We start from the raw sequence: 72,089 nt of genomic DNA on the forward strand, positions 1-72,089 counted from the left end.
AGTTTTACTTAGAACCAAAATGATACAAACGCAATAAGTCTGATCTCTAATAAATTTGAAACGAATGTACAGTTAGCGTAAGCCTAAAGCAATAATAAATTTCGTTTAAACAAAAATTTTGATCATTATAATCTAAAAACAATAATGATTTTAATCTTTCTTTATCTTTACACACAAAAATATCTAACATTGTAAGTTAAAATGAAAACGTTTTGTAATGTTAACTTACAATTGTTTGTCATATAAATTGCAATACTTTTAATTTTTAACAGTTCTAATGAAGGAAGCCATTGCTGCGGCACAAATTATTTAATGACCAATTTTTTCTCATGTTTCATACAACTTCGCCATCTGCCGACTGTTTTTATAAATGCTTATTACGAATGTAAAAAAGAAAACAACTGAAAGCAAAAGAAAAATTATAAAAAAGATCTAGAAAATATAAATTTGATCGAAATGAATAGCATACTCAACGTACTTCAGTATAAACTGATATAAAACACGTAAATTAAGCAAATAACTGACACATAATATGGCAGTGGGTTAAAAACGTTTAACTAGATGATGAAACCAAGCACAGAGACTAACACGTTGTCCTCCTACATTTTTAATACCATAACATAAAACAATTAAAAAACATAGTGCTCATTCTTCAGAAAAATAAATACAATTGATATTATAGATCGTCATGACATTAAACAGGACAACTTAATACCACTTCTTTCTCATATTATCAGTTTCATTGACGTATCTTTTAAGATAGCAACCACCAATAACAGGACGAAAGGCTTGGATACGTTTCACTGTTTTAAAACTTCTTATTTTACTTGACTGACTTGAAAAAAAAAAACTGAATGCAATATTAATCAAGCAAAATTAATCTTTATTTAACACAAACAATAAATCGAACGCGTGTGGATAACATCATACTGAGCTTTATGGTGACAGTGAGAGATACCTTGTTATTCTCCAGCTGTTCTAGAAATATCGGTTCTAGAATAAGAGAGTATAACAATACATTCATATGAATAACGAAGACATAGATAGTACCCACGTCACTGGTCGTTTTAAGTGAAAGTAGGAAAGAGGGATTTCTAAAGTTAAACATCGTGATGTTAACACATGAAGCAGATACAAGGTTTGAAAACAAATTTCCATCATTGTCGTCCGTGAAGAACACTTAATAAAACCTAAATGGAATATGTGTCTTGACGAGTGTAATTTGAACAAACATTTCCTTGTAAGTTCTCTAAACGTTTGTATATCTGGAAAAGTCATTTAAATTAAGAGATAAAGAAAATAAGGTACTTCTCCAAGTATTGCAAGTATAAATGTCATGAAAGTTTGTACTGACACCCCTTAATAAAATCTAAATGGAAAAGTCATTTGAACAAGCACAAGGAACAAACTGTAAGTTCTCTAAAGAAAAGTCATTTAAACTAAGAGATAAAGAAAATAAGGTACTTCTCCAAGTATTGCAAGTATAAATGTCATGAGAAAAAAGGTTAAAGAGCAAAAATACTGTCACATATGTCACTGGTATCAAAATATACATTTTATTGAAATATAAACTAAAACTAAGAAAATCTAAAATTAAAGGAAAACCTTATACTGCAAATTAAGAGAGAGAAAAACACTTTCACAATACCTGCATTTCACAAATGTATCTTAACTGATAAAGCTACTTATTTCACACTGTCAAAATTAGTATAGAATTTATCTTTTGTCAAGCATAATCACGTAATCTTTCTATATTTTAGCGTAAGTGTTTTGCAAGTATGCCTTATGTATTTATTATTTAATGTTAATCAAAAATTGTAAGCATCTTTCTTTATGCTTAAGTGAATGGTATATAAGACAAGAGCTAAAAGACTATAACTTTGGTCATATATCTTTGTCTACTCCTTTGAAGAGGGAGCGATCTTTCTCAAGGGGTGACACAGATACTTGTACTAATTGGCATGACTCGAGGGTCTCTACGTTTTTTACTTAGAATAACTGGTAACGTTCATACATAGTCAGAGAAGCGTGATTTAATTCGCCTTGTTCTTGACCTGTGCGAACGTCTGAGAAAATCTCTTTATCCCATTAGCCAGTTGATGTCAACAAAAATGGAGAATCTGTTTAGTTGGAATAAACATATACACTTTATTAAATAAATATTTTGTTTGTCTGTGTTTGTTTATACTTTACAGCCCATGTTTCACGTTATCTTTTGCAGTATTTTCAGAATATACATTCTTGTGGGTATTTTTAACTATCTGGCGGATATCGATGTTCTTCAACTATGTACAAGTTGGAACAAACTGAACAAAATCATAGCTTTATAAAAAACACTTAGGAAACATAAAAAGTAAGACATAACTGAGAAAAAGCAGACTTAAAAATCTACAGAAAACTCCCATAGAAAAAAAATGAGTGAAACGTTAGGGAGAAAAACAATCCAAAAGGAAATTAGGGTAGAAAAATCTAAATACCTGTCGAATTTTCCGATTCTTTGTCCATGAAACCTTGGCTATAAACAATATAAGATTATTTGAATACAGCAAAAACAAAGGTTTCAAAATCTTAAACTTATTTTCATGTAATATCCGGCTATCCAATGGTTTACAACACCCACCAGTACATTTTCATTATGATTTTTTAAAACTTGAATTCAGACTTGAGCATTTGAATACATATAGCCTTGAATACAATATAAACATTTTATCTAATTTAATTTCTATTAGATAAGCATTTTAATTTCTTTACAGTTAAGTCACAAATTTGGGCCTGGCAGGGCCTGATAGTCAGGTTTCTAAACTCGCAAGCTGTGGGTAGTGAATTTGAATACCTGCCACAAATATACTCCCCTTATTGGGTTGCTGACAGGGCCAGCCATTCAAGTCTAAATATTTCTTAGCTAATTCAAAATGCCCGAGCGGTCGACACCAAACTTAAATAAGATTAAGGTCGAATGAAGAAGAAAACAGTTAACTTACAAAGTTGATTATGTATAAATACGTGGGGGTGATTTCCCCAGTTTAATTTAAAGTTTAACCGAATTGTTCATATTTTTCAAGTGAATGTCGTCGTACTGGATGTTCACACACACTACATCTAGTGGGTATTGTTCTCTTAAGCCTGACAAGTCTTCACTTGATAGATCATGAGTACACTCAGTTATGTCGTTCTGGCAGGAAGCGTTGTTGGTAGAGTAGACTATAGTGGGGTAGTGATGACTTGGATAACACACACGGTCATTCGGTTGCCTTCCCGAAGTGTATTGTCCGAAATAACCACATCTACAAGAGAAAATATTCTGAATTTTATGAATAAATAAAACTTTACTCGCATTTTAAGAAAAGAAAAATTAAAATAAAAACTTTGGTTTTCTAAAAGTCACAAAACCTCATTGAAGGATAATGAATTCACTGTTACGGTGATTCTGGTTTTATACAAAACAATAATATATATTTAAATTACAAGATAGACACCACAGTGATTACATTTTAAATATAGACGGCAGAAATGGATGGAACACGAACCTTTCCTTTTAACCCTATAAGAATATGCTTTTTTAAATAGGGAATTGAGACTAAGGTACATTTAACACGGCCAATCGCTATTTCAGCTTTGAAGTCAATGGTTACAGCTGATAAGACGTCCACAGTCGTCAATGCCACCTGAGTATTATTTTAAAAACTGAAATTAGATTTTTGTTCATTTACATTGTACAATTTCGACAAAACTCACCCAGGTTCCTGTAAATTCGTTTCACACGTATTTCTAGTATATTGTTGGTTCATTGGGTCTTGAAGTCGACGAACTTGGTCATCTAATACAAACTTTATAAATAACAAACTTAAATTATTTTTAACAACAAATTATTGTTTGCACCAATAACAAACTTCGATTAAAATAAGTAAAATTTGTATTTCTAATTAAATAATTTAAATGTTTTAAATCGTTTCTAATGCCAGAGTACGTTAAAATTAAAGGAACTATATAAGTGTCCTCAAACTGCCTAAACAAAGCAAACATTGCTTCATCGTAACTCGACAATAAATAATTTATAGAATTTTTACGTCCTCTCACTCCGTTTGTTAATTACCTTAAAATTGTGTTAGCGATTTGCGTGCGTTAACACTACAGTTCTAATGTGTATGAAATTAAGTTAATAAGGGAGATTATTATAACCAAACTATCGGAAATGTTGTAGTTCCTAAAAGTGTAGAAAAATATCTTCTCCCAAGATTTTTACACATAAATATGTTATTAATTTGTCTGAATAGATTTTGTGATCTCTATCGACCACAAAAATTAGGATTATAATATTGCTGTTCCCTGATGTAGTAGATATACAGAACAGTAAATCCATAAACACAAGAGACAGTTTTATTCTAACCTAATATTTCGCAAACCTACCGAACAGTAAAACTATAAACACTTCAAACAGTCTAATTCCAACCTAATATTTCGCGAACCAACCGAACAGTAAAACTATAAAGTATAAACAATTGAGACGGTCTTATTCCAACGTAATATTTCGCGAACCAACCGAACAGTTAAACTATAAAGTATAAACAATTGAGACGGTCTTATTCCAACGTAATATTTCGCGAACCAACCGAACAGTTAAACTATAAACACTTGAGATAGTCTCATTCCAACCTAATATTTCGCAAACCAATACATCTGTCGTATTAATTGTGTGCAGAGCGATGCTCGACTCAGTAAACAACAATACGATCCATTACACTTTAAAACATCAATACTTTACTTCTCGTTTAATTCTTCAACGTGTCAGTAAATACAACTTTCTGTTCTTGATACAGATGTTTACTGTAATAAAGTTCTTTTATACCAAAACACACTTCGTCACTAAACCAGCAAACCTGATCTGAAGGCGACTGTTGATGAAATCTGACATCTCCTCTTGCTACCACTGTAGTATGTGTCCAGCTTCGCCGATAGCCATAGCTTTCTGTTTCACTCGAATTACTGAAGAAGAATATGGAACTGATCAATCACAAGGTTATATAGACAGTTATAAAATCTTCACGATACAGAGAGTTTAACATACACCTTCATCGTATACTACAACTGTTTTGTGCGTTCGGTGGCAAACGGACAGAATTCTCATTATCAAAAATTACTCACCTTAATAAACTGGAGTAGTATAATATATTAAAACTATTAAAAAAAAGATAATGAACTTTCTAAACGATTTTCAGTTGAGCGACATAAGATAGTGTCTGAATGTTTCCAAAGAAAGTAACATACGGCAGGTGCAGTACTCTTCTACAATTTGTTGTGTAATGGATTTACTGTTATACATTTTTTAATATCTACGTTTCTTTCAGTTTAATGCATGTAACGTATGTTGTTAAATGTGTATTGCGAAAGTCACGCCTGTTCTCTAAATTTCTAGAAGATTCTTTAGAGTAAGAATCAGTTACATGTTTAATGAAAACACTAACGCATCCTCGAATATTGTTGAACTTTCGAGAATCTCGCCTAATGAGTATAAAAACTCGCTGTAGCAAGACGCAGAAAGACAGAATAGAATATTGATGATCAGATACAGTCGATGTACTACAAGCCTCGGAAGCTATAATTGTGATTAACGCTTATTAATTGGACCAGGAACGTTATAAACTTTTCAATGATGCAATACAAATTTCCAAGAGCGTCTCACTACACAACTTATTTTTATTTTGTTTCTCGATGGCTCAGAGGAAGGTTTTAGGGTTTAAAACGCTAATATTCAGGGATTGACAGCTACGGCGCACTCAACATTGATAACTCACTGTATAGCTTTGAACTAAACCAAACATTCAGTGTTTTTATCAACTATGATTAAAATAATCCTTAATTGTTTTTCATAGTTTGTCACCTGAAAAGAAATAAATTAAGAGAGAAAATTGTGTGCATCGGGCTTGTTGGCAAGTGTCATAAATTTAATACATATGGACGTTTAATTAACTCTTAAACTTAAATTTCCAGCTATTTGAAATCGCAATATGTAACGTGAGGAATATAATAAATTGGAGACTTGTCGGAGGTAAATTATAATTCGTAACGGTTGTCTAATCTTGATCACGAAACTTGGAAGCACGAGAGGATAAATAAATATATATATGTGTATATCCAAATTATCATTCGGTGCGAAGACATCTCATCATCAAAAGCAAAGAAAAATAAAAGTTATTTTATTTTTATTTATCTTACTCTGATTCAGCAGGTTATATCATTGTTTTATACTGTTATTATTCCACAGCTTGAAATATTAACAATCAAATGTGTTTCAGAATAACTATATTTTCTTTTTTTAATGAAACAATTTGTATGCTTGTAATGGAAACGTAAATATTTAAACTATTCTCTCTACTCCAGTACATAAATATTTAAGAAACTATTGTTTTGACTGTAGTACACAAACATTTCCAAAAAGAAAAATGAAACCTACTCTTTCACGTGAAACCGATTGTTGTACAAACATGTTAGAGTATCATTCTATTTCCACGTATTTTAAGTCCTCAGATTATTATACACGTTTTGATAAATTGTTTCACTTGTATTATGTACATAATGAGAAATTATGAGTCTTCCCGAAAATTCCACGAAGGAACAAAAGTCACATTTGCAAATGAAAAAAAAAAAAAACATATATAGAAAAAGCAAATTCACTTATTGAATCGATTTAAGTCTTGGAAAGGACAAACCAAATTCGTTTTCATGTCTTACCTTTCGTAGTAGTTTCCAACATTCCAAGAGTATCCATTCACCATCTGATCAGCGTTCTGTAAAGGTGGCGTTACGGTCACTGTTTAATACAACATAGATCATGTTTTTTGTTATTAAATCTCTAATGCAACTGAAACAGTAAAATTTGTTCTTGTAAAACAAATTTCACTCAAAGATTAGATGAGCGTCTTTTTAGTGGTTTTTTTTACAAACAGAGATACTAGAAATTTTACGATAATTTTATAGAATGCCTATCTAGGAAATAATTTTTCATGTACACAAAGTTTCAACAAAAGTCTAGACGTTAGAATTTATTTATGGTCCAGACATAACTCATTGTCTTTATGACCCTGAGTAATATTGCTGAACAGTACAGAAGACATTCTTACTATTCGATTTCGCTTTCTAGGACTATGATTCCCGTCCCGTTTCTGCAAAATTGTCCTCCTCTCTATGGAGCATAAATGCGTTATAATGCGCCAAATCCACCTATTTAATTATGGCAACTCAAGAGTTTGCAGAGTTTGCTCTTAATTAATTGCTCTCTCTCTAGTCTATCAGTTCAAAGTTAAAGATGGCTATAATGTTTATAGCCCTTATGTAACTTTGCGTGAATATTAGAAACACATGAACAAGATTTAACCTTCTTGGGTCCGACATCTCCAAATAGCTAGGACGCTCTACTCGCTTCTGAGGGTCGTGGATTCAAATCTTCATCCCACCAAACATGCTCGCCCTTTCAACCGTAGTGGGGTTATAATGTTACGGTCAATACCACTATTCGCTGGTAAAAGAGCAGTCTAAGAGTTGACTGTGATGATTAGCTGCATTTTCTCTACTCTTTCAATGCTAGACCCGGCATGGCCAGGTGGGTTAAGGTTTTCGACTCGTAATCCGAGGGTCGCGGGTTCGATTTCCCGTCAAACCAAACATGCTCGCCATTTCAGCCGTGGGGGCGTTATAAGTGCGGTAAATCCCACTATTCGTTGGTAAAAGAGTAGCTAAGAGTTGGTGATGGATGGTGATGACTAGCTGTCTTCCTTCTAGTCTTACACTGCTAAATTAGGGACGGCTAGCGCAGATATTCCTCTCGTAGCTTTGCGATAAGTTCGAAACAAACAAGCTTAGCCATCTTAATTATACTATGAATTTCATAAGTAGTTCACGATTTGTTATCCAAGTATTTCTGCCTTCTTCAAATACACATACAATAATAATTATTCTGCCAATTCAAACATTCAGTGTTTTTATCAACTATGATTAAATTAATCCTTAACTGTTTGTCGTAGTTTGTCACCTGAACTATCGTTGGAGTTCCTTTGCATCAATGTGAATCCAGGAGCTTCTGGTACTGAAGGACCTTCTAAAAAACTCTCGGGGCCTGTGTGAGTCTGATTATCTACAAGATGGCGCTGAGGATCCTGAAAACCATGAAAGTCGAAAGATTCCGTACCTGTAAACAAAGCTATCAAGTTGAATCTCTTTCGGGCTAACACTTGATTTATCAGTAACATTTAGCAGTACATTTTCATTCATTAACGTTTATTCAAGTTTTTACTTCAATGCTTTTATTGGTACTTACAAATAAGGTTATAATAAACAAATCAAAATCATTTTAACCTGTATTGTGAAGGACACGAACTGAGGACGGGGTAGAAGCTGTAATCCCCCTAACGCCCAAAGAAGATTAGGACCTAAACATATAACAGCAGTTTTGAGCTTTCACTATGTTTGTTGTAAAATCCAATCTTATAATCCAATGCCAGACTATATATAGTTGTATTTTCACTTTAAAAATCCAACAGAACTTCCTTCCAGGGCCGTTAGATTCTTTAAAAGCTTGATCTCTTTAAATCATACCTTAATAGGCATGAAGGACCTACGCATGATGCATAGATAAAAACTTGTATATTGCTCCATCGATTTCACACTGTTTTCTAATGATAAGCAACGTCATGACGTCAGCTAACCTTACTGTTGTTACCGGTAAAACAAAATCTCTAGCCTAAAATAATATCGTTTTTGTCAGGTGACAAAGACTTATTTTTTTTACCTCTTTTGAAAATCATTATGAAAACATTTTTTTTATTTTACTTAATGGCGCTTGGTGTATTTACATGTCTATATAAACAAACGTCAGTATGTGTGTATACATGTCCTGGTTAATCAGCACCAAACTTGACACAGAGTTACAGGATGACGCGAGGAAGGTCGTGGGAGGGGTTTAACTCTCCATCTAATTTTGGAAAAAGCCACCAAATCAGCACAACTCGACACAGTGATACAGGATAACATGAAGGGATTAGACCCCCCGTTTAATTTCATATTGTTTCTTACAATTTTGGTCGCATTACGTATTTTTATCGCGCTTTTAATATTTACTTTGTTAAGACAAAAAAAAAAAAAAACGTCCCCCGCTGGGATAGCGGTAAGTCCTCGAATTTACAATACTGAAATCAGGGATTCGATTCTTCTCGGTGGATACAGTAGATAGCCCGATGTGGTTTTGGTATAAGAAAAACACAAATATATTTAAAAATTAGAAGCACAATTTTTTAAACTCTTGTAACAACTGAGTTTTATTTATTATATTTTATTTAACTCCAGTTAGTATTTTATATTCATATTTATATATATATATATACATATATACACATTCATTATTTAGACAATAGAAGATATATCGTCTCACCAAATCTAACGATTTATGAAACAATGATTACCTCCAAATCCGAAGTTCGTGAAATCTGGCGGTGAGTTAGTGGCAATACCTCTCAAGAAAACCTTTATCTGGTCCTCCATATGTATGTTTTCTATCAGGAAAATTATGTAGTCGTCAAACATCAGCCTCAGGAGATGGAAAGAACCTAAATAATTATAGAGCATTAGATTGTCAATTAAATTAGACGTCTGATTAAATTCATGAAGCTAAATTTGTAAATCAACTATATGTAATCGAAAAGCTAGAGTATCGCTTCAACGTCAGGAACGGTTAGCGCAAATAGTCCACAAGCAACTTTGCACGAAATTCAATAAGTAAAGAAAAGGGTGACTTGGCTGGAGTGTGCGGAAAACAATTTAAGTACGGGTTTTAGCAAGAAAGATATCAATACTGCAGATCAAACTGTTTGTTTGTTTGAATTTCGCACAAAGCTACTCAAGGGCTATCTGCGCTAGCCGTCTCTAATTCAATAGTGTAAGACTAGATGGAAGGCAGCTAGTCATCACCACCCACCGCCAACTCTTGGGGTACTCTTTCACCAACGAATAGTTGGATTGACCGACACATTACAACGCCCCACGGCTGAAAAGGCGAGCATGTTTGGCGCGACGGGGATGCGAACCCGCGACCCTCAGATTACGAGTCGCACGCCTTAACACGCTTGGCCATGCCAGGCCAGATCAAACTGTAACTGATGAGTGTTCTAGAATAACAACGTATTTTTATATTACAAATTGGGTACTTTTCTGTTGCAAACGAAAGAACCAAATGTTAATGATACGTTAAATAAAGGCATGAACTTACCGAAGCTAGCAGCACTGTGCAAAGTCATGTCCCTTATAACATGTGTTCCAAACGCTGACCACATCAGTAAAAACTGGCGGGACAGTTGACGTACTGGAATCTTATTTCTTGCTGTTGGCTAGGAAGAAGAAATTTATATTTATGAGTGAACGGGTTTGATAAGGTTCTGGCTCAGATATTATGAATTAGTTTGGTAAGGTTCTGGCTCAGATATTATGAATTAGTTTGGTAAGATTCTGGCTCAGATCTTATGAATTAGTTTGATAACGTTCTGTTTCAGATCTTGTGAATTGGTTTGATAACGTTCTGTTTCAGATCTTGTGAATTGGTTTGATAACGTTCTGTTTCAAATCTTGTGAATTGGTTTGATAACGTTCTGTTTCAAATCTTGTGAATTGGTTTGATAATGTTCTGTTTCAAATCTTGTGAATTGGTTTGATAAAGTTCTGTTTCAAATCTTGTGAATTGGTTTGATAACGTTCTGTTTCAAATCTTGTGAATTGGTTTGATAACGTTCTGTTTCAAATCTTGTGAATTGGTTTGATAATGTTCTGTTTCAAATCTTGTGAATTGGTTTGATAATGTTCTGTTTCAAATCTTGTGAATTGGTTTGATAAAGTTCTGTTTCAGATCTTGTGAATTGGTTTGATAACGTTCTGTTTCAAATCTTGTGAATTGGTTTGATAACGTTCTGTTTCAAATCTTGTGAATTGGTTTGATAATGTTCTGTTTCAAATCTTGTGAATTGGTTTGATAAAGTTCTGTTTCAAATCTTGTGAATTGGTTTGATAACGTTCTGTTTCAAATCTTGTGAATTGGTTTGATAACGTTCTGTTTCAAATCTTGTGAATTGGTTTGATAATGTTCTGTTTCAAATCTTGTGAATTGGTTTGATAACGTTCTGTTTCAAATCTTGTGAATTGGTTTGATAAAGTTCTGTTTCAGATCTTGTGAATTGGTTTGATAACGTTCTGTTTCAAATCTTGTGAATTGGTTTGATAACGTTCTGTTTCAAATCTTGTGAATTGGTTTGATAATGTTCTGTTTCAAATCTTGTGAATTGGTTTGATAAAGTTCTGTTTCAAATCTTGTGAATTGGTTTGATAACGTTCTGTTTCAAATCTTGTGAATTGGTTTGATAACGTTCTGTTTCAAATCTTGTGAATTGGTTTGATAATGTTCTGTTTCAAATCTTGTGAATTGGTTTGATAATGTTCTGTTTCAGATCTTCTGAATTGGTTTGATAAGGTTCTGTTTCAAATCTTGTGAATTGGTTTGATAACGTTCTGTTTCAGATCTTGTGAATTGGTTTGATAACGTTCTGTTTCAAATCTTGTGAATTGGTTTGATAATGTTCTGTTTCAAATCTTGTGAATTGGTTTGATAACGTTCTGTTTCAGATCTTGTGAATTGGTTTGATAACGTTCTGTTTCAAATCTTGTGAATTGGTTTGATAACGTTCTGTTTCAGATCTTGTGAATTGGTTTGATAACGTTCTGTTTCAGATCTTGTGAATTGGTTTGATAACGTTCTGTTTCAAATCTTGTGAATTGGTTTGATAACGTTCTGTTTCAGATCTTGTGAATTGGTTTGATAACGTTCTGTTTCAAATCTTGTGAATTGGTTTGATAACGTTCTGTTTCAGATCTTATGAATTGGTTTGATAAAGTTCTGTTTCAAATCTTGTGAATTGGTTTGATAATGTTCTGTTTCAGATCTTGTGAATTGGTTTGATAACGTTCTGTTTCAAATCTTGTGAATTGGTTTGATAACGTTCTGTTTCAGATCTTGTGAATTGGTTTGATAACGTTCTGTTTCAGATCTTGTGAATTGGTTTGATAACGTTCTGTTTCAAATCTTGTGAATTGGTTTGATAACGTTCTGTTTCAGATCTTGTGAATTGGTTTGATAACGTTCTGTTTCAAATCTTGTGAATTGGTTTGATAACGTTCTGTTTCAGATCTTATGAATTGGTTTGATAAAGTTCTGTTTCAAATCTTGTGAATTGGTTTGATAATGTTCTGTTTCAGATCTTGTGAATTGGTTTGATAACGTTCTGTTTCAGATCTTGTGAATTAGTTTGATAACGTTCTGTTTCAGATCTTGTGAATTGGTTTGATAACGTTCTGTTTCAGATCTTGTGAATTGGTTTGATAACGTTCTGTTTCAGATCTTGTGAATTGGTTTGATAACGTTCTGTTTCAGATCTTGTGAATTGGTTTGATAACATTCTGTTTCAAATCTTGTGAATTGGTTTGATAACGTTCTGTTTCAGATCTTGTGAATAGGTTTGATAACGTTCTGTTTCAAATCTTGTGAATTGGTTTGATAACGTTCTGTTTCAAATATTGTGAATTGGTTTGATAACGTTCTGTTTCAAATCTTGTGAATTGGTTTGATAACGTTCTGTTTCAAATTTTGTGAATTGGTTTGATAACGTTCTGTTTCAAATCTTGTGAATTGGTTTGATAACGTTCTGTTTCAAATCTTGTGAATTGGTTTGATAACGTTCTGTTTCAAATCTTGTGAATTGGTTTGATAACGTTCTGTTTCAGATCTTGTGAATTGGTTTGATAACGTTCTGTTTCAAATCTTGTGAATTGGTTTGATAACGTTCTGTTTCAAATCTTGTGAATTGGTTTGATAACGTTCTGTTTCAGATCTTGTGAATTGGTTTGATAACGTTCTGTTTCAGATCTTGTGAATTGGTTTGATAACGTTCTGTTTCAGATCTTGTGAATTGGTTTGATAACGTTCTGTTTCAAATCTTGTGAATTGGTTTGATAACGTTCTGTTTCAGATCTTGTGAATTGGTTTGATAACGTTCTGTTTCAGATCTTGTGAATTGGTTTGATAACGTTCTGTTTCAAATCTTGTGAATTGGTTTGATAATGTTCTGTTTCAGATCTTGTGAATTGGTTTGATAATGTTCTGTTTCAGATCTTGTGAATTGGTTTGATAACGTTCTGTTTCAAATCTTGTGAATTGGTTTGATAAGGTTCTGTTTCAAATCTTGTGAATTGGTTTGATAACGTTCTGTTTCAGATCTTGTGAATTGGTTTGATAACGTTCTGTTTCATATCTTGTGAATTGGTTTGATAACGTTCTGTTTCAAATCTTGTGAATTGGTTTGATAACGTTCTGTTTCATATCTTGTGAATTGGTTTGATAACGTTCTGTTTCAAATCTTGTGAATTGGTTTGATAATGTTCTGTTTCAGATCTTGTGAATTGGTTTGATAACGTTCTGTTTCAGATCTTGTGAATTGGTTTGATAACGTTCTGTTTCCGATCTTGTGAATTGGTTTGATAACGTTCTGTTTCAAATCTTGTGAATTGGTTTGATAACGTTCTGTTTCAGATCTTGTGAATTGGTTTGATAACGTTCTGTTTCAGATCTTGTGAATTGGTTTGATAACGTTCTGTTTCAGATCTTGTGAATTGGTTTGATAACGTTCTGTTTCAGATCTTGTGAATTGGTTTGATAACGTTCTGGCTTAGATTTCTTGAATTGGTTTGGTAATTTTTGGCTCAGATCTTGTGAATTGGTTTGGTAAGGTTCTGGCTCAGATCTTGTGAATTGGTATGGTAAAAGTCTCGGTAAGCTCTTTTAATAACAAACAGTGACCAAGGGTCAACACAACCTCTTTGTAAAATACTTTTGTTTGCTGTTAAACATAATGTGACATAGTGGACTATCTCTTTCGTGTTTACTTCTGGTATCCAACCAGAGTTCTACGTTATGAGCGCCGGGAACGAGAGCATGATTAAGTCTCTTTAGTCGTACATTTATGTGCCAAAATTTCAGCTCAAAGAATGACAAAAACATGTTTTTCAAATATTTAAAAAAGGAGTTACGAGATAACATTTCTAATACTTATTAATACTTTCAACATTAATTGTTGTTTTTTCTTACAAATAAATAAGCAGTTAGAAGCATGGCAGTTATCAACTGCAAAATGTTGTACTAAAATAGTCGCTTAGAGTAGTTTCTATGTTTGTTAAGTTAAGTTTTTAAGTAATCAGAACAACGTTTCTGTTAATATAATCACTCGAAGCAGTTTTCACGTCTACCAAAACAGTGTGTATACTAATACAACCGTTCTGAGCAGTTGCTAAGTCAAACAAAACAATATGATTTTTGCTGATAGTTTACTGAAATTTAATTGATTTAGATATTCAGATACAATTACATATATGTACTTCAGATACTTACCAAGAGAACACATCTGTTCACTAATGTATTCAACCACTCTGTGAAAGCTTCTATTGGTGCCTCGTCTTTTATTAAATACTCAAATTCCTTCGCCACTAAATATATAAGAGAATAAAAACAAATGACGAAATATAATGAAGTGTTAAACTCTGGTGTTGATATATAATAATAATAAGTTTAAAGGAAATATGTTTTAGAAAATAAAAAACTATATTATTCTCTGCCGTATAAGACGGCAGATTTTTATATTACTTTATAAATTTATAAATTAGTATACTAACACTGAGATTTTAACAAAACGTGAAACTAACATGTAAAAATAAACTAAATTATTGATGTAAATAAATTTCAAATAATTTTAAGAACATTATAGAACCTTGAAAATTTTAAAAATATTATTGATTTAAATAGAAAATTTTAAATGTAAAAATGTACTTAGAAAACATTATCAGTGAAAGTTTTCGAAAGGTTAAACAAAAAACTGAACAAAGTTTGAGCACGAAAATGTAAAAATGGATGAAAAATTAGAATGGAAGACAGTTGTAGAAATTTAAATAAGAAACGGTGGCTTGAGAAATAATATATAAAACTATCACAATAATATATAAAACTATCATAATTAATGAAGCACTGGAATTTAATTAATTACAGCTAGCCGTAAAAAGCATGACAAGAGAAGCTTAGAAATGTTATATAAGTAGTCATTGGCACTCTGATGTTTAAAATGCAATTTTTTTTTAAATGTAGATCATATTACTAAAATTATAAAACTTTCAACACAGTGCTTAATGAAGAAATACCGAATAATGCGAGTCCAATCCGCTAGGCGTTTTACCTTTATTCCCGGGAAGCATAAAAACGCCGATGTTACTTTCTAACTCACGCCTACGAAACATTAATCACTGATACTCATATATAATATTTTGTTTTTAAAATTTAATGAAAGAACACTTGAATATTCATTCACAAAAAGAGGCGAACAAAAGAGAGCGCTGTTATTACTCATAGCACAGTCGCTCCTGTACTAGAAAATTTAATCAGAATTCCACATAATTTAACAATAAAAGTGATTGAAGAAAGAACTTTGTGAATTTTAAAGAATAAAACTCACAATATTACTGAGATTTTACCGCCTCCCTGATAATCTGTCTAAAACATTTGTTTGTCAGTAATAAGTTTAACGGTGTACTAATTTTTGCGATGAATAGTTTTGTGAAAGTAAAACTAACAACAACAAAATCTTAAAGTACTTACGATTTAATATGATATCAAAAGTTGTTCCAATCTCATTTTGTTCTATACTATACAAAGTTTCCCGACAGATGGCAGCAATATCAACCTGTCTCCAGTCATGCAGCATCTGTCCAATGATCTCACTGTTTTGCACAACCATTCGAGAAGCTTGAGCCAAGTGATTCAACGACATCTGTCGTCGAATAACTTGTATAAAATCTCTAGCAACTGAATAAAAAAATTATTCATTTGAACAAAATATTTTTATTTTCGAAACACATTCTTACAAATATAATTAAAACACAAAATTTTGAAAAATCTTAATTAAATAGCAACATTTCTGTCGCTTATAAGATTTCTAACTTAAGGAACAATGCACGACGTTTTGAAAGTGTCATATAATTCATCCACCGACTTGGAGACAACACTTTAATGCGTAGAAGAACTAGATTAGATTAGCGGAGCGAAACGAATTCCAAAGATTTTATAAATATGAATAAAGATTCTCCCAGGATGCACCACCAAAAAAACCACTATTGGTTGTCACACATTCAGTAACTAAATACTAGTCCATTTCTTTATAGCTCCTTCTTCCTAATTTGGCCCGGCATGGCCAAGCGTGTTAAGGCGTGCGACTCGTAATCTGAGGGTCGCGGGTTCGCATCCCCGTTACGCCAACCAAGCTCGCCCTTTCAGCCGTGGGGGCGTTATAATGTTACAGTCAATCGCACTATTCGTTGGTAAAAGAATAGCCCAAAGAGTTGGCGGTGGGTAAAGATGACTAGCTGCCTTCCCTCTAGTCTTACGCTACTAAATTAGGGACGGCTAGCACAGATAGCCCTCGAGTAGCTCTGTGCGAAATTAAAAAAAACAAAACAAAACAAATCTTCCTGATATTAGAAATTCAATGAGTGCTCGTAACTACTTTAGTTTCTATGTCCATTTATTTCTCATACTGTCTGCACTTTGCCTTCGCACAGATTGAAATATGAAGTATATATGTGTAAGTACTGGATAACTAATCCCATACCAGAACCAACTGAAAACTGAAGTTTCGACCTAGCTGTACTAGTGAGAGTTATATACATAGTTCGAAAATGAAAGTGTGTGTTTTTCTTATAGCAAAGCCACATCGGGCTATCTGCTGAACCCACCAAGGGAAATCGAACCCCTGATTTTAGCGTTGTAAATCCGGAATCTTACCGCTGTACTAGCGGGGGGCGAAAATAAAAGTCGTAACTGGTCATCATGGTCTAGGATTTAGTAGCCTCTGTGAGAAGATGAGTTTTATTTTACTTTCTGTATCATGACGAAGTGGCAGAAAACCCCAAGTCACATATACATGCATATTTATCTATAAATAATTATTTTCCTCTTAATCATTACCCCATAAAAATTAGGGCAGTAACAAATGGCTGTAAAAAGAGACTGATGGATAGTCTTGAGCTCCCAAAATGTCAACGTTTCAGGAACCGTTTTCCCGCTAATCACCGACAGCTCCTGTGTATTAATGAGTTTGTTTGTTTGTTTTGGAATTTCGCACAAAGCTACTCGAGGGCTATCTGTGCTAGCCGTCCCTAATTTAGCAGTGTAAGACTAGAGGGAAGGCAGCTAGTCATCACCACCCACCGCCAACTCTTGGGCTACTCTTTTACCAACGAATAGTGGGATTGACCGTCACATTATACGCCCCCACGGCAGGGAGGGCGAGCATGTTTAGCGCAACGCGGGCCCGCGACCCTCGGATTACGAGTCGCACGCCTTACGCGCTTGGCCATGCCAGGCCCTATGTATTAATGAGATGAACACCTTACGAAACAACGTTAAGTTTCCATTACACAATGAACACTTGGACCAGTCAAGGTGTTAACAAGTAATTAACTGTAGCGACTGTCTACTGTCTGGTAATGAAGTTGTTCACCGTCTGTAACACCCTGCGCAACAAAGTTAAATCTGTATTACACGATGAACATCTGCATTACTGAAGATCATGTAACGGTTTTACCGTTGTACGTTAATTTTAATACATTACTACGCGTGTTTCAGTTTGATGCATGTGATGTATATTGCTGGCTGTGTGTTGCGCGAGTCTCACCTGTTCTCTAATTTGTAGAAGATTCTTGAGAGTAAGAATCAAGGATATTTGTTTTACGAAAACGCTAGCATGTTTTCGAACATTATTGTTCTAGAATCTCGGTTGATTGGTATATAAAATCGACGCACCGAGATACAGTTATGTGTTATTGGTCAGCTACATTTCGTGTCCTATAGGCCTCGGAAGCTATACTTGTGATTAACGCCTATTGATAGAAAAACTACAGAATTGGACCACAAACGTTTATAGATTTCGAACATTACAAACCATTCAACTTCAATGAATTAACGTCGAACATTAGTATTTCTACTAGGACATTAAATATCTTCGCCTGTAAAAAACAACCTTCTAAGCGTTGTCAGGCCAACTAAGCTAGTTAGTTTAAGCGAGGTGTGGCGATATTAACTCCGAATTAATTTGGTCGTTGTGGACCATGATCTTGGATAAAATATTCAGTTCTAGAATGAATATAAGAATCAGTACTGTCTGTAAGTTTGTAAAACTATTGTACATAAACCATCATTTGTAATAACTATTAGTAATAACATTTATTATAAAGAGTATTATTTTTGGTTTTTGTCTGTATGTTAAAATATATTTGTGTTAAGAAAGAAAACTGTGTGTATCAATCTTGTTGGTAAATAACATAAATTTTAATAACATTTAATTCACTTCTAAATTAAAATTCCCTGTTATTTGAAATAGTAATACGTAATGATGAAATAGGTCAGTTTGCTTAACTAAATATCATAAACCTAATTAATTGATTTCAACTTACACTGAAAACAATAAAAACGTTTTTCAAGTACTTGTTGATATAAATAGAGTCTGGACCATCATTATATCTGTTGTATCCAAGTCAGCTTGGTTAACCCTCGTAGTTTAAAACTCAAAAGTTTGTAATTAATTTATCGTTAAAAAAGAATCAATTACACCAGTTAATTGAATAATATATAATAAGTATTGCACAGCAAAACGTGTTGTGGTACTGACTGTCTTCATCTTTGCTGACACTTCTGTTAACATACATAGAACCTCAAGAAAACAAAATGAGAGAACACCAAAGAGTGAGTCAAGTTCCCCGAAATAGTTTGCCAAACATACCACGTACCTGTGACTAATAAAGGTTCTCAAACTGGTAATGTTTCATCTGACTACCCAGACTGATGTTAATGATTCATCTGACTACCCAGACTGATGTTAATGACTCATCTGATTACCCATATGGTGTTGATTCATCTCTCTACCCAGACTGATATTACTGATTCATCTGACTACCTAGACTGATAATAATTAATCTGACTAATCCAGACTGATGATCATTCATCTGATCACCCAGACTGGTGATGATTCATCAGACAACAATAATACTCAGTTTCCAGATCTTTTCACACGATTATAAAGCATAGTCCTTCTTCACCTATGTTTTGCAGAAAAAGAACAACAAAGACAACGTAAAGATTGTCGATAATTAGTAAACATGTTTACTATGTGTAGCCGATGCTGTTGCTTGTTTACATTCACACACCATTCTCTCTGATTATTTAATGATTTTCGCTCAACCTTAAAATGTTTGCAGACACTTCTTGTTTGCCTGATTTTTTCTCATTATTTCCCAAGATATTTTATATTTGTTGCACATGTTATTATTTCCGAATCTTTCTTTCCATTAGTAACGTTTCCTTTTGGCTCCTAAGTTATATATAGGAGCTGAACGAAATGGAAAAACGTTTTAAGGCACAGTAGCTTTAAATCCAAATAAGTAACGTTGAGACGAACTGGGCCCGGCATGGCCTAGCGCGTTAAGGCGTGCGCTTCGTAATCTGAGGGTCGCGGGTTCGCGCCCGAGTCGCCCCAAACATGCTCGCCCTCCCAGCCGTGGGGGAGTTATAATGTTACGGTCAATCCCACTATTCGTTGGTAAAAGAGTAGCCCAAGAGTTGGCGGTGGGTGGTGATGACTAGCTGCCTTCCCTCTAGTCTTACACTGCTAAATTAGGGACGGCTAGCACAGGTAGCCCTCGAGTAGCTTTGTGCGAAATTCCAAAACAAACAAACAAATGAGATGAACTAAAATTTTAGTACATGATTTAAAATCACGTAGTGGACGAAATTCTTAAATCATAGAAGGCATCATAATTTGTTTTTAATATTGGTAACTGTAAAATATTATGATAGTTTACTCTAATTTTACTTTAGTGTTAGTTCATTGTAAAATATTACTAAAATACATCATAACATTGTTTTACTGCCTCGTCCACTAAAATGTTACTATAATACATCGTAATTTTGCTTTAATGTCAGTTTTCTGTAAAATTTTGCTATAATACACCTTAAGCCCATTTTACCGGGGCCCGGCATGGCCAAGCGCGTAAGGCGTGCGACTCGTACTCCGAGGGTCGCGGGCCCGCGTCGCGCTAAACATGCTCGCCCTCCCAGCCGTGGGGGCGTATAATGTGACGGTCAATCCCACTATTCGTTGGTAAAAGAGTAGCCCAAGAGTTGGCGGTGGGTGGTGATGACTAGCTGCCTTCCCTCTAGTCTTACACTGCTAAATTAGGGACGGCTAGCACAGATAGCCCTCGAGTAGCTTTGTGCGAAATTCCAAAAAACAAACAAAACAAACAAACAATCATTTTACCGTAAAACATCAGTGCTTAGGTTATTCCTTGTTGTTTACAAAATATATTGTTTTAGAGAGATTATAGTTTATTTGTAGTTTATTATACAAAGACATTTTTTTATGTACTATGAAACTTTCTTTTTAGTTTGTTACTAGTTAACCACACGCGTCGCTAGACACTGGCACACAGGGGCCCGTGCCTAGTTGGTGTCTTAAAAAAAATCAGAATAGAAATCCATCTCCACTTATTTTCTCAGGATCCTTCGATGTTTAGCGCAGATCCCTTCCTACTTCTCAAAAATTATTTTGTTTGCATTGTTATCGAATATTAGGTAATAAACCTTGTTACTTTGTCGCATAACTCGCAGTATGTTAAATTTTATCCATTGTCTACTAAAATTGTTAACGTATTAGCATAACCTTTTTGTGCAATACCCAATTCAAGATGTAATGTTAACTTGTATGTTTTCACTAGCTTCGAGTGGACATGAATGATACACAATACAATTCCGCTTAGCAGTCGTATACACATAGACACATGAACTAATGTTTATCTACAAAACTCTTAAAATAGGCTTACAGTTGTGTCTACAATTCACTAAGCCTAGCACTGTCTGGTCTGTAAGTTTTGTATTTATGATGTTTAGAGTGGAGAGGTACTTAGGACTTGGTTCATCATGTATTATTAGAAAATCATGATCGATGTCCTACCGAAACGTCAAAAATTTTCTCGCCTGTGAGCTCGAGCACTGAATCTTTAAAGCACCTAGCGACGCTTCTGTTGTTAACCTTAATAACCATTAAAGTAGTGCCGGGTTCACAAAGTTATTTCGTGTACAGTTTATTAGATGATGGATTTTTCAAAAATCAAGACCTCAGATTACACTCCCATTTACAGGTAACTTTCTGGTAAATTGTCACTAAGTGTAGATTTTTCTGGATAAGCATACAGAGTAAGGATAGGTTTCTGGGCGTAACGAACGTCGTCTATGGCAAAGCACCGAACATACTAGGTACAAGATAAGTCTTACTTACCTCGTGTATGTTTGCAGAGCATTTCAAACAATCCAAAGTTGATTGTTAATGCTCTATTATTCCAGTACTGTTAATTTTTTTTTTTTATTTCGCGCACCATAATGGAATTTATAAACTATGCTGCCACATCCCTTACGTAATTATGTAGTTGTTTTTTTTCCCGCACGACGTAAAAAAGCCCGTGGGTTACACATTGAACACACTTTATTACACCATTAAGATACACTCACTGACAGAAGGCCCGGCATGGCCAAGCGTGTTAAGGCGTTCGACTCGTAATCCGAGAATCGCGTGTTCGAATCCCGGTCGCACCAAACATGCTCGCCCTATCAGTCGTGGGGGCATTATAATGTGACGGTCAATCCCACTATTCGTTGGTAAAAGAGTAGCCCAAGAGTTGGCGGTGGGTGGTGATGACTAGCTGCCTTCCCTCTAGTCTTACACTACTAAATTAGGGACGGATAGCGCAAATAGCCCTCGAGTAGCTTTGCGCGAAATTCAAAAACAAAAAACAAACACTGACAGAAACTCTAGCCTACTGAAATGTTTGAAAGTAAAAAGCCTACTGAGTCTCTCTTTAGACTTGTTGTAAGCCTAGAGACCACTTACGTATAGCTACATATAGAACAAATAAAACCCTGGACATCACCACACTGAGTAAAAAATTATTTTAAAAACTCACCTTCCAGTTTCATTCTTCGAAGATTTTCCGGAAGGTTAAAAAGTGCCGAACGCAGCCAATAGTCGTATTCATGTACAAAGTTTTGTATAATTTTTGTTACACTGACAAGAAAAAAAGATTATAAGAGACAGCTTGTGATATAAGTAAGACATTGACGGATCATACTTTATAGATAACAAAAGAAACAATAAAAGACATGATAGGTAAGTTGAGCCCGGAAGTTAAACTAAAAGGTTTTGAGGTACGATACCTTCATTAAATAACATTTGATAGATTATTACTAATTTTACGTTTCTATTTTGTTTTGTTTTTCACCGTAAATATCGTACTTTTAAAAAATTAGATTTTTACCAGAGAGATTCCGTAACCATATACGACATTACGTAAAGTGCAGACTTGTTTAGCTTATCAAAAGTAATAAAACATACAGATTTTTAAATGCATTTACCTAGTCACTAAAGTTACTGTTGCAACCGCTAGTGTTAGTAAAGAAAATTCCAGTTGACTTAAATCAAACTTTAAATCAAATATACACTTCGCATTCTTCAATATCTTTTTAAGCACAAAAAAACTTCTCAATGAGCTGTCTGAACTATCTGCCTACAGCAGATATATGGTCAGACTTACCATTGAGTCACCAGAAGGTTCAGGTTTCCTCTTTGTTTGATTGAACTCTTTGACACAAACAATTTGACCAGTTGGTGATGTAAGAGCACTAAGATGGTATGTTAGTATGTCAACCATGGCTCATATTCCAAAACCAAAAGAACGAATTAGTATTTTGAGGAAAGGTGTGATGAATAACCTAGATCAAATAGTCGCTACTGTTTCAGGACCGATGCAAACATGCCTCAACACTAAAAGAAGTTTATCTTCATAACGTGAGCTACAATGGCAGAATGGCAAGACAGATACCATTACTCACTTCACATAATATCTTATCTCGACAGTAGAAGACATTACAGATGCATTTACAGCCTTCTGACTAACATACTGTGTTCAGTCAGTGAACGGATTCAGGATTTGGCGAATATCCTGTAGGAACTTTCGTTTAACCGTATAAAAACCCCAACAAAATAAAGCGGTATTTCTGTTACAGCGTACGGTGCGAATGGACAACCAATGTTGTTCAAAACATCCCAGTTATCAGGCACGGCTTTCTTCCTGCCTCCACCAATGTCCAGTTTACAAGACTAAATGGCCTTTTGCCTGTCTCCACCAATGTACAGTTTACCAGATTAAACAGTCCTCTTCATGTCTCCACCAATGTCCAGTTTACCAGATTAAACAGTCCTCTTCCTGTCTCCACCAATGTCCAGTTTACCAGATTAAACATTGTTTTCCTGTAAGATGGTTCGCTGCTCATCCGACCCGAATCCGAATCACAAAATGATAACTTGAAGGTCAGGGCATTACCAATTTCCCGTGACCTGACCAGACGATGATATCGGCCCAAATGAGTATCTCTGCGAATCGTCCCAAACAAACTACTTCGTCAGGATAGAACAGCAACATCACAAGCCTTTATAATAAGTCTTGTAAATACGATGTGTAACGTGTTTCTTCCTTAAACGTTCCAAAGTGTAGATTCACTACATACTAATGGGACTCTCGCACTCTTTCTTTTACGCGTGTTTAAAAACACGGCATTATTTCTGAAGTGAATGTATATTTACTTACTGGTAGGCTGCGTATACAGTTTTCATGTCATGAGAAACAAAGAAAAAAACGCAACATTTTTATAAGACATATCTCTACTTTTTAAAACCAAATAGAAATCGAACGTTACTTCCATTTAACTAGAGAAACTGAACTAATGTTAATAGCGTTTTAGACAAGGTAATGAATGTATACATAAACACATGATAACAACGTGAGTTATATCTGACACAAAGAGTTTGACTGTGTGGGTATTTGGGTATTGATGTTGTTAAATACCCAGGAGGGTCAGGTACATTTGACCTCTTCCTCCCTCCCGAACGATTATAGCGTCTGTCTTTAGGTTTGTTTGTTTTTTTAAAGCTTTGGGCCAGAGTAAAAGTATAACATCATACTCAGGTCCATTTCAGGGCTCAGTCCATGCATGGACGAACAAGAAGTTTTTTTTTGTTTTTTTTTCCTTCATTTAATTTTTTTCCATATATATATTTTTTTTTGTATTTTCATATATATATATATATTTTTTTTTGTATTTTCTCCTTTTCTCGATTGAGAGAATGCTACTACTACTTGTAGTAACACACACAAAAAGAAAGTAATAATAATTATTATTATTCAATACTTGAATAATAATTCAAAAAGAGATAAAAAAAGAAAAAAAATGATTAAAAAAGAAAATAATAATTATCAAATATAAAGAAACAAGGACTAAGTGTCTAGTGCATAGTGGCCAGCTTGTGTTACATTTCTTAAATATATGTTAAAAGGGGAGAGGTATTTAGGACCATTTACATCATGTACGTGATATCTGTCGAGATCACACATTAAGTCATTTTTATGCCAATTCTTATTGAAATATTTTAGAGAATTATGCAAGAGTCTTTCAGCTATTGTATCTATGTTTGCATACTTGTGCATGAATGTGGTTGAGGTGCTACGTGGTACTTTATATGCTGAGGTTAGTACAGAATTTTGTATACGTTGAAGTTTCTGTACATGTGTGGGTGCTATGTTAATCCAGGCAGGTGATGCTGACACAAAGAGAAACTTTCTTGTCTTGTCATTCAAATAAAATTCTTTCACAACAAACTACTCAATCAAAACGAGAATCACCTAGTGATTTAAATGTTCAGTGATGTAATTATTAATTTACCCATTAAAGCTTAATTACCAATTTAATTGGACAGAAAAGAACCTCAGTTGCTTGACCCTTCGTACTGATTAGAGTATTTAATCATTTGGAGCGTTATAATCTCCATATTTGTACAGGTGCGTTCTTACTGAACGAGAGCGAAAAAAAACACACAAAAAAACACGAGAGTGTACAACGTATATTAAACGCATGCGCAACATTCACCAGAAATGAGCGATCTGTATACGCTATTTTGCATGTAGATAAGTGTCGTGTAATCGCGCAATCCCTAACAATTGACACGAATAATAAAAGTGTGCTTGGAATATTCGTTGGACAACTTTAAAGGTTCAGATATATTGCCTTTGCTATGATACCATTGGAATCAAAATGTCACTTCAACTCAGAAAGAATATAGACAACGTGTTTGTCATTCAATTTAGTTACTATGGGGTGTCCTTCCACGCGTTTAAACAGATATTTTAAAGAGAATTTTCTCTTTCTGTTTATGTTCTTTACATCTTTATTTTTCAAAAACCGGTCAGAAGAAGATTAGTTCTATTACAAAACCTAAAAGTAACATTAAACGTGCTATCACGTATATTCAGCAACAAGTATATTTATACTTGAAAGAATTTTGAGCTAAAGTGATGTTGTCATTTGAAGTAATAACTTATGATTGGGTAATCTTGAAATAGTGGTGACTGGCTTCAAAACCTCAGTTGGAAGCCATTGTAACAAACCAAAAACTACCAACCGCTAGTACAAATACAAGGCTCAAAATTTCTAATCACGAAACACCAAACGTTTAACATAATATAACACAAATACATAATAACATAGTTTTAAAATAGTCATTTGTGATGTCAAAAACAGTTTATTAATAAAACAATCTCTGATGTTACACAAATAACATTATTAAAGCGTTATGAACTGTATCAGTAACTTGAAATATACACATGATTACTACAAATTCGTCAACAATTATTTGTACATAAGCCTGTTTTTGTGTTTGTTATTTTAAAAGTAGAAACACTACCAATGCAAAAACACAACACATTAGATACGTAGTACACAGATTTGATGACATTTTGTATCAATGCAAGACATTAACATGTTAAATACATAGCACACAAACTAATTGATAACTTGTTTCAATGCAGAAATATCAGAATGTTAAACACACAGTACATAAATTGGATGACAAGTTGTGTTTTTTAAATTATAAAATTTAGATGATTTCCACATGAAATTACAAGTAAAAATTACTCAACACTTGAACAACTGTTTTATTTTATGTACATGTGATAAATTATCTTAATTCATTGCCTTACATCACACTATAAAATTCCTAGTAATACATACTTAAAGAACAGCATAGTTTTTATTTAAATATGTAGTTATGAGCTTATAAACTATGAAAAAATTGTATATTATATCGGAAGATAGATGCTGTTAGACAGTATACTTTCAACTGAGTGTTATTATGAAATAAATAAGATGGATTTCTAAAAAAATGAAACCTTATAATTTATTAAAACAGAGTAAAGTTAAGAAATGAACCTGGTAAATTTTTTACAAGTTTAAATCATGATATTGATTTATATAAAATGTAACTAGAATAATGATAACATCATTTGCTATTAACCCTAACCTAATGGTTTACTAAAACAATTTGACTACTAATAATAAAACGAATGACTATGAAACGTTACATGACGGTTAGTTAAAAAAGGTCCAGCATGACCAGGTGGTTAAGGCACTCGACTCGTCATCCGAGGATCGCGGGTTCTAATTCCCGTCACACCAAACATGTTCGCATTTTAGCCGTGAGGGCGTTATAATGTAACGGTCAATCTCACTATTCGTTGGTAAAAGAGTTGCCCAAGAATTGGCGGTTGGTGGTGATGACTAGCTGCCTTCCCTTTATTCTTACACTGCTAAATTAGGGACGGCTAGCACAGGTAACCCTCGTGTAGCTTTGCGCGAAATTCAAAACAAACCACACCAGTCAAAACAACTTGAATAAGAATAATTATATGACTTGTTTTAAAATGTAACCTGATAATTTAGTAAAACAAATGACAATAATACAAATTGCAAAATTTTATCAAGTCGACTTAACATCAGTAGATGAAGGCACCTGATGATATGAAACATCTCTGATAATTTGTTATTCTTGAAAATCACGTTAAACTCTCCTTTTTTAAGGTCCTTTAAAATATTAGAATTATGATAAAAAGATCTTGAAAGCAATAGTTACAACAGGAGTAACAATCACATGCAGGAAAAAAATATTTAATTACTGTACTATCATTTTTTAAGAGAATACTTTTTGCGTTAAAAATAATAAATCCAAACAAATGTTACTATTGTAACGATTACATTTCTTGGTCAAGTCATTATATATATATATTTAAAATAGCTAAACTTTATATTGCACAAAGTGATAATATGTGTATGTTTTCTTATAGCAAAACCATATCTAGCTATCTGCTGAGTCCACCGAGAGGAATCGAACCGCTGATTTTAGCTTTGTAAATCCAAAGACTTACCATGTCCCAGCGGGGAACACGAAGTGATAAGATACATGGAATGTTTTTATTATTATTTTGATTATTTAGACTCACTAACTTTGATCGTTTCAAATAGGAGTGATTCATTAATCTTAAGAGATATCCGTGAAGACGGGAACCGTTATAATTATACCCCGTATAGAGTTAAATAACCAATAATCTAATTAACAAGCAAACTAAATCGCAAGTCAATAATACAGTATTTTTAACTTTACAAACAATAGTTCGTATTGCAATACCAAGTAATAGGCAATGTGGTAACTCTAGAAAATATGAAAAAAACGGAGTTGTTGTTTTATTAAAGCAAGAAATAATTTCACATTAACTGTTCATACTTTACCTGTCGCGAGTTCGAATCCTCGTCACACCAAACATGCCCGATCTTTCAGCCGTGTGGGCGTTATAATGTAACGGTCAATCCCACTATTCGTTGGTATTAAAAAAAAGTAACCCAAGTTTTGGTGGTAGGTGGTGATGTCTAGTTACCTTCCATCTGCTAAATTAGGACGGCTAGCGCAGATAGCCTTCGTGTGGCTTTGCGCGAAATTCAAAAACCAAACGAACCCAAAATTTACCTGTCTGACAAACTCTGGAGAACAGAGGGAAGTAGCACTTTGGAAATCGTCCGGTAGAGTATGGAATCACAAACACCAACCAAATTGACCAGAGAGTTGCTTCCTAGAACTGACGTTAGATGGGGCGGTATTCCTTGCCAGAAGTGCATCAGAAGATTCTGGATCTACGAATAAAAAGGCATATTGTTTTAACTTGTTGACATTATTTAGAAGATTTTCTATTATTCATCAAAGCACTATTTTTAAGTAATGATGTTGCATAAAGAGTAGATATGTTTTAACCTATATGTATGTGTATAAAAACCTTATATAACATAACAGTTGATACTAAGTAAAACTACACCAACCGTAACATCTGTTTATACGCAACGACTTCATGTTATTTCAAAATTGTTTTTACTTTATATTCAGTAAATTAATTTTACATAAAAGGTACGAAACGCTCCAGGAAAGATGCTCCTACCATTACATCTAGTTGCAACATGAAAGAAACATCTTCATATAATATCTTCGCCGTCAAAAGAGAGCTTTTCACATCATCTTTAACATGCAGCTGTTAAAAAATACTGCCCAAACCCTTTCGCTATACCCTTCAGTGGATCAGCGGTAATTCTGAAGGTTTACAACTCTATATCTAGGTTTCAATACCCGAAGTTAACATAACATAGACAACCCATTCTATAGTTCTGAGCTCAAGTAACTAAGAAACCTCTCGAAAGACTCGGCAGACAACTCTAAACGTCGTCAGAGAACCAAAAGAAAAAAATAATTCAATGATAAACTCGTCTACCATTAGCGATGCTTTGTGTTATACATTGTTAGCCGCTGTAAATACAAACATTCTTGCCCTTTCAGTAGTTGGAGCGTTATAATGTGACAGCTAATCCCACTATTCGTAATTATGTAGTTTTTTCCCGCACGACGTAAAAAGAACCCGTGGGTTACACATTGAACACACTTTATTACATAATTAAGATACACTCACTGACAGAAGGCCGGCATGGCCAAGCGTGTTAAGGCATTCGACTCGTAATCCGAGGGTCGCGTGTTCGAATCCCGGTCGCACCAAACATGCTCGCCCTTTCAGCCGTGGGGACGTTATAATGTGATAGTCAATCCCACTATTCGTTGGTAAAAGAGTAGCCCAAGAGTTGGCCGTGGGTGGTTATGACTAGCTGCCTTTCTTCTAGTCTTACACTGCTAAATTAGGGACGGCTAGCGCAGATAGCCCTCGAGTAGCTTTGCGCGAAATTCAAAACAAATCAAACCAAAATTATTGCTAAACGCCACACCCTACTCGTGAATGTACGTATAGTTTTAATAGTTCTAGCTGTTTGGGGAAGGAAGCTTAAACTTAGTGACAAGTGTACTGCTAATTCGGGCTGCATAAAGATTGTTTATCTATATATGATTGTATGTTAGTTAAAGATTTTAGCAATAAACATTCATGACGTCTCTAAAAGCGCCATTCATTGTTATGGTTCTAAAGGCTTAAGCTGTGCAAAATAACACTAATGGACGAAAAGTGTTGACAACGTTACCTGAATTTCTCGTAAAAAAATTGTTTATCGTTTGTTACTCTTTCGTATGAACATTATTTTCTCTTCTAATCTATTGTAGTGAAACTGTGTTTACAGAGAATAATGTGTTTTATGTTTACGTTTTTGAATTTCGCACAAAGCTACACGAGGGCTATCTGTGCTAGCCGTCCCTAATTTAGCAGTGTAAGACTAGAGGGAAGGTAGCTAGTCATCACCACCCACCGCCAACTCTTGGGCTGCTCTTTTACTAACGAATAGTGGGATTGACCGTCACATTATAACGCCCCCACGGCTGAAAGGGCGAGTATGTTTGGCGCGACGGGGATGCAAACCCGCGACGCTCAGATTACCAATCGCATGCCTTAACACGCTTGGTCATGCTGGGCCACAGAGAATACTATCGAGTGTGAATGATTTGTAAAGTAAAGCGAGGCAAACACTTTTTTTTTCCTACCTCATCTCAAGCAAACTCCGTTCTACCGATTAAAGGAAAGTGGGCACAATTATTAAAAGGTGCACAAAAGCAATAACTATCAACTCTATCTTCCCAGGGAATTTTATAATAATTTGTATCAATAGAAAATAACAGGAATTATTTATACCAAGTTCGATCAAAATATAATGATAAATGACAAAGTGCTCAGAGGTAAATACCGATGTTTCAAAAATCACGTTGGTTACTTGGCTTCTCATGACCTGAGATCTAGCAAGGCAACGAACAGCAATCTTTCTACATGTGTACAGAACATAGAATTGAGATCGTAAACTGTGTTTGAAAAAAAAATTGAATCAAACGTGTGATTTCTTTTTACTGGATTTTCTAAACTTGAAATATAACACTAACAACTCGAGATCCGTGATAGGAGTTTAAAAAAATGATAATAAAAAGCCCAATACTGTAGCAAGAGATAAAAATACTCTGATGCTAACATGCCCAGAAATGAAGCAACAGTTTACAACAAACCGATAGCAATAAACTTGTAAAACTTAAAAGCTAAGTAAAACAAAAGCAATTATTGAGAAGTTCATTTTTTATAACTTTCTAGGCATTGTCCGATATTTCGATAAACATAGAAATCATTCCTCGCGAAAATGAAATATAATGTTTATCAACTAACTTAGTTTTCAAGTAGTATATATTAAATAAGTTATTGGGTGTGTTGGGCTAGGGAGTCTTATACAGTAAGCGTCTGTGACTTGTTGGTGATAAATTCAAAAATAAACAAACCGCACGGAGCTCCACTTGTTTTCAAAATAATATATATATTTTTGAACTAGTTAATTGTACGTACTACAAATTCTTTACAGTATAGCATGGGCATACCAGGAACACCATACATAGTTCTCTTCGTGTTGTTAAAAAGTCCACTTAGGCCTATTAAATTGCTTTAGAATTTAAATTGACAAGTCAAACTACCTTTTTCTATTTCTCTCGCACTATTATTCAATGTATAATTCGATTACAATTATAGCGTGAGTTATCACAGCTGTATACTGCTTTTCCAGTAATTGTCTGGTCTTAGTACCTCAGCTAACGTCTGTTCCTTTTATCAAAATGCACTCAGGTTGGTTCAATTACATTTTCAGCCTCGCTTTAACGGAATAAACTATACTACTTATCTCTTTTATAACAGTCAGTTTTACTTTAACATACTAATCGTTAGGCCTATGTTAACAAATAGGCTTTTCTTCCTACGGCGGTAATCTTTATATTTAACTTCTTGTTTTTGGCGGACCGTCTACTTCCTATGACACTTTACTTTCTCGTCTGTTGTCTGTCTGCTGCTCCTGTTCCTCTCACACTAGTTATGTATTTGTCACTTAATCGTATGCTCGCCCTCTAGAAATCTCTATATCCTTAACATATTAACTCACTAAATAAAATAATTAATATTACCTACAAACAGTCTTTTATACCATGACAATGTTCCAATTATTTATTTTCCTACTTTTTATAACCAGCATTCACTTTTAGGACTATTATTTGCACCTCACAGTACAATCTTGTGTTAAATAAACACCAATATCCTTGTTGACAAGTGAAGCATTATTACAATTAACAATAGTAAAACAAATATATACACGTATGATATCAACATCAAAAAGTACAATAAGAAAAACCTACGTCGCTAAAACAGGCTCTGACGATCGTATCGAGAACGCGCTGACAATGAGTTCGATACATCATTTGGAACGTTGTAATCTGAAAACAAAAGAGATCAGATTCTGTACATTGTATAAGTGAACGTGTCATTCCGAGAGAAAATTCAAAAATCACTTTGAATTTATGAGCAGTCACTGAAGCAAGTTTGATTTAAACCGTTCAAACATGTTAGTGCTGTTGAGCTAGAAAACTTTAAGCCTGTTTAACGTTTCACTTGTATTTTATAATTAATAATTTATAACATGTTTATTTATTCACAAACTCTTAATCTAACCAAAATTCGATTTAATGTTCCAGCTATTAGGATCAAATTTTAAAATAACTCTTGTAATAAATTTTCTCAATGTTGTGACGTAGATTAGACTCAAAATATGTACAATTTACGGACTTACAATGCTAAAATTCAGGTTTCGATTCCCCTCAATGAACAAAGTACAAATAGCCTATTTTTCAGCATTATACTAAAACAACAAAAACGCTATAATGCATCTGCCGGTGGGTCAGCAGTAAGTTTAGAAACCTACAATGATTAAAATCAAGGGTTCAGTTCTCCGGAGTGGATACTAAACAGATAATCCATTGTGTAGTTTTGCGCTAAACAACAATAACACTATAATGCAATATATAGATGCAAGCACCGGTAGTGACAGATATGAAAACAAGTTGGACATTTAAAGGTCAAGTGACTTCTTGTAAGGGTAGTTGGGGAGGAAAATCGTGTTTAGACTAGCATTAGTTTCTTTATTAATTGCAGAATCAGTTATTGATTGTGTTAAATAACACATCCAATAAAATATTTGTTTGTAATTAAGCACAAAGCCGCACAATAAGCTATCTTTGCTGCGCTCACCACGGATATTGAAACCCGTATTCTAGCATTGCGACTCCACAAACATATCGCTATGCCACTACGGGCCACAGTAACAAATATGAATGTATAAAAATAAAAGAACATCTCTCTATCTCTCTTCACGACACGATATCTCAATATAATGCTTTCTTCGTCAAACCACAGCAGAAAGTAGTTCATTAAGTTTAACTATTATAGCAAACAAAAAAAAAGTTGGAACTTTAGAACAATACAGTAAAAAGTAGTGCCATCAAAATGTCCATTACCTGTTTCACTATAATCGTGCAAAGTTACGAGTAACTCTTATTTTCATCATGTCTGCAGTATAAAGATATGATATCAGCATAGTATCTCACATTAACAATGACTACAGTTTAAAACTTTAACATGAATATGATATTAGCATTATATCTCACCTTAACGATGACTACAGCTTAAAAATTTAACATGAATATGACATAAGCATTATATCTCACCTTAACAATGACTACAGTTTAAAAATTTAACATGAATATGACATAAGCATTATATCTCACCTTAACAATGACTACAGTTTAAAAATTTAACATGAATATGACATTAGCATTATATCTCACCTCAACAATGACTACAGTTTTAAAATTTAACATGAATATGATATAAGCATTATATCTCACCTTAACAATGACTACAGTTTAAAAATTTAACATGAATATGACATTACTATTATATCTCACCTCAACAATGACTACAGTTTAAAAATTTAACATGAATATGATATTAGCATTATATCTCACCTTAACAATGACTACAGTTTAAAAATTTAATATGAATATGATATTAGCATTATATCTCACCTTAACAATGACTACAGTTTAAAAATTTAATATGAATATGATATTAGCATTATATCTCACCTTAACAATGACTACAGTTTAAAAATTTAATATGAATATGATATTAGCATTATATCTCACCTCAACAATGACTACAGTTTAAAAATTTAACATGAATATGATATTAGCATTATATCTCACCTCAACAATGACTACAGTTTAAAAATTTAATATGAATATGACATTGGCATTATATCTCACCTTAACGATGACTACAGCTTAAAAATTTAACATGAATATGATATTAGCATTATATCTCACCTCAACAATGACTACAGTTTAAAAAAAATTTAACATGAATATGACATAAGCATTATATCTCACCTTAACAATGACTACAGTTTAAAAATTTAACATGAATATGACATCAGCATTATATCTCACTTTAACATTGACTACAGTTTAAAAATTTAACATGAATATGATATTAGCATTATATCTCACCTCAACAATGACTACAGTTTAAAAATTTAATATGAATATGACATCTCGGCTTTGCAACTTCCGTTTTAAAATCTAACCTAAATATATTTCTCGTTTACTACGTCAACAGAAGAAAGATTTGATACAACTATTGTGTTACGTTAATAATGTTTGCAGGCTATAGTGGAAAAATCTGAAACAAGTATCACGTTCACCTTAACGTCGTCTGTACAGAAGATAAATATCACCATAATACCTCACCCTTACAGTGTCTGAAACTGAAATACGTATTATTATTAGAATATCTTACTTTTAACAGAGCTGCAGTATAATGACCTTAGAAACCTGTATCATTACTGGTGATATCTAACCTTCAATATTTCTTCCCCAGAAGAAAGTGATATGTCTTTTATGTTTGGAAACTCAGGTAAAATTGTCCCTGCTCTTGATCGTGGGGAATAAAGCTGTACCTAGAAAAGGGACATTAATATATACTTCCTGGTTTGAGAATAGGACTGAAGATAAACATACACAATAGATGGTTTATTAATATAATTCAAATTATTTCTGGTTTAATGGTACAACTATACTTAGAGATTGCTAATAAACTTCAAAAGTTTCAAGAGTTAAGAATACAGGTGCACCCGGATATTTTGCTAATCATTTTTAAACTGAGAAGAATTCTACTGTTAACATAATAGGATCAGCAGCGAACACATAACACTAAAATCGTTTTATGATCTTGATTTCGACAGTAGAATTCGTTAAGAAGGAAAAAAAAAAAAACACCACCAACAACAATACGTTTATAAACAGTTTAAGGCTTACCTGTCTGTGAGGTTCTCTTCGACTGTCGGGACCACTATAATAATAGTTAATACATTATCAGTACTTCCTCTACAGAATTTCTTATAGTTGTACCAATAAGTAATAATAAATAGAGTAATACTGATTGGTAAAACAACATAACTTTTAAATAAATATATATAGAAGCCACAAAATTATTTTGCCAAGAATATTGTAGTAGTTTTGTGACATTTTTGTAATTTTACGAACATATATAGTTTATTCTATAGACAAATTAATTTACGATGTATATATATATATATATATATGTATAGTTATTTCTAAGTTGATGTTTAACATGCCCTCAAATATAGGTGTCGCTAGACACTAGCACACGGGCTCCGTAATTCGGTTCTATTTGACAGAGCCCCGAATCCTCTATAGGCGTCTTAAAAATTCAGAACAGAAAACCCTGATCGATATCGGACTGAAACGCCGAAAATACTCGCGCCTATGGGCTCAACGCCAGAATACTTTAAGCACTTAGCTAAGCCTCTGCCTTGCATCGTAAAATAAATATTGAAAGATAAATTATTTCTCAGTTTAAAATTCACAAGGAACAGATATTGTATATTACGAAACACTATTTTACCAATGCTGGAAGTGGAGTGTAATAAGGGGGAACGCGCACCTCCACTTTCATAATTTGGCATTTTGCAAACCTCCACTTCTTGTGCATCTTGATTAAGAATTTCAAACAATGAAAGAACGCTATCATCATTCTATGCGCGAGCGTACCCTCTCTTCGAGCACTGCTTATAGCTAACGCGTCGGTGATTTTCTCAGTTGAGTAAATTGGTATTATTTGCCCTACAAGAGGGTTGAGAGATCAAGGGATAAAAAACACTGATATTTCGTCTCCTAAGAATCATTCAAATCCGATGCTTTTGAAGTTTACATAAAATAATTATTTCTCTAATCGTCACAGTTGAAACCCATGAACAAAGAAGTTGAAAATTAAGTAGATGTAAGAAGTTGAAAATTAAGTTGATGTAAGAAGTTTTCAAAACTAAGTAGACCAGTGTATTACTTTGTTGAGCATTGTGGTTTAAAAAGAAGATAAATCTTACAAAATTTATTAACAACTGTTACGCTGTGAATTCTTTTTGCTGTAAAAATGATATAATCAGTTATGTTTGTCATGATACAATAGTGTTAGGCTTACTACAAATTTTAACTATTACATTCTTTATTCAGAAATTTAGGGTTTTCCACATAATTTTTGCTATATTCATTGTACAAAGCTCGGAATGGCCAGGTTGTTAAGGCAATCGACTCGTAATCCGAAGGTCGCGGGTTCGAATCCCCGTCGTATCAAACATGTTCGCCCTTTCAGCCGTGGGAGCTTTATAATGTGACGGTCAATCCCAGTATTCGTTGGTAAAAGAGTAGCCCAAGAGTTGGTGGTGGGTGATGATGATTAGTTGCCTTCCCTCTAGTCTTTCACTGCTAAATTAGGGACGACTAACGCAGATAGCCCTTGAATAGCTTTGCGCGAAATTCAAAAACAAACAAACAATCCATTGTTGACGACGACGCGTTTCGCTCAAAACAAGAGTTCATTAGCCCTGTTAGGATACAAGAAACATAATAATAATAAAACCGTTAATATCATTCCGACTACTGTTATGTTTGTTGTCTTCCAGCCAGCCTGATGAGTTGCGGTGACAAGTCGTTAGCAAAGAATATGGCGGACATTATGTGGTTGACATAAATTCTAAGGGATTGTATAAAGACTGACGTTGTTTAAAATTACAGCAAGCCTAAAGCTATTCTTTTGCGATAAATGAAATTGTTTATAACATTTACGTTACTAGTTGGTCAGGTATTTAGGGGTTAAATATTAAACTGTAAACATAATACATTTAGGTTCGACTTATCATCACAGTAACAAGAAGTGAGTTCATCTTTTTTACAGGCTTCTCAAAATGCTTTGCGTTAAAACACAAAAAAGTAATTTTTGGAAGACATGTTTCATTAGTTTATTTTATTAAACTCAAAGAAGCATTAAATTCATTAAATATAGGTTTACTGAAAAGTATTTGGAGGACAAAAAGAACATCATATATAGGTATTGACAACTTTTGCACAGTTCGAATACTTCATTTACACGTGTGATTATGTTAATGTAAAAATATACGTCATTTAATCAAAGTTTACATTGTATATCAATGTGTGTCTGAACGATAGAAATAAATTACCTTTAAAATGTGTATGAGGACAGATTATACAGCATAAAAATGTTCTAACAGAAAAAAAATGTCCTGTTTGTAACTCTTCAACTTAGCTTTATCAGATATTATCACTGATTTAACTTTCAAATACAAACATGTCCTGTTTGTAACTCTTCAACTTAGCTTTATCAGATATTATCACTGATTTAACTTTCACATAAAACATGTCCTGTTTGTAACTCTTCAACTTAGCTTTATCAGATATTATCACCGATTTAACTTTCACATAAAAACATGTCCTGCTTGTAACTCTTCAACTTAGCTTTATCAGATATTATCACTGATTTAACTTTACACATAAAAAACATGTCCTGCTTGTAACTCTTTAACTTAGCTTTATCGGATATTATCATTGATTTAACTCACACATAAAAACATGTCCTGCTTGTAACTTTTCAACTTGGCTTTATCAGATATTATCACTGATTTAACTTACACATAAAAACATGTCCTGCTTGTAACTCTTCAACTTGGCTTTATAAGATATTATCACTGATTTAACTTACACATGGCAAAATAAAAATAGATATATTATATCCAATTAAAATAATACTTAAAATCATACACTCTTTTTGCTAAAGAAACAAATTACACTAATTACAGTTTTTTTTGCTATTATACAGTATTATTCAGACAAAAACCAGCTGCAACCAGCAAAACAGTTGCAGTAGTTTTCATGCCCTTTGCTTGAATGTTCCTTATTTTATAATTTTCACCTACATTATTTAAGCTATGCTTTCTTACAGGGATCACGTGTTAAATCATCCGGGTCTATTTGAAAATATTCATGCAGTCAGGCAAATACTTTCACGTGAACATACTTTTATTTAATAAAACTACATGAAACGACAACTTCAAATTAATCTAATAGACAAACTGAGTTAAATCATAGAGAAGAGACAGAAATTTTGTGCTGTAAAATAAATAATTCTTCGTTGAATAGAAATAGAGAGTTAGCTGGCGATAATGTACAATTTTAGAAATAAATATTGACTTCTTTTGAACAATACTCATACCACCGTCATAGAGTACAATGAAGGTGAACATATAGAGTTGTTTTAATTTTAGCCGTCGGCCGAATAAAAATTTCATTCTGCATTTTAAACATTGATATTGTGTTTAGTTTTAAAATATATTTCACGAATTGCAGTAATTGAATCTACATTTTATTTAACAAAACTACATTTACAGTAAACAATAAAGAAATGGTATCTATAATAGTGTGCAAAAAATGAAACAGCTATGATCGTTCAGTGCATGACACGGTTTTAAAAGTTGAAACATAGAAACTCACAAAAAACTAAAAATAAAGCCCTTAATAAAGAAAAAAGTAGCTAAAGAGGTTTATAGCAGTCTGTCAAACGAACCGAAGCTAAATTATTTCAAAGTGAAGTAAACGTAAAGTTATAGTGATTGCAAACTTAGCTGAATATGCAGAAACGTTTGTGCTCACAAAGTGATAAGCATATTGTTTTGAACAAACTGCTCATGCGTATCTTAGACCAAAATAAGTCTATAAAGTCCATAGTAACTGTATATAATGTAATGCTAATTTGTAAAGGAAATTACAAGTGGATTAAATGGGATTTTTGTGTGAATTACTCTAGAAATAAAAATACTAAAGTTGAAATCGAAGCCAGTTGTCATGTGATAACAACGACATTCGGCAATCGTGTACCATTGTTGTGACATTTAAATGTCTAACTAAGAAAAAACAGATAAAATAATTCTGAATTGAAAAGCTAATAATATGTAATCTGGAAATTTCGGACAAAGGCCTATCTAATGACTAGAGTTGTAGCGCTTGATAGAGAAATTTGCGAGAAAGGTCTGAACAGACAAATACAAGCGTATTGTTTATATAGATATACTCATGCTAAGCAAAAATGTATACTTGTGTATATTTTTAAGAAGGAGGCAACTTCAAACCGCAAATTCTAGATAAATGTCTTTTCTCCTGACATTTACAACGTTCGAGTAGCTCATACGTACGAAACACACTAAATAAAAGAAAACATTTCAGTATCGTTGACCAGGCAAGTAACTGAAGTGCGTACATACCTGATCTAAATTTGATTTGGTAGGAAGATAGGTTTTCATTTTACTTTGACATTGTCCACATTGTTTGTATTAGCTCACCCCGATTATTGATTTTCTGGCACACGTTTTCGCTAATACGATCATAATTGCTTTCTCGACCCGCCTTTGAGAGAAGGACGGGCGGTACAAGTTACGCACGAGGTACGTTCGAGATATGCACGCGTCTATACGTGACACAGTTGACTTGTTTGAACCAATCGCTACCCTCAGCAAGAACATATTGAACAAAATACAAATTCAAACAATATTAAAGATGTCAAGCTCCATATGTCAGAATGGTAACCAACAGTACGGTATGTTTTTCTTGTTCGTATTTCTTGTAAACAACAATGCAACTAGAACATCAATACACTATAACTGAAAAAACGAACCTAATATACCAGAGACGTTTCTAGATGAAAGAATACTAAATATAATAGGATGAGAGGCATTACAACATATATTTTACTAACTTACAAATAAAAATACATGTATACTTTAAAATAAAACTTTGTTCTAAAGCCTTAAAGCAGAGAAAAATACATATACACTTTAGAATAAAGTGTTGTTCTAAGGCCCTAAACTAGTGGAAAATTCATTCCATTTAGAAGAAATAAATATCTACCTCTAAAGTGACGTAGATTAGCTAAATTTTGTTTTCCAGAGCAACAAGCTCTCAATGACAACATAGAAAATAATATGAGAAAAACAGAAATCCAATCTTTGCAAACATTAAATATTACAGGTAGTTTCAGAAGACGTTCGTTGTAATAAGACCAAAGTCACAGTTGATAAAGGCTTAACTAGTTAGGAAATTAAACGTGAAATATATATATTTTTAAATATATCATAATGTAAATAATACAGTTATGACAGAATGTGTTCGTACCTCTGCTTCGTGAGTAGTTTTTTACTCATAACTTAAAAAGTATCACGATTAGGGTAATGAAAGTACAGTATCTTATACATATCATAACATACATCTAAATATATTTTTATGTAAAGTAAACGACAAATAAACAGTTTATACACAAATAACCAAACATAAGAGGGGCAGAAAGTGTTCGTGCGTATACTTTAATGGTCAGTTGTATTGCTTTTCAGGTGAATTACTTGGCGCAATCTCTCCTCATAGCCCTCCATGATCGTTTGACAGTACTCGAGTGGTATTTCTTCCATTCTTCTTTACAGAAGGCCTCCAACTCTTGCAAGTTTTTCGGATGACGCTAATAAACCCTGGTCTTCAACTCATGCCAAACGTTTTCAATTGGGTTGAGATCGGGTGACTGCGATGGCCACTCCACAACACTTATATGGTTCCTCTGCAACCAGGATTGCATATATTTCGATGTGTGCCTAGGGTCATTGGAAGATCCAACGACCGCAAGCTGCAAGTTCCGAGCATCATTCTTGATATAAGTACCTAATATATCAACGTACTCTTCTTTTTTCATGATTCCATTGACGCGGTGAAGACTGCCTACGCCAGAAGAGCTGAAGGAACCCCATAGCATGATCGAGCCACCTCCGTGTTTAACTGTAGGAACGGTGTTCTTTGGAAGATTTCGTTCCCTCTTCTTACGGAAAATATAGCGAACATCATTGTGGCCGAAAAGCTCGATTTTAGTCTCGTCTGACCAAAGAATACTCTTCCAACAGGTAAAGGGTTTATCTACATGCTTTCTTGCATACCTCAATCGTTTTTCTAAATGAACAGGCTTTAAAAATGGAGTTCTACGAGGACGGCATGCTTTGAACCCAGAAGAGCGTAACATGTTCGTAACTGTAGAGGTGCTTACTTCAACCCCAGTTTCCCTTACCTGTTTCTCTGTGTCATTACGTGTTAAACGAGGGTTCCTACTAACTTCTCGAGAACCTTCCTCTTGGAATTTTGGTGGGGCGTCCGAAACGAGGGAGGTTAGCAATTGACCCTGTAAGCTTAAACTTGGCAATTATGCTTTGAACAGTAGATTTCGGCAAATTAAGTTGTGTAGCAATACATGAAAGAGGCACACGAGACTTGTATTTTACAATAATTCGGTTTTTTTAAATGACTAGACAGTTGTTTCCTTTTTGCCATGATGACCAAACAGATAATGACGGAGACGTCGCTAAATTGCGGGAAGTTGTTGTTGTTGTTGTTTTGAATTAAGCACAAAGCTACACAATGGGCTATCTGTGCTCTGTCTACCATGGGTATCGAAACCCGGATTTTAGCGTATAAGTCCGCAGACATACCGCTGAGCCACTGGGGGGACATTGCCGGAAGTAAATGTTTTGCTGGATAAATTCCAATAATTATGAACCCAGTGTGTAGTTCTGGAATGATATAATGTAGTTTATTCGCCAAACTAAACAAAATGTTTACGGGAATATCAGTCTTTTCACACGTTCTGAACTGTACGAACAATTTCTGCTCCTCCTATTTTTGGTTATTTGTTTACAAACAGCTTATTTGTCGTTTACTTTACATAAAAATTTATTTAGATGTATGTTATTGTGATATTTATAATATATTATACTTCTATTAGCCTACTCGTTAAACTTTTTAAGTTATGAGCAAAAAACCACTCGGGACGCAGGGGTACGAACACTTTCTGTCGTAACTGTGTATCAGTATATAAACAAGGAACAACAAGCTTAAAGTAATGGAAAGAGAAAAAATACTTACCAAATGACGGATTTTTTCGAATAGGACAGCTGGAAGTAGGGAGAAGTCTCCCGTATAGCAATTCCGTAATAATGATAACTAGAACAATAGAGAAAACCATGTAAGAAATCCGATATGTAAAATTTCAGTTTTAAGAAGTATTCCGAATTATCACTTGCACAAACAATCAGCTGAGGTTAATATCTAATCACTTCCTCAGCTAGGGGTAGTATCTAAATGCTTGATATAATAGATATAGATTCATTATCACTTCCTCCAAAAAATTATTATTATAAATCGAACAGAACATCACAAAATAATCAAATAAACATATATATAGAGAGAGTTTAATTACATGAAAGTCTGTTTGTTTTGAATTTCGCGCTATCAAAGCTACTCAAGGGCTATCTGCGCTAGCCGTCCCTAATTTAGCAGTGTAAGACTAGAAGGAAGGCAGCTAGTCATCACCACCCACCGCCAACTCTTGGGCTACTCTTTTACTAACGAATAGTGAGATTAACCGTCACTTATAACGCTCCCACGGCTGAAAGGGCGAGCATGTTTGGTGCGACCGAGATTCGAACCCGCGACCCTCGGATTACGAGTCGAACGCCTTAACATACTTGACTATGCCGGGCCGCTACATGAAAGTCATTCCCATATCATTGACGTTGCAATCAAAACAATAATCTAAAGACATAAAAGAATTACAAAATTCAACAGTGTAGTATGATGTTTTAGCTCATAACTCAAAAGTCTGGGACATGCTTCTATGTTGTTTTCATAATTCTAAACTTTTGTCATAAGAATATCATGGTGTTTTTCCTAGGCGCTCATTTATTTAACCTCAGATTACGTAATTTACGTACATTTTGAAAACTTTTTAAAAATGCAGGTTCATAGTAATACCACATAATGTAAGTCTTAAGAATGAAAGATATCCGATAAAAATGGCAGTGGTGTGATAACAAAAAAGTGGGTTCATTTTTTATCAAAGAAAATCTCCCTTGTTTAAGTCGTATTGACACAATGTATTATAAATACATTGATATGTATATATTGATATATATCTATTATAAAGCTGCATATATCAAAGAAAAAATCTGATTGATTCTAACGATTCTAATGGTATTGAAAAATTTGTTTCATTGATTGTTAGTCATTTTAAAACTTAAATATGTTTACCTCAAAGAAAGAAGTTTTTTGTATAATCACAAAAACATGCACAGGAAACTTGGGGCCTGGCATAACCTCGTGGTTAAAACGCTTGACTCGCAATTTGCGAGTTGCAGGATCGAAGCATTTAGCTCAGTATACTCAGTCCTTCAGCCGTAGTGGTTTTATAATGTGACGGTCAATCCTACTATTCGTTGGTAAAGAATAGTTCAAGAGCTGACTGTAGGTAGCGATGACTATCTGTCTTTCATTTAGTCTTACACTGTCTTCAAAGTTAGGGACACTTTCTACAGACAACTCTCTCGAAGATTTGCACGAAATTCAACAAACTAAACAAAGCAAAAATATCTTGATTCAACTTACCGTGATTGGCCCCTAGTACCTAGCCGCCTAGTGGTAAGTTGGGAAAACTGCTGACGGATAATCTAAGAAAGCAAAAATATTCAGAAATAGTTTAAGGAGAAAAACATGACATTCCAGGAGCTACGAAGACTATATTTTAAAACCTATACACGTGGAAACTGATAGAACACCAAGGTGCATTTTCTTTCTTAACTTATTTTGAAAGTCTGATTTTTGTAAACAGTTATATTTATAGTTATGTAATCACACATAAAACAGATTACTACCGGATTGATATTTAGTTCCTTACACAGATATTTCAACAGACGATCAACCTCTAGTGGAATGCCTGCACTTCAGTGGTCATGAAATGCAGAACTTATTACAAACTCTCTTTTCAAATACATATGATCTTAAACTTATATCAGGACAGTTATTTAATATTAACTGCTCAGTGTAAAATATCAAATATGACATAAAATAAAAATTCAACGACAGAGACAAAACAAGTGGGAACTATAATCCATTGTTCTGTGTTTTATTTAAAATAATTTTTGTCAAATATTTGGGTTCGCTATACAAGCAACACGTTCTCTTAGTGTGATGACAACTTTGTTAATCTATTTTGGTTTTTCATAAAAACAAACGTATAAGGTAATGGAAATAAATATGAAATCAGACATGCGACACACATGTCATAGAAGTCAGAAACAAGTGTTACCCCGGTGGGACGGAGGCAAATTAACGGACGTACAACACTAAAATCTTGGGTTAGATTCCCGCAGTGAACACGGCAAATAGCCCAATGTGGCTTTGCTCTAAAATAAACAAAACAAGCACTAACGAGTAGAGAACGATTTTATCAAGGGTCAAAAACATTATCGTAGCAAAAATTAACAAAAAACGAATACGTTGGAAAAGACGTTAATATTTTCGTATTTTCTTTACAGACAATATTATACCTTATTTTCATTCTGTCATACACTTTGTTCAAGTACGGTGGAGAAATGTTGTTACACATGTTTTACTTACCAGAATTGAGACAAGTTGTTTGGTCGCCTTTTTACCTTCTGAGTTTTTACAAAAGTCCATATAACCCGAAGAAAGTTCGTAACAAGACTTCATGTAAGCCAAGCCGTTTTACCCTCATCTTTCTTATGCTTGAGATCAATATATTGTTGGAAAACGTACATTTGCCCGATATGTCGCATTCATGAGGTAGTGGAGTTGTGGACAAGAGCATATCTGTACTTGTCAACAGTCAAGATGACATAGGTTTGGTTTTGTTCATTGACACTACTGACAGAGAAGTAGTCCCAGTCTTGCACTAATCCGCATCATTCTTCACTGCACATGTTTTACGTTGACTATGATTCAACCAATTCCAACTTGGATTCACTTATATATATCTTAGAGTTCTAAAGATCACATTAACTTCTGTATTTACATCGGTGGCAAGTTCTTCAAGAGTGGCGTTACTGTCACACAGATCATATTATGAAGTATTTCACCCCACTTTTAGAAGAATCCAGGTTTCTTCCTCAAACCTTTCTATTCTTATCAGTGCCAGTTTCACATGCCCTCTTTAAAGTCTCGGATAGAGCTACTACACTGTAACTCGGAGTCTTGTAGAAACTGCCCGCAGTCAACACTTTAACATGCTTGCCATACGGTGTTTCAGCCCCGGGAGCCATAACTGGAATTACACTATTATTATTGGACATGTTATAAGAGTTATGCTGGTGAGATATGTATCGTAAGATGACAACCTTTTACTGAGTGTACGAACCAAGCACGTGATTACAGGCTGGTATAGTTCTTACATGGAAAAACGAGTGGAAATCTCGTAATATTTGTCTTGTACACTCTCTATTCCAAAACTGCATATACGTATACGTGTGTGAGGTTATATATATAAGATGTTAGTATGGATTCGTTTGTTAATTATTCTATACAGTTTCTATCGCTTTTATTGTTAATACTGAATGGAAGATAAGCTACAAGATCTATATGATTGAAATCCACACTTTCTATTATTAGATGTCATGCATTACAATTTATATACAGTATATCAACAGAACAAATTGTTATATATCTCTCTATTCATTATAGCTGGTTACTGTCACGGCGGACGTAGAAACTACGTAATTTTAGTCTTAAATAAACTGATTGACTTTTGAATTTTTAACAGTGCTAATGCGTGCATTTAAAAGTTCTGATATTACTTTGTTAAAATTCTAACTTTTTATAAAGTTCATTTTATATTTTAAGTTATCTAATAGTGTACAATTTGCGGTTATTTATTGAATGATTAGTGCAAACAAAGTTGTGTAAGTATGTGCTTAACTAAATGGCTAACCCTCCTGAACTAGGGTTAAGCTATGTTGAAATTGTAGAACAATCAAGGACAATGACACGTCAAAATGGAACTTTACAAACAAAAGGAGCTGACAGAGAAAATTATCTTATAAGAGAACACGACATCGTAATTCTTACAATGAAAGGCGTGTATAAAACAATGTATTAAAATACAGATATTTCACCAGAACTAGTGACGTATGCCTTACGAGTATTTCGTGGGTTTCAAGTATATTTTGGTGGCAGTTCATGGGTGATGAGGCTGATTGTAACATGTGTGCAAATTAAGCATCAGCATTTTGAAATTACACCAGTAACTTTAACTCCAACTAAAGCTGTTATTTCTAACTTATCATATGAAATACGTCACGCAGTTATAAGAAAGTTGTGTTCACATTTTGGAAGGGTTGTCGGTCCTATTTGTGCGTTGCCTGTGCCAACATAATATCCAGAATTCAAACACGTTAAAAGCTTCAGACGACAAGTGCACTTTGAATTAATTGAAAATACTGATTTAAATAATTCTAAATCAATTGGATTATTTTATCAGTTGATTATCACCATACATTTTATGTAAGTTAATGTTTCAGTTGTAAGCCTTGAGGGAATGTAAAAAATATTGTCCCCAGTTACAGGAACGTGAAGAACCAATAATTATCAAAAAATATTAAATAATTATTTAAATAATGAAGACATGACAGAAGAAGACACTCAGTTGACAATATTTGATAACAATAGGGCTCGTCAATGTCATTGTTATATAGGAACAGCAGGTATAGAAGTACAAGACTGTCAGACGGAAAATGAACAACTAATTGTTAACACTATCGCAGTAAAAGATAAAACTAACTGAAATGACTGAAGATAGTGTTATGAATGAAACGATAGAAGTTCAATCAGAATAAGAGAATCAAACTGTTAAAATGAGGATGAGAGATAATACAGATCATGAAAAATGAAAAGTATTGATTGATTTAGAGGAAAAGGTAGGAACAAAATGTAATCGATACTAAATAAAAAGATAACAGAACCAAATGAAATGACTGGAGATATTGTTATGAAAGAAACTATTGAAGCTTAATCAGAACAAAAGAATCGAACAGATTTCATTGATGTAAATGAATAACAATGTTACAAAAAAGAAGAACTACATTACCTGAGATAATCATAAAGCAGTAACTGACATGACTGATTTGAATTAAAGAGTGGACACTGAAGAATAAAACTGAATCAATACGAAAGGTTTGTTAACCGAATTCTTTCACACGTTAACTTAGAACGTAATGGTGATAGTCAAACAAGTCTGTGTAATGATTTAAAGGAAAATGATGATTTTAAATACCTCGATACAGAGAGTTACGATGAGATTTTTTTCAATTAGAAGTGACTCTGAAATATACAGACAATTGGTACACAAAACATAGAGACTGACATAACATATTATAAGTAAAAATATCGGAATAGTATAAAAAGAATGAAAATATTAAATTATTTATCTAAAAGTTCAAGTAAAAAATTGCAATTATAATCTGATTTGTGTATATTACTGGTGTTAACTTTACATTGTATATTTTCTTTTTTATGGCAGTTATTGGTGTACAAAATGTTAAAGGTTAATCTACAGATATCAATACCTGAACGGTTAAAAATGATATTATGTGTCATAACGTAGAAATTGTTGTATTACAAGAAGCCAACGTTCATATAGAAAGACAGTCTTTAATGTAGAATAATAGGAATTATAATATAATTTTTCCCTATGCTACACAACAGCATGGATCTGGTGTACTGATAGATTTACATAATCATCTGGGAAAGAAATGACATTTATCTCTAAGTAAAGGTAATATTTTACATGTATTCATAAAATCAATGGAGATAAATTTACATTTTTTGACGTATTTTACCAAAATGTTTTGAAAAAGCATATGAATGTTTAGGTTATATTGAAAAACAGTTAAATGAATTATAAAACAATGAATTGTTATGTTTAGTTGGAAAATGTAATGTAACACTAAATGCAGAATTAAATCTTATACCTTTGTGAGAAAATATATTTCATATAGTTGATAGATTAAATGATTTATTCGATGTTTTTAGATATATTTATTCCAAAGAGAAGGAATATACCTGGACTACCCAAAGAGAAGGCACTATATTAAAAACTATATTGGATAAGTTATATGTTAATTCTATTAAGTTTATGAGAATTTTCGGATGACTACAGTCATGTGAAAAAGTTATGACACTTTATGAAAGACTGTGCATTTTTGTAATAATTTTGGATAAATTGATATTTAATCGCAATTGTAACAATACTGAGAGATTAAAGTAATATAACTAAACAATTAAAACTGAAGAAAAGACTTTTCAAGATCTTCTGTAAAATGTAATGTAAAAGTTAGGACACCCTACCCCCTAATAGCTAGTGTTACCCCCTTTGGCTGAAATAACTGCAGTGAGACGCTTCTTGTAGCCATCTACCAGTCTCTGACATCGATCTGAAGAAAGTTTGCCCCACTCCTCAATGCAGAATTCTTTCAACTGTAAGATGTTCAAGGGGTTTCTTGCATGTACAGCCCGTTTCAAGTCACCCCACAGCATCTCAATGGGATTCAGATCTGGGCTTTGACTCGGCCATTCCAGAACTCTCTATTTCTTAGTTTTCAGCCAGTCCTTGGTGGATTTACTGGTATGTTTTGAGTCATTGTCGTGTTGCAGGGTCCAGTTCCGCTTCAGCTTTAATTTTCTTACATATGGTTTCACATGATCCTCAAGTACCCTCTAATACACGGTAGAATTCATGGTAGATTCTATTATTGTGAGCTGTCCAGGTCCTGCTGCAGCAAAGCAGCCTCAAACCATGACACTTCCACCTCCATGCTTCACAGTTGGTATGAGGTTCTTTCCATGGAATGCTGTATTTGGTTTACGCCAAACATGTCATCTGTTCTGGTGTCCAAAAATTCAATTTTGGACTCATCTGACCAAAGAACACTGTTCCAGAAAACCTGGTCTTTGTCTACATTCTCTCTGGCAAACTTCAGTCTGATGTTTCTTTTAGAGAGCAAAGGTTTCCTCCTTGCACATGCAAGTTAAACTTGTGCAGTCTCTTTCTGATTGTAGAAACATGCACTTTCACATCAACAGTAGCCAGAGCCTGCTGTAGGTCCTGTGATGACATGTTAGGGTGTTTGGAGACCTCTTTTAGCATCTTGCGGTCTGCTCTCGGGGTGAACTTGCTTGGACGATCAGAGTCTCCTTTCTTAAATTCTTATTTGTAAAGTAATACAAGAAATCAGTTTTCTTATGTTTCGTGGTTGATAAATAAAGTGATAACAGTTACAAACATTGTAGATAACGAAACTAACAGATGGAAAAACATAAGGTTAATCTCGTCGTCATAGTTACAGAATGATGGAAATAAGGAGATTTGAAACGATAAGTAACTGAGATTACAATATAGTTTAAACATATGGTTAATCCTATAGGATTAACTAGTAATAGTGAAAAACTAAATAATAATGAACAAGGTAATATGTTTAGTCTAGAATCACCAGCAGTAGAACTGAACAAGGCAATATGTCTTGTCTAGAATCACCAGTAGTAGAACTGAACAAGGTAATACGTCTAGTCTAGAATCACCAGCAGTAGAACTGAACAAGGTAATACGTCTAGTCTAGAATCACCAGCAGTAGAACTGAACAAGGTAATATGTCTAGTCTAGAATCATCAGTAGTAGAACTGAACAAGGTAATATGTCTAGTCTAGAATCACCAGCAGTAGAACTGAACAAGGTAATATGTCTAGTCTAGAGTCACCAGTAGTAGAACTGAACAAGGTAATATGTCTAGTCTAGAATCACCAGTAGTAGAACTGAACAAGGTAATATGTCTAGTCTAGAGTCACCAGTAGTAGAACTGAACAAGGTAATATGTCTAGTCTAGAATCACCAGTAGTAGAACTGAACAAGGTAATATGTCTAGTCTAGAATCACCAGTAGTAGAACTGAACAAGGTAATATGTCTAGTCTAGAATCATCAGTAGTAGAACTGACAAGGTAATGTCTGGTCTAGAATCACCAGTAGTCAAACTGAACAAGGTAATATGTTTCATCTAGAATCACCACTAGTTGAGCTGAACAAGGTAATATGTCTAGTCTAGAATCAATAGTAGTAGAACTGAACAAGGTAATATGTCTAGAGTAGAATCACCAGTAGCAGAAATGAACAAGGTAATATGTCTAGTCTAGAATCACCAGTAGTAGAACAGGACAAGGTAATATGTTTCGTCTAGAATCACCAGTAGTAGAAATGAACAAGGTAATATGTATAGTTTGGAGTCATCAGTGGCATAACTGAACAAGGTAATATGTCTAGTCTAGAATCACCAGTAGTAGAACTGAACAAGGTAATATGTCTAGTCTAGAATCACCAATAGTAGAACTGAACAAGGTAATATGTCTAGTCTAGAATCACCAGTAGCAGAACTGAACAAGGTAATATGTCTAGTCTAGAATCACCAGTAGTAGAACAGGACAAGGTAATATTTTTCGTCTAGAATCACCAGTAGTAGAACAGGACAAGGTAATATTTTTCGTCTAGAATCACCAGTAGTAGAACTGAACAAGGTAATATGTTTCGTCTAGAATCACCAGTAGTAGAAATGAACAAGGTAATATGTCTAGTTTGGAAGCATCAGTGGCATAACTGAACAAGGTAATATGCCTAGTTTGGAGTCATCAGTGGCATAACTGAACAAGGTAATATGTCTAGTTTGGAGTCATCAGTGGCATAACTGAACAAGGTAATATGTCTAGTCTAGAATCACCAGTAGTAGAACTGAACAAGGTAATATGTCTAGTCTAGAATCACCAGTAGTAGAACAGGACAAGGTAATATTTTTCGTCTAGAATCACCAGTAGTAGAACTGAACAAGGTAATATGTCTAGTCTAGAATCACCAGTAGTAGAACAGGACAAGGTAATATGTTTCGTCTAGAATCACCAGTAGTAGAAATGAACAAGGTAATATGTCTAGTTTGGAGTCATCAGTGGCATAACTGAACAAGGTAATATGCCTAGTCTAGAATCACCAGTAGTAGAACTGAACAAGGTAATATGTCTAGTTTGGAGTCATCAGTGGCATAACTGAACAAGGTAATATGTCTAGTCTAAAATCACCAGTAGTAGAACAGGACACTAAAACCTTATACAGCAATTTAGTAAAAACAAAAGAAAATAATTTTTGAATGACTATAATCCTCAATTTCCAAAAAGTGTATGGAAAACAATATACAAAAATAGGGCCCCAAAAATAAATTTGGGTACGTAATTTTGTCATTATTTTAGGAAAGAATATTATATACGATTATTATTGCGAAATACAAAAAATACAACATATTCCGTATCTTAAAATAAGTAGAGAGAAATTGGTACGTAATTTCATTTATTGATTAAAGTCACGGATTACATTAGAAAAAAAAAAATGTGGGCCAAACAAAATGGTGAATTAGAATTATTTTTAAAAATTGGGTTCAGGAATATCAATGGTTTATTACAGAACAAAATGTTGTGAAATTTACTATTTTTATTATAAGTTAATGTTTTCCCTTCCTGTGTAGTATTTATACGTATACAAATTACTATAACTATAATTTAAATTTAATAATGACAAGTATATATATATATGATTTTAATAATTATTGTATGAGGAATATTAGTTGATTATGTGATTTAACCTTGAAATAAAACAGCTTGAATATTTTAATAAAAATATTCAAAATTAATTTAACATTAGCCCAGCATGGTCAGGTGGTTGGGACGTTCGACTCGTAATCTGAGGATCGTGGATTCCGATCCCCGTCACATCAAACATGTTCAGCCTTGTGGGCATTATAATATTACGATCAATCCCACTATCGTTGGTAAAAGAGTAGCCCAAGAGTTGGCGGTTGGTGGTGATAACTAGTTGCCTTCCCTCTAGTCTTACACTGCTGAATTAGGGACGGCTAGCGCAGATAGCCCTTGTGTAGTTTTGCGCGAAATTCAAAACAAACCAATTCCTACTCTTCCACCCCTTAGTAACTCGGGTACTAATTAAAAAAATTATTGAATATTTTTTAATATAATTAAAGAAAATTGTTTTATTAAAATATAATACATTTTAAACACGTAATATGTAGTACGTAATAATTATTTATAGATGTTACAGACAAGAGTGATAAATTGGTAATGTAAATAATGTAATTGATTAATGTGTTTTTATTTTATTATATAAAATAACTGGTTGTTTGGTGTCAAACTTTTAAAGCTGGTTTGGTTGTTTTAATAAAGAGTATCAGAAAGTATCTATCAGCTAAAGCGTAACAGTACCTTTCCAAAGCTGGCAGCGTTCACCGGTTGCATGCTGTTTTTACTACAAAAGTCTGTGTAGTGAGAATACAGAGTACTGCGAGGTATACACACACTTTCAGCGATCTCATAATTCTCCTCCAACCTGCCAACACAAAATAACTACTTCAGTAAACATTATTTGTGATAACTTCAATAATCAGTTCTTTCTATAGTATCAAAAACTCTTCATTCATGGTGACTGTTTGACGGTATAATTGCTAATAATGGTTGCTTTAAAACCAGATAATTCTTGCATCCTGATTAATAGGCATTTCACAATTCGTTACACATATAATACTAATATATCGTACAATAAGAATCATAGATGCAGCTAAACTGTAAAAATGTGACTTCCAATAATTCAGTTATCTCAACAAAGTCTATAAGGCTGTGTTTTGAAAAAAGCTGCTTCACCCAATGGCTCAGTGATAACCTTGAAAGGTTGTAATGCAAGAATTATTCTACATTTAATTCTTTGGTGGCATAAGACAGCTAGTTCACTGCATAAGACAACCAGTCTACTGCATAGCTTATTTCTTATTTACAAGGAAAGAACAATTGAGGTATCATTTATTCATAATCAATTTATTGAAATCGCGAGAATTCTCTACTGTAACAAACCCAGCAGTTTTTCATAACTTTCAGTATCTATCAAGACTACGGGGTAAGTTTGGTTCACCAGTCAAGAGTTCAGCTTTAGTATATTTTGACAGTAAAGACTACAGATTTAGTTTGGTTTGACAATCAAAAGTACAGGTTTAGTTTAGTTTGACGATCAAGTGCATATCTTCAGTTAGTTTTGAGAGTAAAGCCTACAGCTCTAGTTTAGTCTAACAGTGAAGACTTGAATTTTAGTTAGGTTTGACAATAAAAAGTACAGCTTTAGTTTAGTTTGACAGTAAAGAGTACGACTTTAGTGTAGTTTGACAATCAGTTTGACAGTTTAGTGTAAAGAAAATCTTTAGTTACGTTATTTTGGTCATTATTTTATTTCTATTTATTACTTGATAAAGAAATAGGATTATTGTCCAAGTGTATTTTGAAACTTATTATTGTTAAAGAGCTCTTTAAGTTATTATTAACAACTCATGATCTGGTAGTCGTATTTAATTGCGAAAACATTCCTACTTTGAATTTCAATTGTACAGTCAAATAGTTGACGTTCATCACTCTCAGTAGTTGTTTCAAAACTTTAAGTGCTAAAAGAATCGTAGTTTGACATATGCAGTGGACATCTGTCTAGGTAGACAGACCTCTCCCTCCCTCTTTTACCATTGTATATTAAGCTATCAAATGCTATAAATATATTTACGAATTCAGGGTTTAAACAGAACACATAACGCTGAATCTACTTCCCTCTATAGGACCATGTCCATGAACAGAATGCTTATAGGATTTAGTGAAAATTCACTATTTCCCTTCACTTGGTGATTACATTCATAAACAAATCAATAGTAAAATGTTACCTTTCACTTGAAACAGTTATTAGAAGAATACTTCACATGTTAATACACATGTGATACTTAATTTATGATGACATTGTATTCTAGTGCAGGATTACACTTTCTTGCAATAAAGGTTAAGTGGAGAGAGACACTTAGGAATATCACCATGTATAACATAACCAGATTAATTGATCGGTAACTCCCTGGTTCATTCACCTGCTTTAGAAACATTAGAACATTTAGTTGCTTCCAAGAGTCTGGGATGCAGCCAGAGTTGATGGATGAACTGAATAATGTTGTTAGATATTCAAATAATTCCCAAGTATTCTTTATGAGGAGAATGGTTTGTATACCATCTTCACCTGGAGCTTTGTTTATTTATATGTTTTATAGATGTAATTACTTCTGATTTCATTTCTGTTTGTGATTTTATTTCAATAATCTTTATTACTTATTTTTTAACTTTGGAGATAAGTTGAAACAGCTGGGAAAGTTGGTATGTAAATGTGTTTGTTTTGATTCATGTAACCATTAACAGTTGTATTGTGTGATCCATATCCATATCTGGTTCATTATGCGTTTTAACTATTTTTTGTAGTTCTTCGTTGACAATTTATGATTTTTATAAGTTTGTATATGCTGTAATGGATTTACCATTATACGTATATTTTAATACCTACGCGTAATGTATGTGACGTATAATGTTGGATATGAATTGTGTAAGTCCAACCCACTTCTGTAAATTTGTAGAAGATTCTTGATAGTGATAATCAACAATTTTTTAAATTATGAAAACACTAGCGCGTTTTAGAACAGTTCTCAAAGTTCAAGAATCTCGTCTGATTGGTATATAAAACCGACACGCCGAGGGACCAATTATTATTGGTCAGTTATAGTCAGTACACTATAAACCTTGGAAGTTGTAATTGTGATTAACGCTTATTAATCTAGAAAACTACAGAAATGGAACGTTTATAGATTCGAACATTGCAAACTGTTCAACTTCAGTGAATTAACTTCGGACGTTAGTATTCCCACAAGAAATTAAATATTTTCGCCGGTGAAAACTTACGCGTACTTCAAGCTCAGCCAGCCGTCAAGAGTGTATCAACAAAATAATAATAACTTGTTCACCGTGAACATCGTTAAAAGATTCAGTTCCAGACCAGATATAAAATACAGTATTTTTTATAAGTTTTTTACAATTCTTGTATATAATCTATCATTTGTAATAACTATTAGTAATAACCATTATCATAAGTTATAATATTTTTGTGCATACTAAAATATATTTGTTTTAAGAAAGGATATTGTGTGTATCAATCTTGTTGGTAAGTATCAAAAAGTTGATAAATATTGAAATTCAAACAACAGCTAAATTAAAATTAAAACTTCCAGCTATTTGAAATTGTAATACGTAACGTACGTAACATAATCAATCGGAAACCTGTCCGAGATAAATCATTATATGTTACATAATAAACTGGGGCCTTATCCAGGATAAATTATAATACGTAACAATGCTATTCTATTTTCGTGATTTAAGGTCAGATAAGTTTTGTACGTATTTTGCTTGTTAGTAAATCGTTTCAAGTATGTCCAAAACTCCTTTGGATCTGTATGTTCGTTTAATTACGAGCAGAAAGTTCCAGTTGTCTTGTTTTACTAGTTTGTTTGTTTTGAATTTCGCGCAAAGCTACACGAAAGCTATCTACGCTAGCCGTCCCTAATTTAGCGGTGTAAGACTAGAAAAAAAGCAGTTTGTCATTACCACCCACCGACAGCTCTTGGGCCACGCTTTTGCCAACGAATAGTGGGATTGACTGACTTTATAACGCCCCGCGGCTGAAAGGACGAACATATTTGGTGTGACGGGGATTCGAACCCTAAACTTTCAGATTACAAGTCGAGTTCCTTAACGACCTGGCCATACCGGGATCTGTTTTAATTGTTTTATTTCGTTTCGAACTTTGCTCCTTAGTATATTAATCTGAGTTTTGATGTACGGACCTCTAATATATTTATATATTGTCTTCTTAGATAGCAAAGTTCGTTAATAATGTTAATCATTCGTGCGTACGTTTGCCCTTATTACGAACTTTGTTTTATTTTGGTATGACATGTTCTATAGCTTTGGTAAGGCACTTAGTAATCGTTTAACAGCAGTTATCAACATCTGGAGATTTCTCTGCTACATTTATCATTGATTCCAGTAATAACTGTTTTAGAAATTTTGAATGCTCATTTTTTATATTTAAATTTTGGTTTTCTGGTAGGTTTATTATGATGGGCTTCAAGGTTGGTTTGGTTTGGATTTCGCGCAAGGCTACACGGGGCCTATCTGCGCTAGCTGTCCCTAATTTTGCAGTGTAAGACTAGAAGAAAGGCACTTTGTCATCGCCAACCACCGTTAATTCTTGGGCTACTCTTTTACCAACGAATAGTGGGAATGACCGTCACATTGTAACGTTCCCACGGCTGAAAGGGTGAGCATGTTTGGTGTGATGGAGATTCGAACCCGCGATCCTCACATTATGAGTCGAGTGCCTTAACCACCTGGTCATGTCGGGCTCTTCAAGATTAAAACACGTGTTATTGGCAAACGATCACTGTCTAGATTTAATTCAGCTTTGAAGTCCAAACACTTATTGTTAATTTGTGATGTCACTAGAGTTGTGTAAGAGACTCGTACGTGTATAACTGTTTGTAATAATCAGTTGTGTAGTTTTTAAAAGTTGCTAAACTTTTTCTGTTGTATTCCGTTGCTATGTCATCACCATTTGTTAATTATATTTCGAAGTAATTCAACCTAGAACATATTTTCTACAATACAATTTGCCTACAAATCGATTAATTTAGATGTAATTGTAAATTTAGGAGGTGTCTTTGATAATAAATCAAAACAATTAAAAACAAGGTTGAAATACTGCAACGTTTCACTAAGTTAATTCAGCCTCAGCGAAACGTTAAATTCCGCAACGGTCCACTGTGTTAACTCAGCGTCATCAGAAAACGTTGCGGGTGTTTTATTTTTGTAGTCCTCTTTTCAGCTTTCCGTTAGTTCTTTTAGTGTTCAGATAATTATTTAAACCATTTCGGTACAGTACTCTAAAAAATACAAATCTTTTAGTCAGTTGTTTATCAAGCATTTATTTATCGACTTGCAGTAACTGAAATAAATTTATTTTAAAAAATACTGATTAAGTTGTTTGTTAATTAGTGATAAAAAACGAAAACTTTAAGACGCTGTTGTTAAAAACTGGAAATGCAACTTTCCAGTATCCTTGTTATGACATATGATTTGACTTTCATAACAATATTTTAACTTTAGCTGTCCCAACGAGCATTATTAAAAAAAGAAAACCTATTATACTTACCAAAGTAGAGTAGCTGGAGTTGAATGGGGTCGTAGTACTTGAAGACGGTTTTCTTTTTTCTCACCCTCTGTTAAATAAACATGTCATCCATTATATCCTGTTTTATTTATTTTTCAGAAGCAAAACATATAAATACTAGCATTAAATGTAGAAAACATCTAATTTGCATGTGGTGAAGTAGTTAACTATGACTCTGATATAATATTAGGAAACATCTGATTTGCATGTGGTGAAGTAGTTAACTATGACTCTGATATAATATTAATAAAATCAAAATTTAATTTCCAACTGTGTGGAAAAGTTAATTAGTAAAAACGAAAACCCAATACCGGAACCCAGAACGTATAGTTAAGAATGTCACTGTTCTAGCACTGGACTCTTCAAGAATGCAAGGGGACTCCTCCACTGTTCGTTCATAAGGATGCCTTATTATCAGAAAGTTCGACACATTACTTGAAGAATTGTAGTTAGGTGGTCAGTTGTTTGATTTTCCACCTCTCAATCAAATCGTGAGAAGTCCACAAATTTTGCTAGAATTTACTTTCGTAATAAAACAAATGAGTACTCATAGAATATGAACATTGGCTGTAAAAAAGCGTAATGTTTTTTTACTAGATTCTGTTGTAGGAACACTAGTTTAGAGGACGACATTTCGAAAGTCTACCGCCTTTCGTCTTCAGGCTGAAGATTTTAGAAACGTCGTCTTCTTCACTTGTGCTTCTACAGCAGGCTGTTGCCGTCCATTAAACTAAGGCTCACCATGAAAACTCTACCTAAACAATGTATCAAAGAATTGTTATCACAAGGTATAGAACAGTGCCAGTAAAGCTTAAGGTATTTGAAAGACTTGTTGTCAATTAGAAAACAATATAGAAGGAGCATATCTCACTTACTAATGAGAATAGTGTTAAACTTCGTATTTTATTTCGAACTACATCTTGATTAGCATGTTATCAAAAGATCTCATTCCCTTTTAACAAAATGCTGACCATCAAATTAATCCCTGATTTTTGGATAAAATGTGCCTCAGCAACATTATCTTGTCACTTGACATGCTGGTTTGTAAATTCAAAATCGTTTTGTCTTAAAGTACGCAACCAGCTGTATTTCAATAAACACGCTAAGTAGCGAAATTAGTATTTTATTTTGTTTGAGAAACAGTCATTGTAGAATTGTTTGTTTGTTTTGGAATTTCGCACAAAGCCACTCGAGGGCTATCTGTGCTAGCCGTTCCTAATTTAGCAGTGTAAGACTACAGGGAAGGCAGCTAGTCATCACCACCCACCGCCAACTCTTGGGCTACTCTTTTTACCAACGAATAGTGGGATTGACCGTCACATTATAACGCCCCCACGGCTGGGAGGGCGAGAATGTTTGGCGCGACCGAGATGCGAACCCACGATCCTCAGATTACGAGTCGCACGCCTTAACACGCTTGGACATGCCGGGCCGTCAATTTAGAAGCGAAAATATAGTTACGTCTAATATTAATATTAAAATATGTTATTTCCAACTCTAATGTTTACGATATATCGTGCTCTGGTGTGTCAGGGTTAAATTTGTTTTCTTTGAACTTGAACATTCAAGGCTACATCCCTACGGTAGACACAGCTCAGACAGAGTATTATTTCATTTTACGTTAAAACAAATAGCGAAATTATATTAATAATGCTCAAAATTAATATTATCTTAATTGTTGAATCATATTTTGTGTTTTTTATCTTCATTTTTAGATGTGCATAAAAAAGGAGCGTAATTTTATCAAAAGTATAAATCCTCCATCGGAAGAGTTGTGAGTCTATGGACTTTGGTTTGTTTTGAATTTCGCGCAAAGCTACACGAGGACTATCTGCGCTAGCCGTCCCTAATTTAACAATAAGACTAGAGGGAAGGAAGCTTGTCATCAGCACCCACCAGCAGCTCTTGAGCTAATCTTTTAGGAACGAATAGTGGGATTGACCGCAACATTATAACGCCCCAACGGCTAAAAGGGGCGAGTATGTTTGGTGCGACGGCGATTCGAACCCGCAACCCTCAGATTACAAGTTGAGTGCCTTAACCCCCTGGCCATGCCGGGCGAGGTCTATGGACTTACAATGCCAAAACCGACGTTCGATTCCCAGCGGTGAACACAACAGATAGCCCAATGTCGCGTTGTTCTAAAATATCCAAGCAAAAGGATAGGAACAGCAAGTCCATGGATAAAAAAACGTAATCAAAACTAACAAATCAATTTATCAATTATAGATAAATATGTTATCGTGACCACGTTACTTCAAAGGAAACTTTCAACAAACAATATATAATGCAATATCAAAATATTATAAAGAATTTTTTCAATGTTTCAACTATATTAAACTCATTGTATTTAAAGAAATAATAATATCGTCAGCAAATACAGAGTAAACCCAATAAAGATCCTTATTTTACCTCTTTAATTTTAATTGTATTTTATTATAAATGTTCAATATTTAATTTACAATTTACAAAATTTCAACAGCATAAAAAATGGCGCTCTATTTTAAGATACGACTGTATTATAAATCAACACAATAGCCAAACAGTTGAGTTTAACAGCGATAAATCTTCGGATTTACAACGCCACAATCAGGGACTTCAATTCACCATGATGGACAGACGCAGCAGATACCCCGATATGGCTTTACTAAGAAAAAACATAAATACATACATTAAAGGACCGAAAAATGTATTGTACAAAAACTTTTGATGTTTAAAAAATCAATTGATGTGTGAACTATTGATTTTCGATACTCGATATCCAAAACATGAATAAATTAATCAAGGCGTCGCCACGTAGTAGTTCGTAACTGCTAATTCACACTGTCTGTTGATCAAGCGGTTGTATGCACTATGGTTAACATACCTGTGCCAGGAATAAGGTAGCACAGGCAACCACAATACAGGGGCCAATAACAAATTGTAAGAGTTGCAATACATTCATAAATTATTGGTGATTCATAAACGATGCACATAGCCTGTGAACTTATTGGTTTATACATAATTTACTATACATTAATTTTAAGAGTTAAAAGCTACAAATTGTTTTAACTTATTGTAAAATAAAAATTATGTTGAATTTCCCTAGTTTTTACTTTGTCGTGTTTTATTTCTTATCGTTTTTACTATAACTTCAAGCTTTGATAAAACTGCGTTCATTTTTAGTTATCAATAATGTTAGAAATTAAAAAATATGACGTTTTAATAATAATTTGTAAATCACTCCTATTTTATATTATATTTTTGCTACTTATAGTACAAGTTTATAATGAAACCGATTAGACAAATCCATAATCATTCTTTGCCAAACCTTGTAGAGAATGAATGTATTACACAACAAAAGTAAGCTATATATATTCTAGTGTAAGCGAAAATTATTCATCTGGAAATATTAAAAGACAGGGGTTCACATCTGCGATAATTTGATAAAATATAACATTCTTAGCAACAGTTCTGCAAAAATTGGTTACTTCTGTTAAAGACATTGTCTGTGGATTTTTTTTATTCCTTCAGTTAACGAAGTGGATGAAGAAATTAAATGTTCTCAAGATTACACTCCATTTTAAAACTAATTAACTTATGTCCAAACTGGGATTTATAACTTAGTCTTATGTCTATGCTATATACTTATGGAACAACCTTGATTTTTTTATCAAAATTTTGTTTTAGTTGTTTGTTTTTTAAAAATAAAATATAAATATTTATAAAGAACTATTAATATCCGTTTCAGAACAATAAAAGTAGTTAGTTCAACGTTACACAATATTGTGACACTTTAGTCATATCTTTACAAATATGTAAATTATTTTAGGTTACTCGTGATGACAAACACTTTTCAATCAAACCCTGACTACTTCGTTAGAAAGAAACGTAACCAGTTACTAAAAACTTACCATGATAAGTCGGACAAGTGACAACTTTCTAGGTTTTTTCGTATTTTGGATGACGATTACTTGGATTATAATTTTATTCTTACACATATAGATACGCATTATAAAATATATTTCAAATGAAAGAATAAATGATTTAATTATTATGTGTAAATCACACTAATTTAATAAAATTTAAAGTTTAATTAATTTCTATAACGTATTGAAGTACAATGGAACAGATGATTTGTTACTATGAGGGAAACAGCATTGTAATTTTTATAATATACAAGTAGTGCCCCAGCTATTCTGTTCATACCTTGTAATGTCAGTGATGTTTCTCTTTTATTTCATTTTTTTTTCCGGTTCGGCAAGGTCAAGTGATTAGGGCGTTCAACTTGTAATAACATGCTCGCACTTTTAGCCGTGGGGGCGTTATGGTGTGACGGTCAACACCACCATTCATTGACATAAGAACAGTTCAAGAGTTGTCGACGGGTGGTGCATTACCTCTGTCTAGCCTTATATTGCTAAATTAGGGACGTCTAGCACAAATAGCTCTTGTGTAGCTTTGCGCGAAATTCAAAACAAACAAACGGAAAGTTTGTTTGTTTGTTTGTATCAAATGATAGTAGAGCATCACTATTCTAACCTACACGTCAAAATAATGAAGTTCAGACTCTTTGTGTATCTGGTAACATCTGCAACATAACAAAATAGGTTTTCCTTTTAAACTTTTCGGCATCATAAACATAATCCAATCCCTTTTTGTTTGGAAGATATGGCAAAATTGAAAATTTATCTTACGTTGAGTTGAATATTGTTCCATCCTTACATATTTTTTTCACTGCCAAGGATATTTGACATTAACCAAGTAATACAAGCGCTTAATGTTTCTTCATAGTCGAAGTGTTGATATTAACATGATCCAGAACCATGATTTTCGGATGAACTAGACATCTCTTCCTACATTACGCAGACCTCAGTTTTATGATGGTTTGATGTCTGAATGGTAAACATTGTTAAGCCTGCTCGGCCATTTTAATTGCGAACACATTACATTCGCAGTTTGAACTCACTTAGAAAAAATCTGTATAGCTACAGGAAAACTGATGATAACCAAATGATATAGGTGATATATCTGGTGCTAATATCATTGTTTGCCTCTGATAAAATTAAAAGTTTAAAATGGGAGTCGGATTGGTTAAAAAAAGCAATAACATTGTTTCAAAATTAAAAACATGAGGCGGTATAAATGATTGTTTGTTTGTTTTTTGGAATTTCGCACAAAGCTACTCGAGGGCTATCTGTGCTAGCCGTCCCTAATTTAGCAGTGTAAGACTAGAGGGAAGGCAGCTAGTCATCACCACCCACCGCCAACTCTTGGGCTACTCTTTTACCAACGAATAGTGGGATTGACCGACACATTATACACCCCCACGGCTGGGAGGGCGAGCATGTTTAGCGCGACTCGGGCGCGAACCCGTGACCCTCGGATCACGAGTCGCACGCCTTACGCGCTTGGCCATGCCAGGCCCGGTATAAATGAATTATTCTCACCATTAAAAGTTAGTTATCACAATACAATCTTTGTTTATGCAAAGTCGATGTATCTAGAACGATAACCAAACAAATCTGACATGAGGCCATGTTTTGGGATAATGAACATCAGAGCAAGAATATCGCCGAATTAGTGCGATTCGTGAAACTGTTTCACGTAAATCTGAAAGTTGGCAAAAGTGATTTCTATCTGACCTAGCGTAAATCTTGAAAAATAATAATATACACAGGAAACAGAAAAAAAAAAATATTGAAAATATTTAACTTCTGATTTCTCTTTCATAAACATACAATTATCAGTTGGACCATATGATTATTGTATTATATGTGCAGCAAATTTCCGAGCTCAGAAATAGGACATGCTTATAACTACCATGCCCAGTCGCAACACTTAAACACAGAAACTGGTTATTGAACTTCATCCCATTAATAACCTGGTTTTTCAGTCAGATCGTCTGTTATCAAGAAGAAAATTAAAATCTACTATGAGGCACTTAATACCGAACTCGTGATAGTGCTACTAAACAAAAAGTCCTTTATTCAGCAGATATGACAGTAGGTTATCTCGTATCAAAAGTTGCCAGTCTGAAGACTTTGTTTCAATTTCGCGCAAAGCTACTCGAGGGCTATCTGCGCTAGCCGTCCCTAATTTAGCAGTGTAAGACTAGAGGGAAGGCAGTTAGTCATCACCAACCACTGACAACTCTTGGGCTACTCTTTTACCAACGAATAGTGGGATTTACCGTCACGTTTTAACGCCCCCACGACTGAAAGGGAGAGCATGTTTGATGCGACGGGGATTTGAGCCGCGATCCCCGGATTACGAGTCGAACGCCTTAACCCACCTGGCCATGCCGAGCCGCCAGTCTGAAGAGACTGATAGTTACAGAAGGATTGTGCAAAATAAAGCGATGATGAAATCACGAGCACAAGTGTTCCTTAGAAGATTATTATATCGTGCTATTCAACAAAATCACTGCAAAGTGACGTCATAGATGTTGTATAAAAACTGAAAGCGAAGAGCACAAATGAATATCTTCTAAGATATACATGTGCTTTTGTTCCAACGCCACTCTAGAATCATGCCGCTTGGTTGATAATTGATGCCATACCAGAGTCACATCAATCAGACGTAAAAGTTTAAATAAATGAGCGAAAATGGGAAAACTTTTCAACATTGCTTAAGACATTTGCACAACAGTAAGACATGTCCCAACTACAAAGCATATTGGTAAAGTGCTACACGTTGCGAAAAAAAACTAGGAGTAAAGAAGTAGTCACCTTGTTGAGCCGATTCGACAATAGTATCATATAGCAAGATGCATAGTGATATGTCATGGCACAAACCACCGAGGACGACAAGGAGGAAGATGAGCTAATGATACCCACGAACATTAGAGCCACACTATTCATTTAATGTGCAAATGACAATCTAGATTTCCATGAAGACACATTAGATGGTAAAACAATGAATGGTACTACATCTAACATTTACCAGTATATAAGTGATGGCACTAAAGCACCCAGTGACGTTCTTTTGGTGTCTCTAACTGAAAACTTCAGAGAAGCCACTTGAGGAAATATTAAGCCCTTCCATGCAGCATAATGTGGCTTGATTTTGAGAGACAGATAAAAGAGCTGTTTTGTGACTGACCTGAAACTCCTACACGAACCTAGAATCGCCAATGTAATGAGAACATTACAATCATGTGGAATCTCTCGTAGAACTACCCTATGCAAAAAGATAATTAGCAGAGCCTAGCGACCTGGAATGACTTTTTTAAACTGATGGAATAGAGTGAAAAACCAGCAACCTTCATTAGATATGGACCTTTATTCCTGAATCAACAACAAACACCAACGTCGTTGAAGCACTCCTTAACTGCACTGCCACACTGACGTTTGATAAGCAATACTGCATTCTAACCTGCAACCAGGCAATCTACGAAATATCTCTTTGGCTCCGAAAGAAGAAAGCTGAAGAATTTCAATACCTGATACTGCACATGGGTGGATTCCCCATAGCAAACAGTTTATTAAGTACCATTGACAGTCTGTTCAGATTTTCAGCTCTTCAAAAGAATAACACAAACCAGGTGGCAGAGAAAAACACTTTCAGCACTAACTGTAGTAACTCAACAGACAAAGGCAATGGTCCAATTGCAAGATTGTGGTTTACAATCATCAACAAAATCTAAAGATGCCAGAAACAGAAGACGTGTCAGCAAAATCAGAGACATGCAAAAACCTGAAATGATTAATCCATTCAGTTATTTTTCAGCAGTTTTCCTCATACTGCAAGTGGGGAGAAGTACAGAACTATCGACTAACTCAAAGCCAAAGAGAAGAAACTGGCAGTACACCTACAGATAGTTGAGGGAAAAGTTAAAAGAAAAGCAAAAATAAACATACAATAATATACTATGATTAAAGTAGCGTCCTAAAGAGTCTTTGTTTGTTTGTATTATGGACGAGGACGCATTCTGTTACGAACAGACAAAATATCCTGCACCACTCTTTCAAACCAAACCAAGATACCGTGCTTGGCTGTGCCATGAGGAAAGGAAACAAGGCAGACTATGTTGTTGTTGGAGTTACGTAGGTTGGAAAATCCAAACACACTCAGAGCTTTTCAGTCAAGTTACTTGAAGTAGATGCTGTCAGCACGTGCGTTGCAATGCGCCTGTGTGAATATAGTTGAAGATCAATATGACGTTCGTTCAACAGAGAGCTTGAAGATTGAAGTAAGGTCTAGAAGACAGCAGATTGAAAAAAATCTAGCCGACCGTACGAAATCAGGGATAACATTTCTGTGCCTCCATGGAAGCCTCTGATTGCAGATCCTAAAAATTATTTGGTTTCCCAGTATTACCTTCCAGTTTCCTGTAGAAGCAACATTGAAAGGATACCTAACATTGTCAAGTTAATTTTTGATCTCTTTTATGGGTCAGTTATTCTATCATCTGGCTTGTGGAGATCACAAAGAAGCAAATATACTGATTTTCGCCCATACGTCTTACTGTGTCAATTATGGTGCATGCAACAGACACTGGCATACTCATCATGACCATCTACTATAGTGTTCGTATATCTAAACTGAATGAACTGTGGGCGTAAAAACGCTCGGCGTACATTCAACGCCACAGAATAGCAAGAATTCTAGCTTATTGCTATCATACTGTATACCAATAGTAGTAATCATTTCAGCACTCCTGTGTGGTCATGTTACGGGTAGATGCAGCACCGTCGGTTATGTCTTTGGAAAAAGGAAGAAAAAACATTCAGAGCTGCCATGGAAAAACAAAAGCACTTTAGATTTGAGTGCAGTGATAGAGTTTGCCTGTGACACCCTCATTGTAACACCAACAGCGGTTGACACATGCAGAGTTTCCTTTCTGAAGCTGTATGGTGATTTCGCTGGCATATTAGACAACTTGAGAGCACACACTTTTGGACGTGTTAACGGAGATCTAGGAAAACTATCACCTTCTGAGAGCACCATCAGATATTACATACTTCAAGGATTCTCCCAATTTCCATACACAAGAATTGTTTTGTTTTTGAATTTCGTACAAAGCTACTCGAGGGCCATCTGTGCTAGTCGTCCCTAATTTAGCAGTGTAAGACTAGAGGGAAAACAGCTAGTCATCACCACCCACCGCCAACTCTTGGGCTACTCTTTTACCAACGAATAGTGGGATTGACCGTCACATTATAACGCTCCCATGGCTGAAAGGGCGAGCATGTTTGGTTTAATGGGGATTCGAACCCGCAACCCTCGGATTACGAGTCTCACGGCTTAACTCGCTTGGCCATGCCGGGCCACCATACACAAGAAGCCTCATCAGTGTGACTTTGCCTTGCTGATGTAAGTTTGTTTGGCAAACGACCCTAAATGTACTAATAGTCCCTATCTTGAGCGTATATAGCCTAGTAGCTTTGCGCCAATAAACGCCAAACAACCAACCTTATTCTGCTGGACAAGCCATCTAATCCACTAGTAAAAACGAGCCGTTTTTGCATATATATGTGATTGTAATATGTTCACAATCAAAATGATCAAGTAGGCCCATTAATTTTTACCATTCAGGCATCAAACTAACATAAAATTGAGATGTACAGTCTATCCTGTAGTTTCTTGTATTTTCAAAAATAATTTTATCAAAATTGTCAATTCGTTTTGGAAAAAGTTAAATAGAGAATCCTCTATCATCACTTATCAATATATTTCTTGATTTCACATAATAATATATTTGAATAGTAAAGCTCAGAAAAGAATAGCAACATGTAATAAGCTGTTATGGAATTAGAACATGAAAATAGAATCATATATTATTATAATGCTCATGAAAATATCTATCTCTGAAAGAAAGCAATACATAATACTATATTTGAAAACTACGGCTCCGAGAAAACCACAAAAAACCTACATCATACGTACTATGGTACGAATGTCCTTTTTTTTTCATGTCGCGAAGCGTAACTATAATAGATTATATTTATCATAAGACAAACACATTAGGCTTATTGTATTTTTTCAACACAACCTACTTTATTTTGGTCTCTTTAGGTTGTTCAGAGTAGAAAAGTGTATAATAGTATAATCAATAACACTATTTCCACCAGACTTGGTTAAAATAATCCTTAATAGACCAGAATTAAAGTGAGTATTGTATTAAGAACAACCTCAAGAAACCATAATTTAAATATGCCCTAAGTCTCTTAAAATGAGCTCCAATATACTTGACATACAAATATGTTTATATTTTTACCAAATACACATTTAACCCTTTCAGTGACACAGTTTAGAAGAAACTTCCATATTAATATCTTTATCCAATCATTGAATGGTCTGATGCATCGTGAACATTATGTGAATTTCAATTTTTCTCGAACATTTGTTTTCCTTTACCGCAAATATCCGTCTAGGAAGAAGATAATATACCTAAAGCTATTTAACGTGTAAGGTATTTATGTAGGCTCACACAAAAACACATACAAATAAAGACAACAGGGACAGTTTCTAAAGCACAGACCGTTACATTAGTCAGTTGGTCAGTTCTTATTCAATGATATCTAAAAAGAGAAAATAGCTGATTAACTGTGTTCATAAGAAGCTCAGAACGGTTCGTGATATAAATATATATATACTAAGGCCACAACGAAAACATCAGCCAGATATTCCTACTCCAGTTACAACATCAATCAAGTATCACAACTCTCAACACAAAATATGAGTCAGGTATTTGTACTCCTCTCAGAACATTATACAGGTATTCCTGATCCTACAAAAACATCAGTCACATATTTCCACTTCTTTCAAAACATAAGACAGTTATCGCTATTCCTGTCAAAATACAGCCCAGTTTTCTCTGCTCTTGGTTGCTTTATCATCCTAGATTATAGATCATTCATCTACAGAGTAACCAAAGAATACAAACAACATTTTGACGGCTACTAATTCCTTCATCTTATATGAAATGTGCAAATGAACCTGTAGAAAAAGTTTAAGCATAGGTTGATGATATTTCTTTGTGACTACTTAAAGGTGGTCATAAATAATTTCCTAAAACCTGGTTTGGGTTTGATTTGTTTTGAATTCCACGCTAAGCTACACGAGGGCTATTTGCGTTAGCCGTCCCTAATTTAGTAGTGTAAGACTAGAGGAAAGGCAGCTAGTCATCACCAACCGCCGTCAACTCTTGGGCTACTCTTTTACCAATGAATAGTAGGATTGACCATCACATTATAAAGCCCCCACAGCTGAAATGGCGAGCATGTTTGGTGTGACGGGGACTCGAACCCGTGACTCTCAGATAAAGATCGAGCGTCTTAACCACCTGGCCATGACGGGCCCCTAAAACCTGGAGTACTGTATATGCAAAAGTGGAAACAAACAACAGTACCAATAAAAAGGTAATAAAGATTGTTAAAAATAATCAAGGGTTCGATTCCCATCGGTTCACTCAGCAGACAGCTCGATTTGGTTTTGCTATAAGAAATACACACACATACAGGCACATGACTGATTGATTGATTGATTGATTTAGTGTTTTATGGCACAAAGCAGCGAGGCTATCTGCGCCAGACATTCGGTAAAAATGTAAAAATAAATAAATAAATAAATAAATGTAGTAATAGACATAAATGGAAATGAAGGTAAACCAAAAAAGTATAAAACCAATGTTGACACCTAGTCTACAATGTTAAGATAGAAGGCAGAGTATAAGAAGTTGTAAGGTATTTACTCTAGCAAAAAAGGTAATGATCATAACCCGCCAGGAAGACTAACAGGTAAGTTCAAGAACCACTGTCAATCACCTGAAGTTGGTCTTTCCAGTCCTGGTTCCGGGTTATGTGTCATAGCAACCAGTATTAAAATGTAAAAGAATAGAAGTTTTAAATGAGACATAGCAAAATTGTAACAACAAGTAGCCAAATGTCCAGTAAAAAGATAAAGTCAAGTAAATGGAGTAAAATTTGTAAAAGTAAATGAAGGTAAAAACAAAACAGCAATTAAAACAGAAAATGGTGTAAAAACCAATGGTGACATCCAGTCTTCAAAGTTGTAAAATATTTACTCTAGCAAAATGGTAATGATCATAACCCGCCAGGAAGATTAACAGGTAAGTTCAAGAACCACCGTCAATCACCTGAAGTTGGTCTTTCCAGTCCTGGTTCCGGGTTATGAGTCAATATGGCCAGTACTAAAAAGTAAAGTAGTAAAAGTGTAAAATGATATGCAGCAAAAGTATAATAACAACTCGCCAGGACGACTAACGAGTAGTTCAAACGGATAGTTCAAACAGTAGCGTTAGTCACCTGAAGTTGGCCTTTCCAGTCCTGGTGTCGAGTTATTTAATCTTCTGGCCATTGTCCAATGTCAAATTGAATGAGAGAGATTAAAACTGTAAAAAAGGAACCACAATTAAAAAGGTGTAATGAATAAATATGCAACACTTAAATGAGATTAAAAAGATTAATGGCCATTAAAAAATTAAAAACATTATCAAGGTGGACAGAGTCACCATCACCAATAACTCTGTCCAATGTTACAGACTGACCCTGGGAAAAAATATGCTTAAAATATTGCCGTCGTTGAGAATTGTAACGATGGCAAGAAAGTAAAACGTGGCTGATAGTGATTTGAGTGTTACACAAACTACACATTGGTGCATCAGTTCCAGATAAAAGAAAATGATGAGTTAAAAAAACTGTGACCAATGCGTAGCCTAGTGAGAACAACTTCCTCCTTCCGAACTTTACGGAAGCTAGATGGCCAAAGTCCAATTTTGGGTTTGATTTGAAGAAGTTTGTTGTCACGTTGCTCACTCCAAGTGGACTGCCAGCTGGCACGGAGCCGAGCCTTGAAGACAACACCATAGTCCATGTACGGAGTAGGCATAGGAGTGATGGTGCTGAAGCAGACATATTTAGCTGCCATGTCTGCAAGCTCGTTCCCGCGAATACCAACATGGCCTGGTATCCAGAAAAACTGGATTGAAGTAGCTGCTAATGAGAAATGGGCCAGTCGGTTTCGAATATCAGCGAGAATAGGATGTGAGCTAATGTGTAGCGATTCCAAGGCAAGTATAGAACTAAGCGAATCAGTATAAATAATGCAGTTGGAGTACTGCTCAGCTGCAATATGATCCAGGGCAAGAGATATGGCATACAGTTCAGCAGTGAACACAGAAGCTGTAGAAGGGATTCTGCGCGCAATTACTGACCCATAGCAAACCATAGCAGAGCCCACTGAATTACCTGATTTGGAACCATCTGTATAAATGGGAACTGAATGATTGTTTGAAAGATATTCATTGAATAAAAGACGATACTTCCAATCTGGAGTATCTGCCTTTTTTAGGTGACTGAAAGAAAGGTCACATTTGGGGGCTGTAATAAACCATGGTGGGATGGGCCGACCTGTGGAATCTGCAATGTTATCCAAGGACAGACCCAATTCATCCAATTGCGCCCGGATGCGAAGGCCAAACGGAGCAATGACAGATCATCTGTTTTGAAAAAGTACTGCCCACCGAGGAAAAAAAACACATTTCCAGGTGAGATGCTTTTGTAAGGAATGAAGTTTCGAAGTATATTGTAAAGATAGTTGCAAACGGCGAAGGTGTAGAGAAGGTTCATGAGATTCAATGTATATACTTTGAACTGGAGAGGTACGGAAAGCCCCAGTGCAGAGTCGAAGTCCTTGGTGATGAATGGGGTCCAGCATCTTTAAGCCCGAGGGTCTGGCAGAGCCATAGACCATTGATCCATAATCGAGTTTCGATCTAATAAGAGCACGATATACCTTTAACATTGAACAGCGATCTGCCCCCCAACTGGTAGAAGAGAGAACACGGAGGATGTTCAGTGCTCTTGTGCATTTGACCCGAAGCTGCTTTAAGTGTGGTATAAAGGTCAGTTTACGATCAAAGATAAGCCCCAAGAACTTGGTCTCCGGGACCACTGGCAGCAAAACTTCACCGATATGAAGTTCAGGGTCAGGGTGAATACCTCGTCGACGGCAAAAGTACATGCATACAGTTTTGGAGAGAGAAAAATTAAAGCCGTTCGTCAGAGTCCACTTCCGTACAAAATTGAGGGCGGTTTGTAGTTGCCGCTCAATATATCTCATGTTTGACGACTGACATGAGATGTGAAAGTTGTCGACATACAGCCCATTCGCAACAGTGAGAGGGAGTTGTTCAGTGATGGCATTTATCTTTATACTGAAGAGTGTAACACTCAATACACAGCCTTGAGGGACTCCAAGTTCCTGTACAAAAGAACGGGAAATTGTCGAACCCACACGAACTTGGAATCTCCTGTCCATTAAAAATTTTTAATAAACATGGGTAGATGGCCACGTAACCCATATATATGGAGGTCTCGCAAAATGCCGTACCTCCATGTTGTGTCGTAAGCCTTCTCTATGTCAAAGAATATTGATACAAGATGTTGGCGTTTGAGAAAGGCTTCTCTAATAGATGTTTCAAGACGAATTAGGTGGTCTGTGGTGGAGTGCTGTCGACGGAACCCACACTGGGTGGGCAAGAGGAGGTTGTTTGATTCAAGGAACCAAACAAGACGAGCATTAACCATCCTTTCTAATGTCTTACAGAGACAGCTCGTCAAAGCAATTGGACGGTAGTTTGAAGGAATCTTGGGATCTTTCCCTGGCTTAGAGAAAGGTAAAATAATAGCCTGGCGCCAGGCATCAGGAAAAACATTCTCCTGTCAGATCCGGTTGAAAACAATCAGAAGGACATCAAGAGAAGCAGGAGATAGATGGTGCAGCATGTCATAATGAATATCATCAGGTCCAACAGACGTACTGGCAGACCCATGAAGGGCCATTTTTAGTTCCACAAGGGTAAAGGGACAATTATAGTCAAAGAAACAGTCAGTTCGAAAGGAAAGAGGTGAATGCTCTGCCTGAGTCTTGATGGCCAGGAAGGTGGAGGAACAAGCAGAAGTGCTAGATACCCGGCAAAAGCCTTCACCTAGAGTGTTAGCGATGTTCCGAACATCAGTCACCTCCTGACCATCAGAGAGTAAGATCGAGAGGGGACAGAATTGTAGTGCCCATTAACCTTTCGAATCCTGTTCCATATGATCTTGGAACTGGTGGTAGAAGATATGCTGGTTGTGAACTTAATCCAAGATTACTTCTGGCTTTGACGTCTTACCCACCTAGCATGTGCACGGGCCCGTTGGAAAGCAACCCGGTTTGAAAGTGTGGGATATCTACGAAAAGTATCCCAGGCCCGCTTTTGAGCCTTCCGTGCTAAGTGGCAAGCAGGATT

At 34.6% G+C, this 72,089-nt stretch overlaps 1 protein-coding gene across 1 annotated transcript; it reads right to left on the reverse strand.

Annotated features, from left to right (window-relative positions):
* Window positions 1–1,535: 1,535 nt before the first annotated feature.
* On the reverse strand, window positions 1,536–44,953 carry LOC143223998 (transcription factor RFX4-like). Its single transcript, XM_076452464.1, has 17 exons — window positions 44,807–44,953; window positions 43,281–43,342; window positions 41,763–41,840; window positions 34,761–34,794; window positions 34,304–34,402; window positions 31,746–31,823; window positions 28,080–28,243; window positions 22,138–22,238; window positions 15,725–15,931; window positions 14,471–14,565; window positions 10,256–10,373; window positions 9,453–9,596; window positions 8,027–8,182; window positions 6,730–6,808; window positions 4,878–4,983; window positions 3,736–3,827; window positions 1,536–3,284 (listed from the first exon to the last, which is right to left on the reverse strand). Exons 1-17 carry the CDS (start codon window positions 44,951–44,953, stop codon window positions 3,029–3,031), a joined length of 2,016 nt encoding a protein of 671 aa, XP_076308579.1. The 3' UTR covers window positions 1,536–3,028.
* Window positions 44,954–72,089: the final 27,136 nt, after the last annotated feature.

The sequence above is a fragment of the Tachypleus tridentatus genome, chromosome 8 (assembly GCF_004210375.1).
Source record: "Tachypleus tridentatus isolate NWPU-2018 chromosome 8, ASM421037v1, whole genome shotgun sequence".
NCBI lineage: Eukaryota > Metazoa > Arthropoda > Merostomata > Xiphosura > Limulidae > Tachypleus > Tachypleus tridentatus.

Coding starts and splice junctions, on each gene's coding strand:
- LOC143223998 (XM_076452464.1), bottom strand. CDS start 44,953: ATGGCTCCCGGGGCTGAAACACCGTATGGCAAGCATGTTAAAGTGTTG. Junction 31,824..34,303: donor CTGGGGAAGAAATATTGAAG/GTTAGATATCAC, acceptor TTTTGTTTTCAG/ATTACAACGTTCCAAATGAT. Junction 8,183..9,452: donor CACGAACTTCGGATTTGGAG/GTAATCATTGTT, acceptor CTTTGTTTACAG/GTACGGAATCTTTCGACTTT.